This window comes from Cryptomeria japonica, chromosome 2 (genome assembly GCF_030272615.1).
Source record: "Cryptomeria japonica chromosome 2, Sugi_1.0, whole genome shotgun sequence".
Lineage (NCBI taxonomy): Eukaryota > Viridiplantae > Streptophyta > Pinopsida > Cupressales > Cupressaceae > Cryptomeria > Cryptomeria japonica.
In genome coordinates, this window is record NC_081406.1 from 181,985,795 (window position 1) to 182,057,883 (window position 72,089).

The 72,089-nt window shown below is 34.3% G+C and overlaps 1 protein-coding gene and 1 pseudogene across 1 annotated transcript; one reads left to right on the top strand and one right to left on the bottom strand.

The window, feature by feature from the left end:
- The first annotated feature begins 16,514 nt into the window (after window positions 1-16,514).
- On the top strand, window positions 16,515-18,226 carry LOC131054096 (berberine bridge enzyme-like D-1; annotated as a pseudogene).
- A 9,588-nt stretch (window positions 18,227-27,814) lies between these two features.
- Window positions 27,815-29,383, bottom strand: LOC131053783 (berberine bridge enzyme-like D-1). The gene has a single exon (XM_057988429.2). The coding sequence runs from the start codon at window positions 29,381-29,383 to the stop codon at window positions 27,815-27,817; it is 1,569 nt and encodes a 522-aa protein (XP_057844412.1).
- Between the last annotated feature and the right edge of the window lie 42,706 nt (window positions 29,384-72,089).

Consider the following 72,089-nt stretch of genomic DNA (forward strand, 5'->3'; position numbering starts at 1 on the left):
GAAATAATCAATGGAAGGATCCTAAGGAGTCTGCCAGTAACCACCTTAGAGATGATTTTATAGAAAGAATTGCATAAGATTATTAGATGGAACTTATCCATAGAAACAACCCCAGGGCATTTGGGAATCATAGCCAATAAAGTAGCATTAAGTTCCTTTAAGATAATTCTAGCCCCAAAAAACTCTTGCACACCTTTAACCACATCACTATTGAGGATGTTCCAAAAGGCTTGAAAGAAGAACAACGAAAAGTCATCTGGGCTCGTGGCTTTATTGCTATCAAAAGAAAAGACCACTTTTTTAACTTCCTCTTCAGAAGGGATGGCCACCAAAGGCTTGTTCTGAACATCATTAATGATAGAAGGAATTTTCTCTAAGAGAGCCCTCTGAGAACAAACATCGAGACCATTATCCACTGAGAGAAGGGAAATGAAAAAATTCCTGGCTTCATTCCTAATCTCATCATCCTTCCTAGTTTCAATTCCCTCAATTCTCAACTTAGAGATCCTATTTGCAGAGTTATGTTTCATAGCAGTCATATGGAAGAACCTGGTGTTTCTATCCCCAACTTTAAGCCATAGAGATCTAGACCTTTGTTTCAAGAATTCTTCTTCTCTTCCGATAATCTTATGGTACTTCACAAGCACTTCATTTTCCTCCTTGATTGATACTTCATTGTATCCACTGGTTTGGATTTTATCTTGCATTTCCTTAAGCTCAAGCTGGGTTTTGGACTTGGTAGCAAACAGATCCCCAAAAACCTCCTTGTTCCATTTTTTAATATTATCTTTCACATAACTTAATGTTTTAGCCATTATATACATCACAATACCTTTGACATCAATAGACTATGACATCTCAATGGCCTTCTCAAGGTTAGGATGGTCCAGCCACATCCTTTCAAATCTAAACAGGAAGTTTCTTTTAACACTTGTATTCTCAGCAACAAACACAACAAGGAAATGGTCAGAACCAATCCTAGAAATTGTCAATAAGGAGCATAGATAATAGTTAAACTACTCATTAGAAATAAGGGCCCTATCATGTCTGACTTGAATAAGCTCTTCGCTCATCCTCCTGTTGGTCTAGGTAAAATTAGCCCCTTGGATATCAATATCATGTAGACCCTGGTTTTTGATAAAGTTCAAAAGATCCATTCTACTATCTAACTGAGAGGGGACAACTCCAAACTTCTCATTGTCATGGAGAGGGGTGTTGAAGTACCTGATAACTATCCACATATCATCCTTATAAAGAGCCTGAATAGCTTCCAACTTCTTCTAGAATTTACTTCTACCTAGTCTATTATTTGGGGCATAAATATTGTTTAGGAGCAAAGAGGTACCATCCCCAAGGTGATGAAACCTAATAAAAGCCAAATTGCTATCCTGCTTGACAGGCTCCTTAGAAACCCGTCTTAGATTCCAGAAAATGGCAACGCCCCTAGAAGAACCATCAGAGTTACCTCCTAGAACTCCCTCATCCTTAAAAAGATTTATCTTCTCTACTTTCTCTTTTGTCATTTTAGTTTCTTGGATAACAACAAAGTCTGGTTTATGTTCTCTAACTAAATTTTTTGAGAACATCCTGTTTATGTGGACTATTCAATCCACATATATTCCATGAAATAATTTTCATTTTCTAACTAGGGAACATACCTCATGGATGGTCATTTGAGTACCATCCACTATATTCTTGCTTGCCTCTTGATCTCTGATCTAGATTTCTTTTTTCCTCCCAGGAGGAGAGGGTTTAAAACCCATGTCGGCTTTGGTCCAGTTTCTTGTCTTGACTGGAGTAGCCTGAGGGGTAGATTTCAGCCCCTTTTTTCCCCATTTCTTTCAATCCGCAACTTCACTTATCTAGAAATATTCCTCTTGGATATTCTAGGTAGTTATCTTCTGGTCAACATCGTCAACCTTAGCCCACTTAGCACTTATATTAAGCAGTGAGGTCGTTGGGGATTGCTGGAAGGTAGATTTTACCATCTCCACCAATTGTTGTGATTCTGACGACGAGATTCCTCCAAGGATCAAAAACTTTTGGGCTTCCTCATAGTCAAGTCTATGGCCATCTCTAATGGTGTTTTCCATAATGTGATTTGAATCTGCTTCCTCCTTGGCCTGTAACACCACCTATATTTCTCCATCTTCTAGATTATCACTTCATATATCCTCCTAATTGGTATCTTGTTGTTCTCTCCCATCTTTGCCTGTTTGATCCTCTTTACCATCTTCAAGCAAAGTTTTTTCTGGGTTTTCCACATTAATATTCTCTTGTTGTTCGACAGTATCAGGGATGATGACACTTTGGGCCTCTTCCATTATTTTCTCTTTTTCGGCAATCTTAGGTTGCTTAACAGGGTTTTTGGCTTTCCATTGCATTGCCTTTTCTTTCTTTTATTTCTCTTTGACATCCTGAAGAGGGAATTTTCTAACCATATGCCTTGATTTTTTGCAATGAAAACAAGCGAAAGTGACACTTTCATATTCAATTGGTTGGTTCTATTTCCCCAATCTAGAGTTAATCTCAATGGATAAGGGCATGTCCGTTCCTTGCATAACTCTGACCCAAATCCTAGCAAAGGTAAGTCTTCTTCTAACAGCTGTGATGGAATCCATAGATAGGAGTTCCCTAAAGGAGATAGCAATTCCTTTAAAGACATCTTCAACCCAGAACTCTAGGGGAAGGTCCGACAGTCTGACCCAAAGTGGAGCTTGTACAAAAAAGGATTCATTTAGGTCCATCTTAGGCGTCCATTTTTGCAAAGCAAGCTTTGATTTTCTAATCAGCCAAGGGCCATCACAAAGCACCCTCAACATGTCTTCCTTACATGAAAAAGCCATTGACAGTGCCCCTTTAGACATAGCAGTGATCTCTACTTGAGCTTTAAGCACCCATTTGCATTTAGAAAACTCCCTAACAACATCAATATTTGGCCTCGGGCCCAAATATTTTCCCACCAGTGTTATTGCCATAAGGTTAATATTATGCTCAATAACTGGGTCTGGAATTTCAATAGAAAATCTACCTTTTATGGGTATGATATATTACGAACTAGAGGGAGCGAGGACTTCCCACTCAGTTTGACATCGAATAGAGAATTCCATGACTTATCAGTGTCCCTTTGAACAGGTCCCTGCCTTGGGCTATTTCCAACACATGATTCTCCATTCCCCTCATCAGGATCGATAGGATTGTCACCTGTGTGTGGTCCCCATCCACGGGGCCCTTTCCATTTAGTTGAGAGGAATCCAGGTAGTCTCAATAATCATCCTTTTTGCTCTCCCCCCGGTTCATTTGTCCATTGCAGGGTATCCCGCCCTACCCTAAGTTCAAATTCAAAGTCGCTCCCTTCTCCCACTCCCGCATTGTGAGTGCTATTTCAAAGTAAGATGTTATACTTTTTTGGGTATTGTTGACATCCATTGTTGAAGATTTTAAAATTCATTTTCAATCTTCTCCAATCGGTCAATGGTAACCTTGGTTAGTGATTTATACTCATCATAGCATTTATGAAGAGAATGGGGATAAATGACATCATTCGTTGGGTTGGAGGAAGCACCAACATTCTCATGAAACATGTTATCCAAATTAGGCTTCATATCCTTAGTAATTAAACCTAGGTAAGCCCTGATTCTACAAATGCTTCTCATGGGAATATTGTAGGTAGGACTAATGATAACAAAACTCATGCACAAAGGAGGGAAATTCTTATGCACAAATTGAAAATTATGATTAAACAATGGAATTTTAAAAGCTAAAGATTGATTAGCCAATTAAATAAGTAATTTGAATTGTGATTTTTAATGATAAATGACTCTAAATAATAGCATAACATGTCATAAAGATCAGATTTGAAAATAGACTTGAAAAATTATGCAACCCACAAGTTAATTTTAGAATTTTAAATTAGGGCTTTTGTGGATTTAACCTCTAAATTTATGTAATTCAATTGAAAATAAAACTTATGAATGCAAATTTGAATTTGAAAATGCATGCAAATCAGATCTAATATAATGAATCAAAATTATGCAACCCACAAGTTTAAATTTAGAATTATAAAGTAGGGTTTTTGTGAATTTAACCTCTAAATTTATGTAATTCAATTGAAAGTGAGATCTATGAGTGCAAATTTTAATTTTAATATGCATAAACAATCAAACATGAGATCACTAATTAGAAATTAAGGTGTAAGAAGTTGGGTTCACCAAAATGTAATGGTGGAAAATTAGGGTTAGGGCTAGATTAAAATAATAAAACCACTAAATTTCCTGATTAACCATTTACATTGGGGAGGAAACGAATCTAATAGATCTAGCCTTGAAAGACCAATATTTTGATTATATTTTAGGCTCCTTGGATAGGGATTTCTCCTCCTTAAGTTGAATTGAATTGAATTTTTGAATATTGAGGCAAGATAGTGAACTATTGAATCAGTTTGACATAAACAACAAGCTACAAATATTGTATGGAGCCACTGACCTAGATCTGAGTAGAAGAATATGTTTCAGATCTATTCCTAGAAGATCGAGCTAAATTTTTGAGACTAGGTAGTATCGATTTGCCATGATCCTCTAAATTTATCATTGTCAAAATTTGAACCTATTTATCTCTATGAATTTTGTCGATCGTCCTGAATTGAACTTTGTACTTGTTCCTTAATGAATTTTTGTTTGTCTCCATAAAAGAAGTAGGGTTTCATGTAAGTTGTCTTCATAAAACATAGAACATGAATGCCATCTCCAATGCTTGAATCTTGACTTCACTTTTGCTCCAATGCTTGATAGAAGATTGATTGTTTTCTTACTTGAATTTTCTAGTGTAATTGAGATCTTGAATTTTTTAGATTAGGTTTAAAATGAGAGTGGGTAGACCTCCTTTTATACTTGCTTGTTAGAAATCTGATTAAATTTTCTCAATAGGCTAACACGGGGATAGATTTCCTGCTCATCAAATGTGACTATTAGAGAGGGCCAATTTGGGGCCTAATTAGGAGGCCTAGGGTGTATATGCCTTGGTGCTAATTAGGAACAAGGCATGATACATCCTGGTCCTCATTTGGGACCAGGGTGTGGTATGTCCTGGTCTTGCAAATCAGGACTTCCAAATTGAGGGATAAGCTATAAAATTGATGAAAATGTGGAGTAGATGTGTGGAGTGAGGAGAACAAATTTTTAAATTAGGCCTTGGAATACGAAACACCAATATGAGGCCCAAGTGACGAAAAAATTGTAGGTGAGTACAATTTAGGATCCTACATTTGATATGATCATTGGAGGTCCCTAAAATAAGAAATACCTTGAGATCCCTATATAAAGGCCTCATATCTAATTCATTTTCATCCTACATAGTAATCAAACAAGTTCAGGTAATCCTTGGGCAATCATTATTGAGTGAACTTATTTAGATTTGAACATTATGGAGTAGAAAACTACAACTCTTTACATGGAAGTGTGTTTTCATTGTTGAGTCTTTTATTTCCTTTTCATTTGTTATTGTGTCAATCCTTGAAGGTCTTATCCAAAGAGAATTGCATCACCACCATTATCAATCTTAAGGTAATATGATTTCAATTCAACATTTCTTTAAGATTTTTAGCCTCTTCCCTACTAGGGGTAAGTTATCTTCCCCAATCAATCATGGATATGGTGGAGGTTAATTCCTACTTGGGTTTTGACTTAGGCAAGCCCCTATACAACCCAATATTTTTCCCTCTTTTTTGTGTGCAAGTTATATATTGTAAGGAAGTTAAGTTGCAAAATAACCTCCTACAGTGATCTTGAGAGGAGGGTAATGTAGTTTTTTTATAGATATTTACAATAATTATAAAAAGTTAATATAAATAAACATGAATAACATGCATACCATAACACAATTATTTATGTGGGGAAAACCCTTAAGACAGAAAAAACCTACACTCCAAAAGTTGCCCAATATATTATTCAAAAATCAATGACAAATTATAATATACTTGTAGCTCAAAAGCTTCTCACATGAGTATTACGAACATAGATCTAGACAAAACTCAACAATTATTAGAACCTAATAATACATCACAATACCTAACCCCAATACAATGCCCTTATAATATAGGGTTGCCTTCTAGGGAAAAAAAAGTGCACAAAACATCCATAGTTAGATCTATTACCTAATGAAAAATGGTCAAGATTTAAAATGATAAATTATACATGAAATGTGGCTTTATCAACTATCAAGAATTATGTGGGGATATCACCTATAGGGGAAGATGGACGGGAATGGGTGAAATGCTGGAAAAAGATGAGCTAGGGTTTCTATGGGTGAATACTCAGGTGAAGAGGATGAGGATGACAATGCAGATGGGCTTGGAGAAGGTCTTTTCCTTTCAGCCTATGCTTGGTGTTTAGCTCTGCACGCTGATTTTTATTTTAGTTGCAGTTTTCTAAATATTTGGGTTGTCTACGGTGGGGAAGGAGGTGATATTTTCCTCCTATTTCCCCCAGATCTCCTTGGTAAGGGTTGGGGACTGCAAGCTTTTTTTGGGTGTTGGAGGCAAGGCTATGTCTAGTTACAGGAATGTGTGGCTGTGTTGGTGGTTGCTCTTGGCTCTGGGTGTGAGTTAAATGCTTTGCAACTTTGGAGTTGGAAGCCCCAGTCTTTTCGGGTTGGGGTTTTCTATTTCTATGGTTGGTCTGCTATGGTTTTCTTTGTACTCATGTTTTGTGGGGCTTCCACTCTTGTGGGTGGTTTGGTTATTCTGGATAGCCTATTGTTGCCGTTCGTTGGTTTTTTTTTGTATGGACCCTCTATTCTCTCCTATTTTTTACCTTGGTGAGGGTTTTTTTATGCTCTTCTTATTAGTTCTCATGGATCTCTGTATGAGGTTTTTTTTCTCCTATGGAGGTGGAGTGGCGACATGGGTTCTGGGCCGTGTTTGAGCTGTCTAGGGAATTGGGCTGCTCCCTTTCTTGTCCTATTGAGGTGGACCATTCTCCTATTGAGGTAGAGAGTAGGTGTGGGAGAGTTTCTCGGTTGCTGCTATTCATGTTGTTGGTTGAGGGAGCCGGTCAAAATCCTCATGGTTTTCTTCACAGATGGTTCTGTGTTCATGTTTTTTCCCTTGTTTCACAGAATGGTTTGCTGGTTGTGGGATCTTTTAAAAACCCTCTTGGCTAGATTGCACTTTTAGGACAATATGTTATTTTCTAGGCCTTAGCAGGTTGTGGGGGCCTTGTAAAACCCACTTTCTTGTCGATCCGTGGTCTTTCTTGTCCTATTGAGGTGGCCCTTTCTCCTATTGAAGTGGAGAGTAGGTGTGGAGGAGCATGTTGGCTATTGCGGTTTGTGCTGTTGGTTGAGGGAGATGGTCTCAACCCTCATGGTGGTCTTTATAGTTGGTTCTGGGTTCACAGTTTAATCACTATGACCCAAAATGGTTGGTGGTTATGGGAGCCTGTAAAATCCCTCTTGGCTAGATTGTGCATACAAGTAGTGTTGGTGTTTTATGGGCCTTATAAGGTTTCAGGAGCCTTGTAAAACCTAGTTTCAAGGTTGAGGAAGCTTGGAAAATCCCTATGTTTTTAGTTTTTTTCTAGGACTGGATGGTTGCTAGTAGTTTTCAAGGGCCTAGTTTGGCCACTATTTGTTTTTTGTTAGGTATTAGATGTGTCATCTTTTGTGGCTAGGAGCTTCTGTTATCAAGTTGTGGGAGCCTTGTAAAACCCATTAATCAGGTTTTGGGTGCCTATAAAAGCCATTGGTATCTGTTGAAGGTTAAGGGAGCCTTGACAAAACCCTTGTGCTAGTGAAAGTATTTGGCCTTCTAACTTTCTAGCTAGGTTTGATTGATTTCACTTTGTTGCTAGACTGGTATTAGGCTGTTGATTATCTTTGATGTATCTTTGGTAGTTGTCTATTTTGAGTTTTGGATCTTGGTAAAATTGGTGGGTTTCAGGTTCCTTCATAACCTATTGTATGGGGTTTTGAGTCCCCTCAAAACCTATTTATCCTAATAAAAAACTATCAAGAATTCTATAAGAACTTCTGCAATACACAATGCACTTATAGGAAAAATTGAGCATTCCATATCCAACATACAAAATGTACTTCAACATTTGTGCTTTCAACATTCTAAATGTACTAGTACAATTTTTTTTGCAAGGTTGAGACACCATTTTACTATCAAATCTCCCACTTATTAAACACCTTTCAAGAGTGATGTGAGCTATTCCAACATCATTGTTTAATCACAAGGGGTTGAGAAGCTGATTGAATTTGAACAACATTTAAACTTCTCTATGCTCACAGTCTTAGTTAAAGAATATATAACATTCATCAAAGTCTCCACCTTCACTATCTTCACCCTACCATCCTTAACCATATTTCTAGCAAAATGATATTGAACATCAATGTGTTTGGACATGACATGAAATATCGAGTTCTTATCTAGGTAGATCATACTCTTATTGTCATTGCACCTTGTCTTATTCCAATATCTGAACACAATCTCTTAAGCTAAATGGCTTCTTTACAAGTGTGAGTAGCTTCCATATACTCCACTTTAGTAGGGGAAAACACAACCACATGTTGTTGCTTACTCATCCAACTAATTGCACCACTGAATAAAAATAAACACATAAGCACTGGTGGATCTTTGATTTCAACATTACCTGTCCAATCTAAATCCACATAACCTTGACTATCAAGGGAAATTTCATCTCCTATTGAATTACCATGACAACACAAATAATACTCTGAGAAACCCTTTAAATATTTAAAGACTCTTTCAACTACATCCCAATGAACTCTACTAAGATTAGACATATATTTGAAAAGAAATCCCATTGCTTGGGCAAAGTTTGGTCTGTTATATACCATAACATACATCAAGCTTCCAATTTCACTTTGGTAAGGTACTTTTTTCATGTCTTCCATCTCTAATGGGGATGTAGGATAGTTTGAAATAGATAACTTTGTTTCAACTAAAAAATGATCACATAATGGTCTAATATACTGCATGTTGAGCCTTTGTAAAACTAAATTCACAAACTTATTGTGACCTAGCCATATATTCTATTCACTCTATCTCTTCTAATTTCTATTCCAAGAATGTGTTTCACTGCACCAATATCTTTCATTTCAAATTTAGAAGCAAGATGAGACTTGAGTTTTGAAATCATACCTTTCCCTTTACCAATTAATAACATATCATGAACATATAATGTAATGTATAAGAAATGATCACCATTAGATTTATAATAAATACAATGATCTAATTTAGAATGCTCAAATCCAAAACTCGATACATATGAATAAAATTTTTGGTACCCAATCTTAGGACCATTTGAGGCCATACACAGTTTTCTTCAATTTACAAGCTAGATTACTTTTACCTTTTACCATGTAGTTCTTTGGATATGTCATATAAATATGAAATAAATTCATATTTAAACCATGACATTATTCTCTTTTTTCCCTTTTGCATACATCAAAATGGCTGGATTTCACCTTAAATGCGACGTGATATTCATCAATCACAGGCGCAATAGGGAAAATTTGTCAAACTAGTAAAGCTTTTATGTTTTAATATTGTGGAACATAAAACTTTGTACCAGTATATTAAATGGTCTCAAAGTGATTATTCTAATCCAATCAACAAAAGGATAAAAAAATGAGTAATCTAAAATAAAATTGAAGTTCAAAAAATGTCTAAAGGTGAATGAAGAGAATACTCTATTGACATCTTAAGCAACCTACCCAATCACTTGCCTTAGTAAACACACTATATTAGATAAAACTTACATTCAGATCAAAATAAAAATCTACCCTGATTATAAAATGTAAAACTAACATAAAAATGGATAAAATTTTCTTCATTCATGTAAGTCTCCAAATTTTATTTTTAGATTTGGAGGAGAGTTCGGGTGTCATCTACAATTTATTTAAAATATTAAATATACACCTACATGATATTTACAATATATAATAACCCTTATATTTCTTGAGAATAGAAAGAAGTATAAAGTAGTGGAGAAACATCAAATTTCACATACCAAAATTAGGAAATAAATGTATGGAGGTGGGAAACCAAGGTTATCATCAAACTTATGAATTCCTAGATATAGTAAAATTATTATTTCATACATAGAAAGGTTTGGATTAGGTCCAAATCACCACACAAGGTAAATTAAGAACAATAGGAGAATATGTGGTTGTGGAATATATATCGCTAACAACAATTATTAAAAAGGTCCCAAAACTAGGAGCGTAGTTAAGGCATCACATGAATTGTAGACACATGAACTAAAACATGCATAGCCAACCACCAAGGGTATGTGATTATCTATTAGTCATAAGAAAATAGGTGTTAAATAGAACAACTATTCAGTACCCTGTCTAAAATATTTTCTTGTAGTGCATGAGATAAAAAACCTTAAATATATTTATAAAATTATTAATGTTTTTATGAGTGGGCATGGCAATGTGTTTGAACTTTAGCATAATCATAGTCAACAACATGAGTCACCTACACATGCCATGAATAGATAATAGAGCTCAATGAAGGTATGTTTTCACTTGGATTATACATAGAAAGCGCATGGACCATTCTCTAATGTGAACAAAGCAAGTGACACTTAAAATATGTAAGGACTTTATAATTAATATTTTGGTCCCACTACATTGACCAACGATATGTACCACATACAACCATAAAATATTATTCATTTCACTTGAATTTAGGGATATCCAAGGCTAGCACTAGGATACCATGTAGAATTATAATACTTGAAACCAAATAGAAGATGGGACACATATATAAAATTTAAGTGTTGTTATAGTTAGATGCAATATGTGCTTGGCAACAAATTTCAAGTCCACTTTAATTAAGGAAGAAAATAGATAAACATAAGAACTTAGTTCTCAGTATTTGATGTTATCTTAGAGATAGTTAGACAAGAGTAAATGATTTATATTTACCCCATAGAATCATGCTACCATCATGGGATATGTGTTTGAATGAAGTATCTCTACACATAAGACAAACACAAACTATAGTAGGAGTAAGTTTAACCCCACAAAAAAGGGTAAAGATTGAGTAAGTAGTATGAGATCCAATGGTGTAAGTGTAAAGGAGTAGTGATAAAAAAATCACACATGATAGCTAAAGAAAGTCACATGTTAGATAATTTGTAAAATTTGGATTCTTAATTTGAGGTATGATGTGGTAGGGTGGGATGAATTAAATCACAGGTGTTAATAATTCAAAATGTGGCATGGAAGGTGGGGATTGGGTAACCTATAGGTAATTGATAGGTAGAGTCGAACATTTACCTATTGTTGGAATTTCACTTGCTAAACTGTGAGGATGGTAGAATAAAGGACCAAAAGATTAAATCATTTTATTAAGTTATTAGGGCTGTGTAGTATGAGTGATTATTAAAAAAATGAAAATGTACATTTGAGAATATGGTAGAAAAATAATCTAAATTATGAGATTACTCAGAAATATGAATTAGAACTATGTGTGTTGATTAGAGGTATTAAAGTTTAAGGATTAACTTGTTGGATACCATAAATATACTATTAAAAATTGAATTGAGGAAGAAACAAGATCCACATAAAGAACTATACTAGGAAAAAGAGGTGAAGAACTATAAACTAGGTGGAAAATAGTGCATAAGAGGAATTAATCTAATGGAGACTATTAGATTGTCCATTATTAAGCATGTGGTACTAATGTGACATACATATACTTCTAGACCAAGAAAAAGAAAAAAATGACATATATTATCACTAAAAAATGAGCTTGGAATATATAAAAAAATATTTTAGATTGATTAGGGTGAACCAAAAATTCCCTACTGGGTGTGTTCTTCTTTATCACAATATGTTCCTAGGGCTAAATATAAAAATTACCTTCCCCTACACCAATGCTTAATCTTAAGGATTTACAAATTTCACCTCACTTTAACCCCATCCAGTGAGACCCCTTTGATTGCTCCTAGGCCCTTATCAAATTCAAATTTATTTGTGGAGCTTATTGGTGCCCATATTTTAAAATTGGATCCCAATGTTTCCTCATTGTCTAAAACCAAATTCGCTCCTACTCGTTTCAATCCTATCTGAGGGGTGAAACGAAAAAATACTGAAGCCCCACCTTCAAAGGATGTTGAACTAGTGGACTTGGATGTGGAGGAGGTTTAAGAGCAGTGTGAGTCCTCCTCAGCCTTGGATTCTATCTATTCTCCTACTGCTTTTGAGGAGGTTTCCCCCTTTTCCCTCCTTCTTGGAGCCTCCTCACTTGGCCAGTGTGTTTCTATGACCAATCCTATCTTATCTACTTTGAATGCAAAAGTGTCTAAGTTTCTAGATGATATTGGGTGGTAGAATATGCTCATTAAATGAATCCTCTCTTAATTTTATGTGGCCATAAGAAAGATAAATGAGCTCAAAGTGGTGGTAGAGGCGGGGGCTTAAGCTGAAAATTGGGTGATGGAGGAAAAGGATGAAAGGGTTTGGAAGGTTACTAGTGATATGTCAAAGAAACTATATAAATGGGATAAGGTCGATATGATTTTAAATTAAATTAAGGGAAAAATTATCTTAGAGGGTCGAGAGATATAAAATAGTTGAGTTGAAGGAGAACTAGGAGGTCATAAGGAGAAGAGTCGAGGAAATGTCTGCATTGAGCTAAGAGATGACATTAAAGAATTCAACCTCCTTGCATGCCATACATGAGGAAATTGAATGCATAAGGTGAAGCGGAAGAGACACCAGGAGCCTCCCTCTGCAATCATGGATCCCCCATGTTTGTGTTCTGTTTGTGTTCAAGGTTACCTTGAAGTTTGGCACTCCAAGCTCTATAAAATATTTGAACAAAAAGATTTTCTTTTGATAGGAGGATATTGCTCTCATTTAGTAGACCATTCCTTTGTGTCTTTTGTGAGTGGCTAGTTGGTTATTTTTCTTGGTTATGTCTTTGGTCTTATTTTGGTTGTTTGGTGGTTTCTAGTGTGTTTTGGTGTCCTATGTTTTTTGGCTCCATGCACATTCCTCATGTTCCCTAAGTGTTGTTGTTTAGTGGATATGTAAAGGTTTAGGCGTATCCTGTTTAATTATAGAACATAGGGTGAACCAAATAAAATAAACTAAAATTATATAAAAATAGGGTGGATACAAACATGGCCCACATATGTTATAAAACATAAAACAAGTTACAATAAATTGGACAAAGAGAATAATAGAAGTGTGCATATTGCATAGTGCAAGTTCATCATTACAAGAGAACTTCGTAATAATTGACTCCTCTTTTTCTCTAGACTCATCCCTAAACAATGTGAAGAGGTTATTTTGATTTTGATTTGACTACTAGCTTGACATTCATTGCTCTTGATTGTGAGCTCTTTCAAGTTAAATTTATAATAGATCTTTGTGCATGTATTTATTATAGAAATAAGTACACTTGTTTCTATTGATAATGTCATATTTAAATACATGTACATATTATTATAATATCATTACTGGCTCACTTAGTTAATTAGTCTAGATTAATTATACTTATGTGTATGTATTTTGTTGGATTATCCTAGAACAAACATAAGAAAACTGTATTTTTTGTATGATGATATATTGTAAAGAAACATAATTTAATACTAAAAAATAGTCTCCAAATAAAAAGAATGTTTCTATATGCATGTAATAAAATAAAATATTTTTTTCAATAAGAAAATAGTTCTACGAGTTACTAATTATCTCTTAAATAAGTTTTAAATAAATAGAATACTTTAATGTGCTAATTAGTTATTACTATATTCATTTGTTGAGTAAATAAAGTGCCATAAAAATACACATCAATATAATGCTTTTAAGGAAAAAATATTGAAGTCTCTACATTAAATTTTTAACTAAAAATGTTTTAACTTTGAAATATATTTATTTAAAGTATTCATAAAATTTATTAAGATTGAATAAATTGTAGAGTAAACTATATCATAATAATGATTCAAGTATCTATTTTATATTTGGAAAAAATTTAACACTTAAACTTTTAACCAATTAAAAGATCTAATGATTTTTTTTTTTTTTATAAGATAAGTGCTATCATTAATGGGGATAGCTCCCTATAAAAAATTATTTAATATATACTATTATTTTTTATTTAAATCTATTTAAATTATGCTAGCATTTATTAATATAAATTAGATTGTATTGTAAACTAGCATACCTATAATTTGAAAAAAATATGTAGAAGACTTTTGAGAGATATCATTTCAAAGGTTTTTATTTTATTTTATTCTAGCTATTTTATTTAATCTAAATTAAAGCCTAAATGAACCTTAACTCAAATCTTATAACCCTAACCCTACTTGAAAATTAAGTGTATCCTAAATTGATATGTAATGCTAACTTAACTATAACCCCAATCCTATCTTTAATTGATCTTTATTTATAAACTAACTTTAATTTAAATATAATTGTAATTGAATGATTATCTTTATTAACCTAAAACATAACCCTAGTTGTATGCCATCTCTAACCCAACTCAAATTGAATAGTAACCTCAATATTTATATTTATATATATATATCTATATCTATATATATATATATATATATATATATATATATATATATATATTAAATTGAACCATAATAATGATATAGGTGTTTATTTTATGTTAGTTAAAAAAATTAATAGGTAGAAATTTTATCAATTAAAAAATATTAAAAATTACTAAATTTATAGATAATAATTTTTTTTCAAAATGTATATAAAATATAAATTAAAAGATTTTAGCAATGGAGGTGTCTATTTTATATTGAAAGACACATTTGACAATTAAAGATTTTGTCAATAGGAGGTTAATATTGAAAACTGTAAGGTTTATAGAATAGAGAGCTTTAATAGGGACTAAATAGAACATCCAATGATGTAACCTCCACATCATTCAATATTTAATGCATTTATAGTATCTATTAAATATCTTAATATTGATTAAATTGTTTAGTAAATTGAACATAATAATGATAAAAGTGTCTATTTTATATTGATAAGAATTTTAACACCTACAAATTTTAACAACTAAAAGATTTATTAAAAATTATTAAATTTATATTTAATGTTTTCCTCTAAATATATTCAAATTGTAAGCTAAAAGATTATAAAAATGGAGATATCTATTTTACATTGGAGGAGAGAGTTGGTAATTCAAAATTTTTCCAATAAGAGGGTAATATTGAAAATTGTAAGGGTTATAGAAGAGCGAGCTTTAATAGAAAAGAAAAAGAACATCCAATGAGGTAACATACACATGATTCAATATTCAATACATTTAAACTATCTATTAAATTTATTTATATTGATTAAATTGTATAATAATTTGAAAGATTATAGCAATGGAGTTGTCTATTTTGGATTGGAGGAAGCACTTGGCAGTCAAAGATCATGCTAATAAGAGGGTAATATTTGAAAAGATCTAATTGAAATTATTAATTTTATATTCAATTTCTTTTATCTAAATGTATTTGAAATATTCTATTTATTATTATAAATTAGATTGTATCATAAAATAACATATCTATGTAGAAGACATAAAAAAATATAATTTTCAAGGTGTCTCAAATTTTATAAATAATTGTAACCCTAACGCTAATTGACCTTAAGTGAAATCTTAATTGATATAAAGTGCTAACTAAACTATAACCCTAATCCTATCCTTAATTAATCTTTGTTTGAACCTTAACTTTAATTTAAATGTAATTGTGATTGAATGTTTATTCTTATTAACCTAAAACATAACCTAACCGTAATTGGATCCTATCCCTAACCTAACCCAATCTTAACTCCAATCTTAATTGATCTATTAGAAATTATTAAATTTATATTGAATTTTTTTGTCTAATGTATTTAAAATTTGTTCATTGTTATTAATATAAATTACATTGCATGGTAAATTGACAAACAATATGAATGAAAGTGCTTTTTTACATTGGAGGACATACTTTCCTATTAAAAAATGGTAACCCTTACCCCTAACCCAAACTAAAAGAATCTTAACCCCAACCTTAACTCCAATCTTAATTAATCTACTCAAAATTATTATATTTTTATTTAATTTTTGATCTAAATATATTTAAAATATGTAAGATGATATTAATATAAATTAGATTGTATCGTAAATCAAAAGATTATAACAATGGAAGTGTCTATTTTACATTGGAGGATACATTTGGCAGTCAAAGATCTTGCCAATAAGAGGGTAATATTGGAAATTGCAAGGTTTCTAGAGGAGACAGCTTTAAAGGCGAAGAAAAAGAACATCCAATGAGGGAACGTCAACATAACCCTATATTCAATGCTTGAGTTGAGGGCGTGTGAAAAGATAAAGATTTGGCGAAGACGCGTGACCGTTTTCAATTTGACCGCTCGCGAATTCCTAAGGGCATCGATCGCCTCCTCCCCACTTTAGGTCATCCAAAACACTATAAATAACCAGGTGCCACATTGCCTAGACCAAAAAAACTCAAAGTGATCAGCTTCGTATTGGGTTATCATGGCGATCCTTAGGTTTTCCAAATTCATAAGTGTGTTTCTTCTGTACTCTGTGGATATGTGCATTAGAAATGCACAGGCAACAGAGAATGCGAATGCCCAAGGGCTCATCTCATGTCTGATCGGAGGCGGGGTGAAAAACGTGACAGCCAAAAGCTATTCTGCACCAGGAGCCTACGATTCGCTGCTCAACTTTTCTCTGCAGAATCTGCGGTACGCCGAAAAGAGCGTGCTGAAGCCATATGCTGTGATTGTCCCGGAGAGCAGAGAGCAAGTGCAAAAGGCGGTGCAGTGCTGTATAGTAAACGAGTGGCAGATTCTGGTGCGGAGTGGAGGGCACAGCTATGAGGGTCTCTCCTCCACTGCCCAGGACCCATATTTTGTCATCATCGATCTCATGAAATTGGATCGAGTGGATGTGGACATGAAATCAAAGACTGCATGGGTAGAGTCCGGGGCAACCGTTGGACGAACTCTATGCCGCCATTGCAGACAAGACTTCGCGGTACGGTTTTCCCGCCGGAGTTTGTCCAACGATAGGCGTGGGTGGGCATTTCAGTGGAGGTGGGCTGGGATTACTGACCCGGAAGTATGGTCTCGCTGCAGATCATGTGATAAATGCCCTTCTGGTGGGGAAAGATGGTAAAGTGGTGGACAGAAAGGGGATGGGAATGGATGTGTTTTGGGCCATCCGGGGCGGTGGTGGAGGGAGCTTTGGGGTGGTTCTTGCATGGCAGATAAGGCTTGTCAAAGTGCCTCCTAAAGTCACTGTGTTTAATGTCAACCGGGTGGGAAGTGATAATGTGACTCGGCTGGTCCAGCGATGGCAAGAGTTTGCACCATATGCCCACAAGAATCTGTTTGTTCGGGCAGTGGTATTCGGTGGGAAGCCTGAGGTGAAAGTTACTTTGAACGGTATGTTCTTGGGTTCGCTTCATAAGTTTGTTAAGCTTGTCAATAAGGGCTTTCCGGAGATGGGTTTGGTCGCAGGTGATTGTAAGGAGACAGATTGGATTGGTGGAATGATTTATACTGCTGTTAACAATGGGTATTCTGCTGACTTCCGCAACAGATTTTTGCCTACCAAGAGCTACTTTAAGATTAAGTCTGATTTTGTGACAAGTCCTATCTCGGCATCAGGGTTAGCTGGAGCATGGAAGATTATGGAGGAGCAGCCTAATAGCATTATGATATTGGCTCCTCTTGGGGGAATCATGGACCAGATACCATCTTATCAGCTTCCTTTCCCCCATCGGGAAGGATATCTGTATGACATTCAGTATGTCGTCACCTGGGACAACGCTGCCAATGATAATCAGTCAATGGCTTGGATTCGAAAGTTTTATGACTACATGGCTCCACATGTTTCCAAATCTCCCAGGGCTGCTTATGTGAACTATATAGATCTGGACTTGGGCACCAACCCTGGTAACAATGGAGGCGTCAGCATGCGACAGGCAAAATCATGGGGTGAGAGGTATTTTGGTGGCAATTTTGAGAGGTTGGTTCATGTCAAGAGCAAATTTGACCCCAGCAATATTTTCAGGAATGCTCGGAGCATTCCTGCTCTTCCATATGAGTGATCTTGTCTTTGTTTCTTCTTCATACTTGTTATTTTTACGAAATTAGCCAGTCAATAAATGCGCATTCCTTTTCTATAATGGGAATTGTGCGTGTACCTTGTCTCTTGTAACGTTCTAAATGTTCTTTCACTTAAAAAACGTCTTTAATTATTGTTCGCCTATTTCTCTTTGTTGAGGTATACGTTTGGTTAGATATTAAAGCATAAATGTTTGACTTCTTGTTATGGTTTTAAGGAAAACGAATACATATTTATAACATGTAAATCTTAAAAAATGAAGGTGGTTAATATTGCTAGTCTAGTTTATTTTATAGGTTATAAATAAGATTTATAACATATTTATAACATTTTCAAAAATTGTACAAGTGAAGGGTGATTAAATATTATGAGTGTTAATCTATTTATGGTCTATAAATAAATTTATAGATGAATATATATTTATAATATCTTTAAAATTTTAAAAATATAGATAGTTAAATATTGCCACTCTTAACCTTTTTGTATGATTTATAAGTAAGTTTTACTTATACATAATTTAAAAGAAATATATATATTTTAAATTTGTGTAAAATATATTTATACAAACTTTTTCAACATAAAATATTAATATAATTTTTATTGATAGAAACTCTATCTTATTCATGATTATAAGTAATATTATATATATATTATAAAATTAGATAAAATAAAGTGAATATTAATTTCGTAGTCTTTCATAATACATTATATAGAGTTTTATAAGTAAAGTTGGCATGACAAAAAGTTTAATGCATTCAATAGATTTGATGTAAAAGATGTTGTTTCTTAAAATCTTTAGAAATAATTATATATTGTTTTATTAATAATGCATGCATGATAAAATGTTCTTACATTTTCTGAAAGAACTGTATAGTGTTTTATTAATAATGCATGCATGATAAAATGCACTTGCATTCAATGGATTTAATAAAAAAGATAATTTGTTGTCTAGAAAATGTATTATGGAGTTCTATAAATATATTTTAAAAGGAAAATAAATATGATCATATGATCATAACATTTATAAATAATTTAAGATATATGAATTATTTTATTTATTTTGGATGAGATTTTAATTTTTTGATCACAATTGAAAATTATCCAATTCATTCTTTGTGATATATCATATCTTAACAAGAATATTTTATATTTTTAATTAATTTAACATTTTTGCATATCTACAAAGATTTTAATATAGTTTTTTTTATTTACACATTTTCTATACATCTAATGTCTTATATAAATTAAAAAATATTCTATAGTTATATTTAATGATCAACTTGAAATTCAAAATATTAATAAGTTGTAACTAGAGAATATTTCTTAAAATTCTATGAAAGGATAAGTCTTTATTTGGATTTTAGCAATTTAAAATATGAAAATAACTCATCTAAATATTTTATGAGTTATTTTTTGTAGATATTATTAAAGAGATAAAAAAATATAGAATTATAATCAAACATGAAGATAAAAATATTAGAGTTGTACATTTATTTAAATTTGAAAGGGTGTCAAATTTGAGCATGCATAAAAATAAAATAAATGAACTTTAAAATAATTCATCAAAGTGGAGTAGACATTTATCACCATTAAGTGATCTACTATAAAATCTTAAAAATATAAGAAATTCATTCCACTAGTTCATATCACTAAAAAAATATATATGATTGAATGCTAACAATTAGTTCATTATAAAATCTTAAAAATATAAGAAATTCATTCCACTAGTTCATATCACTAAAAAAATATATATGATTGAATGCTAACAATTAGTTCATTGATTATTGATTCAAATCATATATAATGAATGAATAGTTATATTCCTTATAAACGACATTCTTTCTATAACTCTTTGCAATTACTAATTTTTTCTTGGCACACTTTCACATTGTTAACAAGATGTTTATATGGTGTATTTAAGACAAGGACCAACACAAACACATAACCTAGAGATCCTAATTTTATAACAAGGGCTTTATAAAAAAATATAGTACAAATTTTTTCATCATTTATACAAATAATTGAAAGATTGACAAATAATTTATTTATTATTTAAATACATCAAAAAGTCACTTTACATGCCTACACACTTGTTATTCTATGATAGATCATGTAAATAATCAAGTTACACAACATCGTTGATCAAGTATGACAAAATAAGTAAAATACTTAGTCATGTCATACAACAATGTTACCATGATTCACATATAAGAGAGCACGATTTTCTCTAAGATAGAAATAAAATACTGCTCAAAGATTTGAGTCTATAAAAAAGATAAGGATTGGAATGAGAGTGACACATATTAATTCCATAACCTAACATGACACAAACACACCTATTTGCATCATAATTGACACATGCATATGTGATGGGTCCTAAATATTACAAGAGTCTAATGCTAAATACAAAATAATTATTTCAATACATAAGCATTGATATCATACATGAAATGCAACAAATATAAAAAGAGTAAGTAAAACCATTTCATAAAATCTACTAGATAATATCATGTCATTAATTTTATCTACTCATAAAATGAAATTATCGACATATCCCACACAACCTTTGTTTCCCATTCTACATAAACTTTACTAGTTCCTTTAGGTGATTCAATTATCGATGAGGCCACAATGAATTATCCACTTAAGAAGTCCTTGTTTATTTAATCTACAAACCTTTGAAGGGATCTTTTATCTTGGCTCCTAAATTCCTCCCCTATGTCTCCTTTTCTCTAGAGGTGGTACCTGGCTAGGAGATGTTGGACGAAATTTCTTATACTGAAAGGAAAGGTCTCATTCGCATGTTCAATTTCTTATGGCCCTCACTTTATGAGCTGCATTCCTAGATTTTTGAGCACTAAAACCCGATGAGCTTTGGTAAGGTTGAGATTTACCTCTATGCTTGTGGCTTCTTTATTTTTTATTTTTTTGACTCTAATAAGGATTGAGATGTTGTTATATCTATGGGGGTCTCATATCATTTTTGTAAGCCCCTAGATGCCCACTTTCAACCCTCTAGTTGAACCTACTCCGTTCTATCCTACCTGGGTAATATTTCCTTACGTCCCCCTCAACTTTTGGTGCAACTTTTCCTATGAAGTTATTTTTAATTCATTGGGTTATTTTTTTCAAAGTGGACACTTATACTAGTTTACTCTCCCATACCTCCTATGCTAGGATTTTTGTGGATCTGGACCTTTCCAAACCACTTTTTGTTGAGATCTCCTTGACGGTGGGTGAGATGATGAGAAAAATAGGTTCTAGACTATGAAGTGATTCTTTTTCAATTTATATGATATTTTTCTATGGGGCATTTGGCCTCTTCTTTCCCCCATGGTCTCATCAAAATTCTTCTCCCACCTAGTAGAAGGGAGCTGACCATTGCCATCTCATAATTTTTCTAGCTTCTTCTAATTTTGGGTCAAAGTCCTTGATGGATTTGTTGCCTCCTCCTACTAGTCTATTTGTCTTGGTGGCTAGGGCCCTTGTTCCTAATCATATAACCCCTCTTGTGGTTCCCTCTATTGGTCTATCAAGTTTTAGAATCATTACATCCATGTTCCTTAATTCGGTTTTCTCGGATTGTTAGATTCCTTCTTGAAATTTGGTGGCTGATCTTGGTGACTCATCTTCTACCTCATATGTTTTATTTAACACTGTTCCAATAGAGTATCCTCAAAAGATGCATCCTACTAGATTGTTATATGTTGCAAGAAGACGAGCTAGTCTCTTACTATTTAGAAGACTTAGGTTGATGCGTTGGGCCCAATATTTGGTCCCAACTTATATTTTTAGTAAGATTTGTTTCTTTCTATTGGTTTGATTGCTTCGTAGTATCCTTTTATTAGTAGCTGTATTCTGAATAATACCGACTTTACTATTTCTTTGTTGGTTTCCATGTTCTTGTTGTTTTGATATTTTGTTCATCAGCTTGCTCTCGAAACCTATTGGTTTGATATATACCAAGTTAAGGCTCTTTCCCACTTACTTTAATAGAATTTGTATACATAAATATCTCATAAACCTATTTAATTCTAATAACACATCTTAATGGCTTAGCTAAATAAATATTTGATCTCTAAATAATATATAATTTAACTCTATAATGCATGAAAATCCTTTCAATAACACAACAATGTCATATCATATTGGTCACAAATTTATAGAAATAACTTTGATGAATACCATTCGTACCATGCAATTTCAATTATCATATACAACACATTAATGATATAAAATATCACGCAAACAATTTTTATGTAAATTAATAGCGGTTAAACCTATAGTTCTAATGCTTAGTTGTAGGATGTGATCAATAACCAACCACTCAATGGGCTAGGAGGAGCGAAAAATGCAGAGGGAGCACATGCTAATGTTCAAGTTTAATAGGCTAGGACCCGGTGCCAATGGATGGATTTGTTCGTGGACATGGAGAAAATGTGGCTAGAACAAGATTCACAGAGAATGGTCATGCCTTCAGTGTTTATGTTGTGTTTGGTGCTCAATCTAAAGAAGAAGCACAAGACTTCAACACCATCACAAACATGGATGTGGTGGACTAGAAGCCCTATTACATTGGAAGTTTATTTTATGTTTTTTGTTCCTACTGAAATCATACAGATGTCAACACTAAAGTTTTGTAAAGGGTTTTATTTTCTTGTGGGTTTTTCCTTGTTAGTGGTGTTATTTATTATTTTTCTTAAAAGTTCATTGAGTTCTCCTTTTGTTAAAACATAGAGACTCAATCTTTTATTCAAAGGAAAGTGAAGGTAAACCCTAGTCTGAGGTTTTGAAGTTCTTGTAAATTTTGTAAGGGGTAAGTGTATTAGCATGAAAGCACTCATAGATGTTACCCAGTGCAAGTATTATCAAACATTATAGGATAGTGATTCATTAATTAAAGATACTATTGATACACCTTTCAGGCTTTGTAACTATATTTCATATATTTCAATATTAGTATAAGTACAAGCCTATGGCATTTTGCCAAAAAAAAAAAAAATTCTCAATTAAAGATAATCATCTACACATGTAGTTTCTACAAATATAAAATAAAATAACTATTATAATTAAAATCTCCCATACATATTTTTATTAACATCATATTGTAAATTATGTTCATATTAGAGATATTAGGAGGTTTTCACTTGATGTGGCCTATTAGAATCAACAATTATAAAGTATTTGAATTTTTTTTTTATATTCTCCATCTAACCAACTTATTTTAGTAAATTTATATTAGAGAAAGATATGAGCACTTGAATGGTAAGGATTTCTATTATTTTTGCTCAATTTTAAATTGTTAAGTGCATTTATATCAATTTATAAAACAATTCTTGATTTTTATGGGTTTTTTCAAGACTAATTCAAAGTTGCTACTTTCTAGATTTTAGGTCGTTTGGATAATATTTCAAAGCATTATTATTGATGCAAGAGAATCAGGGAATAAATTCTCAATTCTTACATTAAATTTTGATTAATTTATAGTTAATTAGAAAAATATGTCTATTCAATACAAATTTATGATTTACCTAATGTTTTTGCTTGATAAAAGGCTAAAAAACAAAGGAATTTACATATATTATTGAGCAAATTTTTGTGATTGTAAAGGACACACAAGAAGCTCAATAGATGGGAAATTTATTAATAGTAAAATAAAATTAAAAAACAAAAACATAAGAAAAGAAGATGAAGTGCAGGGGGAGGAGGAAGACCAATCAAGGCATGAGAAAGTTAAAAAAAAAACATAGTAGCAGAGACAATGGGGGCACAAGAATCTTTTTTTCCATGAGGGACCTGCAAAAAGTATGTGCAAATTGATATGTTTTAAGGCTTAGGAAAATAAGAGGTAAGTGCTTCAAGTTAAGTCTTTATTTGTAGTTTGTAGGGAGAACAAAATAATGAGAGAAAGGAGTGTGGATTTACAGGAAAGAATCCAAGTTAAATAAAAATCAATGCATAGTAGTGAAGTGATGTGTGGAAAGAGGGAGATTAAAAAGAAAATTAAAAATAAAGTAGAATTGAAAAAATAATAGAATACCTAACATGCAATGCAAATTAGAGGAAAAGTTGGGTGTAGAGGAGTGAATGTGTCAAAAGTTAGATAGGTGTGCAATGATGATAAAATAGAGGAATCAAATTATAGTTTTAAAGCTGACCCAAAGCAACTAAAAATGAGATGAGAAGAGGTTTTGAAGCCAAGAAGAAAAGTGAGATAAAAAATAAAGAATGAGCACATCATCTTGTGGTTTGTAATCATAAACAAAGAGTAAAATATAAAATCTATTTATAGTTTCATTTTTTTATTTTTATTGTAAGTAATATTAATTTATGATACTGAAATACTTTTGACTATCTGCATGTTATTGGAAAGAGAAGTTTTATAGAAAAGATAGATCAATTTTGATGGAGTGAGCAGATTGAGAGTTCTTTTGAGATTATTAGAGGTAAATTTATATTCATGTGATTTGAAATTAAATTAGAGAAGTTGTAAGTCTATAGTTGGAAGTTTAGGTAGATCATCAACTTCATCTGCATCATTTGGTATTAGAGCTAGGTTTTACTAAAACAATGAACATTGTGGAAGGAAAGAGATTTTGTGTAGTCATAAAATCATAGTGGGTTGATTGGTTAGAAGAGCTAAAGTAATTTTCCTAGAAGATATTTTGGTGAAATTAGAGAAGACAAAAGTCATCCTCAAATTAGATAACTGAAAAGATTGAGTTTGTTGTCCTCTAGAAGAGGTTAAAGATGGATAGAAGGTGCACAAAGAGTTGTATGTCTTCAAGTAACTAGTTTATTGGGTAGAGGACAAAAAAGAGTGAGTTGTTGCAAGGACTTGTGACTATAGATGGACAAGTCAGTCTCTGAGTGAAAGAAGATGAATTCAAAAAAGAGTATGATTTGGGTCATGAGGAGACTTTTGATAATCCCAATTTGAGAAGAGTATTAGGAAGAAGTAGAGAGTAATAAGCTTTGTGAAGCATTAACAAATCTCTAGCCCAACTTAGGTGTATTGAAAAAGAGGATTAAATTTTAAGAGATACGATTAGAAGAGGATTTTGAGAAGAGAAAAATCCCCTTGAAAGAAAATAGTTGCATCCATAAGAAGAATGTGAAGGAAGCCCATGCAAGTGTAGATTACATAAATAAAATGAAGAAAAGAAACGAGGTAAGAAAAGATTAGAGAAAATAGGAGAAAATAGTCCCTATGGAATGTCACGTAGTAAGTGGAATTAGAGTGTGAGGGAGATGAAAATATCTCAAAGGTTGAGATAAAAGAAGAGGAAGTTCAAAAAATGGACTTGGAGTGTCCTAAGTATGATGACACGATTGGTAAGTATAGAGAAGATATCCTACTAAGAGAGGAGATAAATTTGATAGTGAGATTATTTGCAATAGAAAAAAGTGTGGAAATTGTTGTAGGTGAAGATGTTGTTGCAGTGATAGAGCTTGAGGAGGTTATGAAAAATAAAGAGGAAAAAGGGAATTTGATGTCAATAAAAGAAGAGAGGTTTGAAAATATCGATAGAGATAAGAGAACAAGCATCACAACAAAGGAGGAGAAGACGAATATTATAGCTAGTGGTAATAAGGGAAAAATTACAATAGTGAAAGAAGAGGGAGAGTTTACATTTTGTGATCAAATTAGTTTTCCTTCATTTCCAATGTTGAATGTTAAAGAGTATGAAGAAGAGACAATAAAAATAAAAAATTTCTATGGAGTTGCAGGTGTATATTTGTATGAGAATGTTGCAGGTTGTAATGTTGATGAGGCCAAATAATATTGGATTGTATCCCATGAAGGAGGAGACGAGAGGATTAATTATTTGGATAAGGAGGATGGTTCATGGTGAATATGAATCCATGAGAGGAAGGAGGAAGAGAAGTGTTGAGTAGGATTGTTGGAGAAAAGTGATTATTGTTTCGACTAGGTATTGGAAGAGAAGGAAGAAAAAATGAATTCACAATAATTATTTTAGTGATGGAGTTTGTTGTAGATTGCATTCAATTTGGAAGAGTGGTTTAAACACTCAACTCCACTTTTATAAGCTATGCTCATAAATCTCCTACCCAACATGTTTGATGTAGGAGCATTGGAGGAGAAATTCTCAATTCTTTCTTCAAATTTTTATGACCTTGTAGCTCATTAAAAAAATCTAGTCATTAATTAAAAATCTATTATTTACCTAATATTTTGAACCAATAAAAGGCCAAACAATAAAGGAATTTACATAGATGTTGCGATTATAAAGGATGCAGAAGAAGCTCAATATATGTTGGGAAATTTTTTACTATTAACATAAATAAAAGACAAAAAAATAAGATAAGAAGATGAAGCAGAAGAGGACGAAGACCAATCAAGGCATAGTAGTATGGACAATGGGAGCACAAGAATTGATTTTCTCCATGAAAGAGTAGCTTGCAAAAAATAAGTGAAATTGATATGTTTTAAGGCATAGGAAAATAAGAGGTAAGTGTTGGAAGTTTAGTCTTTGTTCGTAGTTTGTGGGGAGAACAAAACAATGAGAGAAAGGAAGGTGGTTATAGAGAAAAGAAGCCAAGTTAAATAAAAACCAATGCATAATAGTGAAGTAATGTGTGGATTGAGGGAGATTAAAAATGAAAATAAAAGGAATATAAAATAAAAAATAAATAATAGAATAGCTAACATGTGGTACAAATTAGAGGACAAGTTTGGTGCAGAGGAATGAATGTGTGAGAAATTAGATAGGTACACAAGGATAATAAAAATAGAGGCATTGAATTGAAATTATAGAGCAGACACAAAGCAGTTGAAAAGGAGATGAGTAGAGAATGAGAACATCGTCTTGTGGATTGTAATGACGAACAAAGAGGATAAAATATAAAATTTGTTTATAGTTTCATTTTTGTTATTGTAAGTAATCTTAATTTCTAATATTGAAATAATTTTGATTGTCTCTATGTTATTGGAAGGAGGAGTTTTGTGTAGAAGATAGATCAATTTTGTTGGAGTGAGCAGATTAAGGATTATTCTAGAATTATTAGAGGTGAATTTGCATTCATGTGATTTGAAATTAAATTAGTGAAGTTGCAAGTCTATAGATGAGAGTTTGGACATATCCCCAACTTCGTTTGCATCAATTATGGAATTATAGTTTCCAATCAATTTAGTCATGAAATTCTAAATCACCTAATTTTAATTTTACTTTTCATGTTTCCATCAAGGATGAGGCTTATATTAGATTTGGAGAAGTTATTCAAGTCAAATTCACTCTCAAGACTACAATTAGGTAAATTTATTGAATTTTTGTTTTTATATGTGATATTGATACTAAGATAAGTCACGATAAGAAATTTTAAATTATTTTAATTTTTATTTCGGTAAGGTATTAAAAAAAACTGTACTTTAGGGAAATTATGAGGACTTCCACATGAGGAAAAATGATACATTCTCTTTTGGAATGAACTCTAACAAAGATTCAATCCAATAGTTGCAGAGATGGATAGTATAAGCATTGAACACATGAAAAATATGGAGGAGGAAACTAGAGGATAAATCCACACCAAGAAGAAAGGCCACGTTCACTATTCCTGCTAGAGAATAGTACCGTCGTTTTATTGATAATTTTAATCTTAAGCAGGAAAGTTTCTAGCTTCTATGGAAATGTATATGGAAATCTAAGAAAGAGATAGAAATCAAATGCGACTGAGTGGGGGAATGCTCTGAGCATTCTTGAAAATATTGTTGGGGTCAAATTTAGTCTTGACATGCACCAGCTTGAGGAAATTCCCACCAAAATACATTTCACCCCACGATTTTGCCTGTTCTACGGTGGACGTTCCATTAACAGATGCATGACCCAAGTCAAGGTCTACGTAGTTGAGGTAAGCAGCTCTGGGAGATTTGGAAACATAAGGAGTCATGTATTCGTGAAACATTCGCATCCAAGCCACATACACTGCATCGTCGGTAGCGTCGTCCCAGTTGAGTATATACTGTATTTCATATAAATACCCTGCTCGATGCGGGAAGGGAACCCGATTGGAGGGTATCCGATTCATTATGCCTCCCATGGGAGCCCATATCATGATGCTGCCGGGCTTCTGTTCCATAATCTTCCATGCTCCTTGCAGGCCTGATGCAGAGATACGGCTTGTTACAAAATCAGACTTATTTTTGAAGTAGCTTTTACTGGGAAGATATCTGTTCCGGAGATCGGCTGAATATCCGTTGGACACCGCAGTGTAGATGACAGAGCCGATCCAATCTGTCTCGTTACAATCGGCGGCGACCATACCCATCTCAGGAAAGATCTCATTTACAAGTTTGAGGAGGTGAGATAATGAACCCAAATACATTCCATTGAATGTAAGATTAATAGGACTGCCTCCGAACACAAAGACACGGATATACAGATCCTCGTGGGCAAAAGGTGCAACAGTTTGCCATCGTTCCAGAAGCTTTGTCACGTTATCGCTTCCCGTTCTGTAGACATTGAACGCAGTGATTTTGGGAGGGACTTTGACAAGCCTTATCTGCCAGGCCACAACCACACCCCAGCCTCCTCCCCCGCCGCCTCGGAGGGCCCAGAAAACATCTTCCCCCATGCCTTTTCTGTCCACCAATCTGCCATCGGCGTCCACAAGGAGGGTATTTATAACATGGTCTGCAGAGATACCATATTTCCTTGTGAGTAGCCCAAGCCCACCTCCACTCATATGTCCGCCTACGCCTATTGTCGGGCAGACTCCAGCAGGGAAACCGTAGCGTGAAGTCTTGTTTGCGATGGCGGAGTAGAGTTGACCCAAAGTTGCACCGGACTCCACCCAAGCCGTCTTTGATTTCATATCTACCTCAACACTTTCTAATTTCATGACATCGATTATGACGAAATTGGGGGCCTGAGAAGTGGAGGAGAGACCCTCATAGCTGTGTCCTCCACTGCGCATCACAATCTGCCAGCCGTGTTGTATGGAGCACTGCACTGACTTGTGCAGTTGGTCTCTGTTCTCCGGGACAATCAAAGCGTATGGCTTCGGCACGCTTGCTTCCGCAAAGCGCAGATTCTGCAAAGAGAATTCGAGCAGCGAGTAGTAGTTGCCTGATGAAGACGAGCTTTTGAACGTCACATTTTGGATACCATTTCCACTCAGACATGAGATGAGCGCTTCTCCAGTTGCATTTTGTGATGAGTATTCTACAAGGGCATCTACGGCTCCCAGATTTACCAACCACAACGACACAAACAAACTAATTATTCCCATAGAACTATAGAGAGACATTATTGAGAAGCCACTGATACCAATCTGATCAAGTCAGTTATTATGTTGTACATGTTGCTGCCCCTGAGCCCGTATTTATCGCATGGCAAAACGGTTTTCATATTCAAATATTCAAGTCAAAATCTTTCTGGAGCTGGCGACAATTTCGATTGCTGCAATAAGCGGTTGAATTTTTCTTAATTTGTAATAATAAATTCGAGTTTTCAGAAGAAAAATTGAACATCTTTTAACATCTTCTGCTTAGAGTTGCTTATTTCAACATTATTGCGTAAGATCTGACGACTTGAGTTAATGTCAGTTTTGTTAATTCATGCCTGGTACGCACGATTACTCACACATTCGTTGAATTCAAATAACTTCAATGTTTAGACAAAATTTTAGAATCAAACATCTTTGAATACATTGTTTAATGTCAGCATATTTGAATAATTTTCGCATATTATAAATAGCATATTAACTCTTACTTCAATTGGCTGATTTCAACTGAATAGTATTATTGTTTTTCACTATTATGAAATATTTTTCAAGAGGACTGTGTTATACATGATACCCAATGCTAAAGCAAGGTTGTTGTATGTGGGTGTAGAATAGTGATTTTTTTAAAAAGTCTTACTACACACAATATAATGGTAGATCCAAGTCTATGGCTAATGGCTATCCAAAAGTTGTCGGATTGGGTGTCAAAATCATCAGTACTTGCTCTAGCTTACAATATGTTTTTTTCCTCTAACTTACTATATTTTTTTTGAAATATGTTCGAGGGGCTGATTCAGCATATATCAAACAAGAGCAAGCATCCAAGCATGATCCAACCCAAGTCGACCAAGAAACTGTACCGTTATACAAATTACTGTAATTGGTAATAAAATGTTCTTTTGAATTATTGCTTGTTTACCGGGATGTACTTAGCAATCCGTTATTCGTTTCTTTAACCTTTAGTTTCTGATATGCTGTAATTTTGAATGTCAATCGAAGTAATACTGACCAAACGTTGATTATATACATTTTTGCGTCCATAACAAATTTGACCAGGTTGTCCACATCAGAACTCTAACTACTTGATTTACGTGAGGTCTTATGGATTTGTTTAATGGACTCAAACAAAATAGAATTTGCATTTTTCCATGTACTTGATTTCACATTTCTGAACTTATTGTATTATTCAGCAAAGTTTTTAACCTATTCTTAACTTCCTACTCAATTTAGACAGTTGATTAGAAGTGAGTTAAGGGGAAGCCGTCAAATTGCCGAGCCGAGAACGGTCGAAATTCAGAATTGGGAATATTTGAAGTCTTTGGTCGTGAAGTGGTTAGTCTTGGTATAATACTCTATGGAATTAGACGTTTCATCGAGACAGAAAAGTCTTTGATGAACATCACATGCTGTTGTATTCAGACTAACGGGGAATATAATACACCTTAGAAATATATGTCTAACGTATCAGATTCACGAGAGGACCTATTGAATTTGACCTTTCCAGAGTTGAGTTGGCCATTTCCATATCTCGTAGTTTCAAGAGGCTTGACAAATTTATGTCGTTTGTGGATTACTCGGAAGCTTTTCACACTCACAATATCGGTACATTATTTCTTGCAGAATAATTTTTTTTTTATTTTGGTAAAAGTAAATTTCTCTCACAAGTTACAATCCTTATATAGGATTGAGTATGCATATCTTATTTTGAGATATAGTTAGGTATTATTGATGGGAATGTGAGGTAGTCTTATACGCTAAAAAGCTTATAAGCTATAAGCTAGGTTATGAAGCATCATAGTTTATAAGAGGATTCCACTTCATTTTATCTTTCATTTTCATTGTAAGAAAATTGAATACACCTTTTATTAATGTATATAATTTTTAATAGTTTTAATCCAATGAAATAATTTTAATATAAATATTGCAAAGAAAATTAATCTTTTCTTACACGTTTTTTGTCACTTCCCTGCCTGTATTGTTTCTAATTAGTGTTCCAGAGGTGCCCCCAGTGCAGGAGTCCCCATCTCATGGGGCCCTTGAACATGTGAACTCTAATGTTTCTTCTGGGCACTTTCAAAAAGCTGACTCTTCAGTTGAGGAAAATGTCCTGCCTCCTTCCTCGACCCAGTACCATCTTGACTCCTTTTTTGCAGATGAGGAACCTACTAGTTTTGTGGACAAACTGCTAGGGGGAAGCTCTAGTAAAATGGGTAAATCCCTAGTCCGTTCAACTCCTCAGGTGGAGTGTGTTGTGAAGGACCAACAAGTGGAGATTCCTGATGTGTTACTGAATACGACTATTGTTGAGCTCAACCTCTCTCTTGTTGGCAAGTTTCTAGCCTTTCAACCTTCTATTGACCAAGTTAAGAAATGGGCTATGACTATATGGAAACTAAAAGGTAGCGTGTCAATCAATGCCATAAAAAATGGCCTTTTCCTTTTTAGTTTTGTCACCCTGGAGGATTTTGTTAAGATCCTCATGGAAGGTATGTGGTCTTGTGGTAATAACAATTTTTTATCCATGTAATTCGAAGCCTGGCCTTTACCCCTTGAAATATCTATGGGCGGTTGCTCCTACATGGATTTGCCTACCTGGGTTACCCCTTGAGTTCTGGAATTTGGGAATTTTTAAAGGGATTATTGTCTCCTTTGGCAAACTCTTAGTTATGAATAGAATAATACAATACAAGTCTAGGCTCTTCTTTCCTAGAATCTATGTTAATATGGCTATTAACACTGTGTTGCTGAATCAAGTTAGCTCCTATCCAAGCTTGGCTCCTGGATCCAACCCATTGAATACAAAAGTGCCAAAGTCTTTTGTCAATCTTGTAGGGGATATGATCATCTCAACTCTAAATGCAAGAAACAACCTGATACAAAAACAACAAAGCTCCAATGCTCCCTCTGCTCACATTGTTGGTAGACATAGGGGTTCAATAACTCATCTAAACATGGATCCTATATTAGATCCTACCTCATCTACTGCTGAGATTGAGAGAAATTTAGCTAAGGATAAGAAAAATCAACTTGATGATCTGATAGATTCTTCATTAGGGTTGAAGTTGATTTTGACTTTGGTACCCAAACCTCTATTAAACATGGACATCCCCTCCCCAACCTAGCTGCATGGACAATATGTTGTGCGGGGGATCCTTGGATGTGGATATGGTGGTGGAATTGGGTTACAATCCTACTTCTCTACCTTGTCAGACTACTTCTGGAGCATCTCAGAAATATTCTGAAGTGGAAAGTATGATAAGATGCATAAACCACAATATAGAGAACATTAATATGGAAAACATGATTAAAACCCCAAAGGAGAAACCAGTGGCAAGTTTTGTTAAATTGAAAAAAAACCCTACATATTCAGAGGTTTTCTTCGACCCCCCCCCCCACCCCCCCCAACCTAGTAAGTCAAGAAATATTTTTGTTGATGGAGAAAATTATGATATGGATTGGACCTAAGTCGATGCTAAGAACAAAAATAAAAGGAAAGTTGATGTAGGTGGATAGAACAAAGTTGGAAGACCATCATAGTTTTACTCCGGAAACAAGGATTCAACAAAAGAGATTGCTATTGGAAGACAAAGGACTTTAGATTGTCTCTCATAAACTAAGAAAAAGAAGAAGTAACTTGCATCCCTTAGGGTGGGGATGTATGATCTACATAAGGATGAGTAGATCCTTTTCTCTTGTTTTAGATGAAGATTGTGTCCTAGAATGTGAGGGGCTTGAATAGCCCTATGAAACAACACATCTTGAAGTGTATGTTAATAGAAAATAAAGTAGGTATCCTTTTGCTGCAAGAATCAAGGATGAGATCTAATTTTTTTTAAAGGTGGCTAAGTATTTTTAGCCTCATGCTACCTTCCTTGTAAGTGATGACGAAGAGGCATCTCATGGCATTTATACTTTGTGGAATCCGGCCTATTTTAATGGTACTTTGATTCATTCTACCAAAAGTTGTCTTATAGTTAAAATTAAAGATCTGAGATCCCACTTTGAGTGGTATCTCATAAATGTTTATGCTCCCAATGCCAGATCTCCTAAGGCTAGCCTTTAGTCCTGATGAAATATCTTATAGAGTTTATTTTTGTGGTGGGTTTGATGGATATTCATTTGGTAGGTTCCAAATTCACTTGGTCGAATAGGAGACATGGAAAAAACTTCATTCTAGTCAGATTGGATTGATTTTTGGTTTCAAGTAATTAGAGAGATGTTGACTCTCTATCCCTATGTGCTCTCCCCAAATTTGGCTTAGATCATAATATGATTATCTTGTATTCGGAGGAAGATGCCAAGATAAAACCTTACCCCTTTAGATATGAGATTATGTGGTCTCTTCATCCAAATTTTATATCCATGGTCGAGTAATGGTGAAATGTTCCTATTAATGGTACCCCCATGTTTCGTGTGGTACAAAAACTAAAACTGTTAAGGAATAAAGTTAAAGGTTGGTATAGATACTCCTTTGGGAATATATTTGAGAAAGAAAATGATATTTTTTCCAACCTGGAAGCTATTTAGAAGATGGAAGGTAAATATAAAACTCAGGAGGAATGCTTGCAGGATATTTCACTAAGAGAATAGTGGTTCAAACTAAATATGAAAGAAGATGGTTTTTGGAAACAAAAATCCAAGATCTAGTGGCTTATGGAGGGCGACAAGAATTGTATCACTAGTCTACCATGAAGCACATGAGTAGAAACAAAATAAGATAACTTTTGAAGGATGATGACTCAATCATAGAAGATGAGGAGGAAACTATTGAGCTATTTGTGAACTTCTTTAGTGAGCAAAATACCAATAATAAGTGCTATTTTAGATACCCTCGTGGTTTAATTTAGGTTATCTCAAAGGTTATCACGGATGAGGACTTATGTCATCTTAATGCTAGGGTTTCCTTCTAGGAAGTTAATAAGGTATTTTTTTTTGTTCAGGGCTTATCAGGCACCTGGTTCTGATGGGTTCCCCCCAGCCTTCTTCCAAGAATATTGGGTTGTAATTGGAATGGATATCTTCAATGTTGTAAATGATTTTTTCAGGTGTGGTAAACTCCTGAAACATGTTAATTCTACCTACATTTCTTTGATTTTGAAGAATGATAATGCTTCTTCCATTAAGGATTTTAGGTCTATTAGCCTATGTAACATTGTATAATTTTTTTTCTAAATCTATTGTTAATAGGCTCAAACTTGTGCTAGACAAAATCATATATGTTAATTAGATAGGTTTTGTTAAAGGGAGACACATTATGGATTCTATTATCACTACTCATGAACTTGTGCATTCAATGGAACATAGGAAAAACCCTAGTATGGTGCTTAAGTTAGGTATATCAAAGGCCTATGATAGAGTATTGTGGAATTTCCTCTTTGAAGTGCTTAAATTTTTTGACTTTAAGGATAAATTCCTAAAGATAATTATATAGTGTGTAACTATGTCGATGTTCTTTGTTTTGGCTAATGGATCACCTAGTGGCTACTTCTCTTTTGGATAGGGTGTTTTTCAAGGGGACCCTCTATCCCCCTACTTGTTCATCATTATTGATTGATAAAGTATTGGGGAGGAATATTGAGACACTAAAAGGGACTAACTAGTAGACCAAAAGGTGTCTGAGTGGCCTCTTCTATGGACCCTACATCTCACCAATAGTTTGCGGATGACATGATCATCTTTGGAGAATGCTACATTTTGGAAGCTAGAGGATGGAAGGAGGTCTTGGACAATTGTGCTATGATCTTGGGCCAACATATTAATTATGAGAAGAGAAAGTTGTTCTCTCTGAATGTTCACCCTGACCTTCAAGTTAAAATCACCAAAATTTTGGCATGTGAGGCTTCTCCCTTACCAGACCCCTATTTGGGTTTGCCTCTCATATCTCAATCCCCCACAAATCTCTTTTGAAATGGCATCATTGAAATATTTCAGAAATAATCTTTCTAGATGGAAAAGGAAATTATTAAGTTTGGCTAGTAAAATCGAGCTAGTTAAGTCCTTCTTGTAGAACATCCCGGTTTACTACCTTTCTCTTTTTAAGATGCTTGGATGTGTTACTGATAAGATTGAAAAAATTCAAAAGTGCTTCGTCAAGACTGTTACCAAAGAAAAACCAAGATTATCTCTTGTGGCTTGAGACAAAGTGTGCAGCTCCATTAATGAAGGTGGGCTTGGGATAAGAAATCTTAAATCTTTTAATAGAGCCTTAATTTCCAAAATTGAATGCCAATTGATTGAAGGTGCTAAAGACTAGGTGAAAATCATTACTACTAAATACCTTAACAATGCCACTACCTGTTGCTTTCTTACTAACAAAGATTTAACCTTTGGCTCTTGTATTTGGAACATTATCTCCAAAACCAAAACTATTCTAAGAAAAGAAGAGAAAATACTGGTGGGGAATGGAGAATGTACTAGGTTTTGGGATGATGTTTGGCTAAAAGATAGCTTAGTCCTATCAGACATGACCTAATTTAGCAAGGTAAAACAAATCCTTATTCAAGGTTTGGAAATATTGTTCATGACTACCTCTGGTGGAAAGGGGATCAGGATAGATGGAGAAATCCTATGGATAAAGTGCTGACTAATATGGATATCTTTGCTGATAACTTAAATCAATTGGTGAATGAGGCCCAATCCATGGCTTCCTACTTGGGTGATTGCTCCTTTTTTTCCCCCACATGTAGGATGAATGGATTTGGCAGTACAACCCTTCTAGAGCCTTCTTTGTTAAATGTGCCTATAATACCATTATTGAAGAACCTAAGGACAACTTCAACTAGAAAAAGGACATGGGTTAAAGGGATCATTCCCAAGATCAATTATTTTTGGTGGGTTGCTACTCATGGAATTTTTCTGACTATAGACAATTTAAATAAAAGAGGATTCTCCTCATTAATATATGTATCTTATGTTGCAAATATCTTCAAAGTATTAATCATATGTTCCTACACTACCAATATGCTAGGGAGGTTTGGGGTTTGTTGCTTGCTGATTTTATGATTAGTTGGACCTTCCCAGGGAATTTGAAAGACTTCATAGAACAATGGACTCTTACTCCTTTCACACACCCAATTATCATAAACCCGTGGCTTCAAATTCCTCTTTTCATCACTTGGAATTTGTGGAAGGAGTGTAATAACGAGATATTCAAAGAGGAAGCTCATAGTAGTAAATTTTGTTTCACATCATAAAACAACAAGTTAAGGAGTATATAAACACTTCCTTTCCTAGGACTTCTAAGGTTATGCTAAGCTTGATGGATCTAAGATTAAAATAGAGGTGGGGAATTACGCATATTCTTCTTAGGATAAATTGGCATAATTGGAAATTAAGGAACAATTGTATTTGGGCTCCTCCAGATAAAGATTGATTAAAATGCAGTTCTTTGATGGACTCTCTGAAGGGAACCTTGGTTTATCAAGAGTGAGTGACATCATCTAAATTTTTAGGGGCTTTATGATATAAGGATACTATGTAAATTTTGGGAAATTTTGGGAAAGGATCTAATAATAGGTCAGAGGCTACATCTGCATGACAAGGGCTTAAATGACTCCATAGTTTAAATTACCAAAATGCAATCCTAGAAGGTGATTCCAAACTTATTGTGAATTTCTTGAATGGTAGAGTTAATATCCTTTGGGAATTAAAAAATATTATGGATTTTTTTTTTTATATATACATAGGAGGAATCTTTGGGACCTAGGCCAACATGCAATAGCTTGTATCTTGGGTACCTATGGGAACTAGGGTGATAATAATCCCCCCATAGGTGAGATCCTCCGCCCGCAAGCCATCTCACATCTTTAAACTGGGAGCTGAGTCAAACCTGAGACCAATGGGGAGCAAACCCATGACCCAAGCCAACTCTGCTACTCGTTCGAGCTAAATATTATGGAACATTGCAAAAGGATGATGAGCCTCTTTCATAGAATCAAAGTCCAACATATTTTCAGAGAAGGGAGCCAAACTACTGATGAAGTTTCTAACAAAGGATTAATTCACATGGACTAGATTTTTTGAATAATAAGGAGAGCCAAATTGGGCTAAAAAATATCCCTCTTAAGGAATGGGTTAAGTAATACTTGATTGAATCTGTCAATTACCTGGGTAGTTAATGGCTCTTCTCATTTTCCATTTCCCTCCTTTCATTTTAAATATGAGCAACAATTTTTTTTAACTCAAATTAAAATCTCAAAGATAATCTGGGTGATGACAATGATTCTGACTGGGTGGCTAATTTGGGAGTTCTAATTTGTGAATGCCAACAAATTCCTTTTGTGACATTGGAAGTACTTATCCTTTTCTTGTCCACTCCACCTTAATTACTAAAGATGAGGAAATAATTTGATGGAAAGGTGACGGTTTTGTATCTCATAGCAACGTAATTGACGATGATGTGAGTTGTTCTCTCAAATGTGGGGACAACAATGTGAATCAGTCTAAAGATATCCTTTTTGGTAATTGTTTTTACTTGGTGGGGTTGGATTAATTAATTGTTGTTTCCCTTTATGTCTCTTTCATACTTTATGCCGTGACATTGTTCCCATCTTTTGATATCGGGGGCCCTTTGAAGAAGACAAAGCCTAAAAGCAGTAAGGAACTTCAAAAAATAAAGAGATGTGGGATCTTTTCCATAGAGCGGGTATGATGCCCTTCTTTCTTGCCACGAAGGGTTATAACAGAGCCTTGTGAGAAAGATTTTACAAATCCTGATAGAATGGTGAAGTGTCAATTGGCAGTATCTCCTTTTCTATTTTGCTGGAGCTTATTGTGGAGGTGATTGGGTTAAAAAATGATTGTAAGAAAGTTGAGAAGAAAAGATCAAGTGATTACAAGCACTACATGAATAAATTATTTGAAAAAGGTGATAGGCCAGTGGTAGTGAAAAATGGGTATGGCCGTTCTGTCCTTCCTAAGCCCTATTCTATTGTAAACTATTTTTTATGAAATACTTGACATTATAAGGTCATTACACCTTTGTGCATGACTATCATTTCCCATCCCGAATCACATTAGGCATGGTGATAGGACAATTTTCCCTATATTTTATTTTCACTTCACTCTTAGCTAGTATTGCTAATGATGCTAATCCACCACTCCACCAAGGCCTTATATATATTATGTATAAATATGTTTTTGATCATTCCCCTCATTGTAATTGTTTTCTTAACCTTATTGGGAATTATAAGGATAAGAATGAGGTCCACAGATCCTTTGTTAAAATTGAGCTTATTGGAAGCCTTGGAAGTAGTTCTTCTTAAAACCTACCTCGATAAAAGAAATCTAGAAACCATTAAAAAGAACCCTTTTAAGGCAAAAAAGATCGATAAAGACCCTACCAAGAGGAGCATCACCATAGACCTTGATTTAAAAAACTTTGAGAAAGAAGAGGATGAGACACATGATAAGGAAAAGAAGTAGGGTAGCTCTGAGGGGAAAAGGTTGACTTGTCTCCTAGCCAAGGATAGAAGGGTTAAAATTGACCTTAAAGAGCCTTCACATGAACCGGGTGAGGAATTCACCTTGGATGAAGATTATTAATCCTCTATTGAGGACATAGACGATGAGGAGTTCCAAGTGGAAGAGGAGGAACACAAGGATAATTACAAGGAAGAATTAGAAGAGGAGAGTGAATCTTTGGAGGATAGGGAGGATTTTGAACTAGTTTCCCTAAGCCAAAATTCACTGGATGATATCAAAATGGTGCTCTATTCTTAGGACTCATCCTTTGGTGTGGAGAATCACAACACTAGGAAGATGCATAACTAAATAATTGAATTACAAGGCAAAGTAATGAACCCTGAAGCCAAAGTTGAAGATTTTAGTTAGGGATACCAACAATTGGGAAAGTCCCTAAGCTCTCTATGTGCCATTACCAATGTTATTATGTGGGAATATGTCATGGGATTTGTCTTAGGGAAGAGAAGGATGAAGAAGAAAGTTAGAAAGATGATGAAGCAAGGCAAAATGGAGGAAGATGAACAGAAAGAGGATACTGGACCCTCAAAGATCTAGAATGAGTAGGTGTAAAGACTAAAACCTGATCAGGGAAGACTAAGTTGAAGATGTTTTTATTTTTTCTCCATGGCGATTTTAAGTATATTTAGCCATAGGTTTTATAATGACTTTCCTTTGGTTAGGCCTGCGGGCTATATGCCTTAGACTTTTATTAGAATTATCTTCTCTGATAAGTTTATGAACTCTTTATATTTGGTTGCTCGTACTAGTTATCTTATGGATAGATTGTGGTTTGATAAAATTAGTATGTTTAGTTATGATGATATAATGATTTTTTATTACTTCTGAGAGAGGCCAGTGTTATTTCTAGTTCTTTGGTTGTTTGATGCCAAAATCTATGGTGCTACTCTATATTTTTCTTTTTCGTATGGGTTTAGAGCCCCCTCCCTACTAACATAATTAAAAACACCAAATAAATTATATAATTGAATAGTTAATGTTAAATTAAGAAATTAAATGGTAGTTTTGAGAATTATAATTCAACAATTAATGTTATGTTAAGAAATTAAATGTAATGGATAGAGGATATAGAGTTTTATGAGAGGAGATGGATGAATTTGATATAATTATAAAAATTGATTCTCTTTAATTCATAATTGGATCCTCTTTGTTTATGTTTCATCACATATTTTAAGTAAGATTTATATCTATTTTTTATTTTATCTCACATATTTGGCACATTTTTATAGGTGTACAGAGCTACTATTTAGGCCATAAGTATAATCCTACACCATATATACTTATGCTCATTTATTTCCCAAATGTACTAATGATTCTTCTATCAAAAGGATACTATTATTACGAATATATTTAGTGGTTCATTCAATTGGTAAGGAATATTTTTATTGTAGGTCAATCTCTAAAAATGATAGACTAAGCTATGGATTGATAGCTAGAAAGAAAACATGAAAATATCCTAAGTGATAATGTTAAAGTAAATATAGTTATTTATAGTGTAGCCAATCTAAGAATTCTTCTAATGAATTAAAATTACTTAAGACATGAAATGATCTCAAATGTTTTGACCATCATTACCACTTACTTAGAATCTTAACGAATGCACATGATACAAGCTAGAATTGAGGATGTGTGCTTATCAAAACTTATCAGTAAAATTATGATTAGAATGTAAGAATTTAGCTACTACTTGAATGAAACAAGAAACTCCTTTGCATCATTAAATATATAAAGTAAAAAAGGCAATGTAAGAGGTTAAATGTAGGAAAATTAAAGAGAATTAATGACAAAAACTCGATCTTTATCAAAATACACTAATGTTATAGATATATACTAAAAAGGTCCACTATTAGCTCACTATGAAATAGAATTGAGTATTTGTATTAGTACATAAAAATATATTGCATGTACATCAATGATGTGAAATACATTTGTATCACCTTGAAATTTATTACTCCTTATGTGACTTTATTTTTAAGCACATGTCTCTTTTAAAGTGTAACATTTAGTAATATCTTATTATTTTTAATTAAAAATTTATTTCACCAATTATAGGACCCAGTCCATTACAAAGTGTATGAGGGATAGCAAAAAAAATATAAATAAGGGTTTGATCATTTGATACATTAAGTGCTATTTCTTGTTTATTAGAAAATATAGTACACAAACTTAAGGGAGATGGTTTTTTTTTTTTTTTTTTGCATGAAACTATAAATAAATAAAAGGTATACCCACATATACAAATTGAAAGAAAAAAAACAAAAAAAACATCTCTTTCAAATATCAATACATAGAGAAGTATCATATGTCATAAGAAAAAAATATTGATAATAGTATTTATGTTCTTATGAGACAAAATAAATTTTATTGTCAATAATCCAACAAATGCAACTTTAAAGATAATACATTGTACCCTAGTAAACCTTAGTTATACATGGTGAGAAGAAAATCATAGAGAAATTTATAAAAGAATCCATATTCATAGGTTTACCAAGAATGATCCCTCAACCCTATCATGAAATGCAATGTTTCATTTAATTCCCTATATTACAATAATATATAAATGTATAAAATTACCAAAATATATGTTTGTATAAATTATCAACTCCTTTCACCTAAGAAAATAGCTTGAAAATTATAGTAAATTATACGCCTTAACAATTTCACACTTACTTTGGACTCACTTTGGTGAGTTTTAATAATGTACCTAATTCAAATATAGTGGTGCTTATTTTAGGACTATTTCCAATGGCTGGGTGCAATCCCCTACTCATGACCTTTTTTCTAGATCAAAATATTGAGACTATGGATCCCAATGCCCTTGTCCAAGTAGTTTTGCCCAAGTTTTAAATTGCAATAGTTTACTTTGCAGGTAGTGAGAAATTTCTTGTCGATGTCAACCTTCCCTAAAAAATAAATGCAAAAAGGTGTAATTTTTTATATAAACGTACAACTCCCTCTCTCATTTCAAACCCTATCTTCTAAGCTACATGATTGAAAATTGAATTGAGAATTCAAGAAAGTATAAATGAGTACAAGTCTAAAATTAGGGATTTAAGAATTCATGTTTCAACAATCATGATCAATTGCAATGTGCTCCTCTATAATGAAGGGATGCATTGAAACCATTAAAGTAGCATCAGGCCGTATGTGAGACTTCAAGCCAATGATTTCAAATCTAAGATAAAATTTATCAATTCAAGCATTTCAATTAAGGTTATAACCTCTATACCTTTTGAGGACAAGATTTTTTTCTTAATCATTATTAGAGTGGAGGTGAAGACACCAAAATGAGATTTTACTTAGGGAAACCCCTATACAACACAATATTTTCCCTGTTTTCATTTCAAACCCCTATCTTGTAAGATACATTATTGTTTACTTTGTGTACTTGTGTACCTATAGATTCTATAGGTGCACAAAGTAAACAATAATAAATGATCTCATATTTTGAATAGGAAAAAATTCCCTAGATGAGGGAATCCTTCAACCATGTCTGATTTTTAAAGAGATATATATCTATAGGTGCTCCAAGTTTGAAATCCAGAACTTACAATTGATTCAAAAACCCTAAGATTGGGCACCTATCACACTATACCTATATTTTTAGGTCTACCTTGTATTCATAGGTTTCTCTCTATCCCTTCTTTCAAATATGAGCTATTAATTTGATCTATTGTTCATTCTACTATTTATAATAAAATTTATCACTTTCATATCATTAAACCTAGTTTATTTACACATATTTTACAATCTCAATTATACTCTAACAAAGGAACATAATTTGATGCTTTCAATTCTCCTATAGGAATATAGTTGAACCTATTTCATGTTTCAATAATATGTAATGGAGATTTGAGATCTTAGATTATTTTCCTATTCTAATATATTTTTCTGCATATCATTTTGGTGAACCTAACATGTCTTATGCTTAAATTATGAATGCAAAATAGAAAAAAAAACAAAATTTCATATTCATTGGGGATTCAAATGGGTGATTATACATTATTTCTAAATGGATTTATAAAGCCTTATTTTCCATAAAATAACTAATGTACACTAATAAATTCCCAAGAAACTAACATACTCACTAATTAAATATTAATCTAAAACATAATAATCTATAACTCCCCACTTATTACATTAATGAAACAAGATTGAAACATTTAAAGGGTTGAACACAACCCTTCTAGAGACTTTGATGTAGTGCTTTGACCAATGCTTCTCACTCATCTAGGAAACATCAAATTAACTGCATCAGTGGATCTCTTGACTATATAACCTCCAATCATTTTCATAAGATAAAACAACATAAAATTGTTCCAACCCTCCATGCACAATGAGACACCTTTCCTCCAAACTTACATATCTCCTCCAAGTGTTTCTAATGCCTTATCCAAGTGTTTCTAATGCCTCATCTAGTGTTGCACAATGTTGTAGAAATAATCCTTGCTCTGTTATACAGATCACTAATCAAAAGTTTGCACATGAGACACCTTTCCTTTGAAGTCCACATGTTCCTTGAGTGTGTCTAATGGCTCCTTAATAATATAAAAATCACCAACTAAATGTTAATACACCAAGTTCACCCACAAGAAATCATACACCCCTTCCTCCTTGAAAAGACACATAATGCCAAGCCCTCTAACTTTTCTCCAAGGACACAAATGTGTTGCTTCTCATGCAATAATTCATCCCTAAGTGATAATATAGCTTGGGGTTATAGATGTCCTCCTACCTCCATTTTCATCCAATCTCCCATGTGACCCTATTATACTTTGTCCATTTGATGTTTCAGGTGAGACTTTGAAGGTTGTGCCATGTAGAACAAAGATGATTTGAAAAGCACAATCAATGTTTGATATGTATTTATCCATGAGAAAAAGTGTCAACTAATGAAAGACGCATCTACTAATTAACTCTATCTCTCCAAAAAATGGCAGCCAAGGAAGTATTAAAACATTTGAAAGAGAGGTAATAGGGATAATAGACTTCTAATCAATCACTCCATCAATAAGACTACTCTCCAAATTTTTTAGATTGGACATGTAATTATCCCTATCAATATCCCTAAATATCAACATTAGAAATTACCCATTTATTCCTCCAAATTAATTTTCCTCCAAGCAATATCATAATGTTTGGACCCACACAACAAATAACTTTCTATTTCTATTTAGAAAATGAAAATCTCATATTTCTCCAATGCATTCAATTTATAAAATTGATCCAATCTTTCTTTAAATAGTTCTACTTAACTTTTAAAGTGATAGAAGTGATAGCTTACAAGTCATTGAATAAACTTCACTATTGAAAATAACATCAAATATTGTAAAATCATAGAAAAATGTACTTAAAAAATTTGATTCAAAATATCTTCTTCTACCACCACATTAACTTTTAACTCCTATTAAATATAATAAGTATATAAAAACTCATTAACTTGAGCTAATGATTCTTTCCCCAATTTCATTTAAGAAGAGAAAAGTATCAAAGCTACTCTTATGTGTTTAGACATCATCTAGAGGTATTGGGCTCATCCATTCAATGGCACACAAATATTTGTTACCATTAAAATATCAAAACTTCACTCAAGTGTTTGAGCATATTTCTTGAAGTGGATTGACCATGGTTAGATCTTAAATTTTTGGGAATTCTCTTTTATTACTAGTCTTCTCAAGCTTCTCTATGTCATTCTATTCTCTCTAGAATTGAAAATAATATTTCTTATTGGATTACAAAGCGTTTTTGCCCAGTATGAAATTCCAAGTAAAATTATTATGGTCACTCATGTTTATTATTCATCCTATTAGGCTCTTTCAAAAGCCTCCTACTTGAAGTTGGAAAATATTCTTCAAGATTTTAGTGCACATATTTTAACTACCATAAGGATTTTTTTCAAGTTTTCATACGGGTTTTATTCACTTAGTAACAATTATTGGATATTTGTGCCAAATGGATCATTCATTCCCTTGATAGAAATGAAGCTTGGAGGATTATTCTTTAACATTGCATTCCATTTTACTCCTCAATTAATTTCCATGATTGGGAGGAATTGGTTTTCAAACCTTTATCATCATAAAGGATGTAGCAAGGACACTTTTGTGGATAAAATCATTTGGCTCTCTTGAAAGGTTGTTAAGCCTTATCTTTCTTAGAGTGGGTTCAATTTCATTGATGATTTAAAAAAAAGGAATTCAATAGTCATAGGACTTATTCTCCATAAATTCTACGAGTCTTAAGTTTTGGGATGAGCTTAAGGCTAAATTTTGCCTCTCTTATTAGGATCACAATATTTTTAAAGCTATTATAGATATAATTCTCATTGAGATGGTTTATTACATTAGCATTTAATGTTTTAGAACATGGTGGAAAGATTGGAAGTGGGGTCCAAACGTCACTTTTTGTAACTACAATCTTCTTGGATACCAATTTATCTCTCCTCATTTACTCATAGTACCCAATTTAAATCTTAGATTGTACTTGCAATTATCAACCTCAATTTGAATACAAATATTTCTCATTGTTTGGATTTCTATTTCAGAGCCTAAATTTGCCTACTTTACAAAATGAATTATTTTCTAGGGCTTTCCTATGGGATCAAGGTTAATAAAGAGGTCCTTATTGCCCATTCTATGGATAGTTGGATTCATGATTTCTTTTGACCCTTTTAGTTGGAGACTTTTTCCTGCCACATGGTTCTTTTAAGGGATTGGACTCACCTTCCTCATACATTAAATTAGATTTGGCATGATTTTAGGGTCAATATCTTTTCATCATTTGGATAGATAAAAATTAAGCTAGTTTTGTTCATTGTATTATTGACTAGAATGTTTCACTTTTTTCTAAAACTACTTTATTCTCAAATATGTTGTTACAAATCTAGGTGCAAGTTAAGAAGGTTACCCTAGAGGTGGTTCACCTTTAGGAATTTCTCAACCATTGGGGGAATGCCCATTGTACTATGACTAGTGTAGGCATTTAAAAATGGTTAATGCTTGTAGCGCCATACTTTAACATGTCCGTGTTACCTTCTTTTAGGTTTTTCAAATCTTATTAATGTTTCTTCTATGTTGCACACTTGATCTTTATCATTTCTCAACATCTTATCATTCTTTTTCACTTCTATCCTCTTCTATTGTGTTTTTTCATATTTCTCAATTTGGTCTTGTCAATATCATTTTCAAATTGCAATCTTCGGTCATTATCAATCATTTTGTCTCGTCAATCCTAATCGATCTTGAATTAGGGTTTTGTCCTCAATCTTTATCATTGTCAATTCAATCTTGTCAATTGGGCATCGTCAACCCTTCTTGATGCCAAATTAGAATTTTATCCTTGGTCTTTATCAATTTCAATCAATCTTCGATCAAACCTCATCATTTGAATCATCTTATACCCTTGAGTTATCAATCTCTTGTCAATTTGTGATCGATTCATCATTGGTCTTTTTTAGTCTTGATATCATGTTATTTGACCTTTCATCAAATTGACCATTTTATCAATCTTTGATTAATTTTTCATCGATGTCAATCAATCATCATCGTCAATTTGGACCGATCAGTCATTGGTCCTCGTCAATTGGCACTTGTCAATTTCATCCTTTTGTCAATTTTTGATCAATTTGTCATTGATTCTTGTCAACCAATGTCGACACTTTATCAATTATCAATTCTCGTCAGTTAATCATGAACAAATCAACCTTGTATCAATTGTGTCAATCATTGAATCTTGTCATGACCTAATTGTCATCGTTTCATTTGTAATATTTCTTTTAGGGCTTAATGATTTAATCCTTCTAACTTGTCTCTTTAGGTTAAATGGATAAATTCCATTTATCCTAAGTCTCTCTTGTCACAATTAAATGTTTCATTTAATTGGCTAGTTATGTCTTCTTTGCGAATTAATTAATGAATGAGAATTTATTAATTAATCTCACCGAATTTTCTTCATTTCTAATTTTTCACTTTCCTAATTTGCTCAATTTTTTAATTTCATATTTCTTTTAATTTTCCCTCCTAAGTTTTTCCACTAATTTCTCCTCCTAATCAGCCCCTCTTTTTGTGCTCAACCATGAAATATAATTTGAGGCTATTTTATCTCTCAATCATGTAATAATTGATGAGCAATTATTGCTCTTAATTTGTCATATATAAAGGCTATTTTCCCTAATTTGATGAGCACAAATTTATCTCAACTTGTCACATTTTCACAAAGCAACTTGTCATGAAATTGGTCATTCAATTTGTCACATGTAATGCTAATTAATTTTGTTGCCCTTTTTGAATACTTAAAAATTATCTATAAATTGAGCACTCTTTTCTCAATCATAAACAACCACAATTTGAGTACCCTCATGTTGTTGCTTTCAAATCCATCACTTGCAATCATCTTGCTTGCTAATATTTTGCTTATCTAGGTGACACCAACATAATTTGGAGGAGATATAATAACAATGGAATCACATGGAGGAGATTCAACTTTATGGTTTGCATTTCATTTGTTTTGAATCTTGTCTTCATGCTTCTATTGAGTGTATTAGGATCATTTCTTAGCTTATTAGGGTTTGTGGTTACCCAATTTATTGCTTTGATGTTTTCCATGATTCCTATGTACATTTCTTGGTGAAATCGACGTGAATGAACTAAATTTGATCCTTCTTGAGTGTCTTTGAGGTATTTGCATGTTGAATTTCAAGAAAAGCACCCTTTTTGAGCAATTGCAGGCCTTATGTGCATGTGCAAGCTACTTATGTGTCTATGTAGGCTATTTTGGTACCTGTTCTATCTATTTTTGTGCCTATCTAGGATATTTATGAACCTGTGCAAGGTGGTTTTGCACATGTGTGGTCCAGAACTGTGCCTGTGCAGAAAATAGAGTTTTGAGTTAAAAGATCCAAAAAATTGATTGCATTAACATTATTGAAGGGTTGTGAGCTGAAATTAGGTTTAAATTTTGATAAATGATGGCTTAAAATGAACTCATATAGTGATTAATTAGGTTGGTCAACAAACAACAACTTTCACACTTTCAATTGTCATGCAATCGGCTTAAAAAGAACTCCCCACTTATCAATTTGGGCACTAAAATGAACAAAAATCCTTTCATTTTGTTACAAATTAGGTGTGATTAGTCTATTTAGGTCTAAGATGAACTCACATAGCCTAATTATAATAGTTAACGAACAACAAATGCTCACATTTTAGTCATTAGGGTTTTTGAGGTCATACATTTTAGTTTTGAGCATTATAAGCTTGTGCAATTTAGGGTTTTGGTTGTGCATTAGCTATTTTTGGCATAGATCCATCATGGGTCTTTGATATTTGGATAAAAGTTTGCCATCTTAGTGGGTTTTCGAGTCCAATTAGGTCAATTTTCATCAAAAATTAGTGTTTTCATGCATGATATGACTTTAATTAGGCAAAATTTACCCTCTATTTGAGAAAATGTTTATGTTTTGCATGTGCACTGCACTTTGGCATTTCTGTTCCCTAATTCTGCACCTATGTGCCATGATTTTGCACCTATGTGCCGTGAAACTGTGCTTGTGCAAGGGTGGAACCTAAGGTATAACTAGTCAATTTTACTTATAGAATATGATAATTGCTTTCTTTTTCATGAATTTTGTCTTTCTATGTTACTGATGATCTGTGCATCACCTTGGCAAAATGTTTGACAAAGACTTATTCACAAACTACTGATGTGTTTGTTGCAAGATGTAGGTAAAGAATTTCATCAAAACTGAGTGTCTGTGATTTTTAGAGTAGTTGCACACTTCCTTTCTAAAGATTAATGAACACCATGTATGCCATATTTTCTTTTATTTTTCTTGCATGTTTTTACCCTTGGAAGTGGGCCTACCTCCCAATTTTCTTGGCACTTCGCACAGGCATTGGTTAGAGGGAACAACCCAAAGTGGCAATAGGCTAAAGCCAAGTTCTTCCAAGCCACTATAATAAAACATTTTTGTGATGAAAGTTTCAAGAAATGGGTGTTGGAATGGCATAGTGATGATTAAATTCACTGGATCTATTCCCACCTGAACAAATGCCCTGACTAAAAAACTTTGTTCTTAGAGACCAAAATACTTCTACTTGTTGACTAAGGTATTCTGATATGCACATGCCATAGAAACCCCTCATGTGTCCTTTAATTCAAGATATTAAATTCTGGAGAAGTGATGCCCCTTGAATTCGAAGATTGGTATGCCCGTAGAAGTGAGTGTTGTGGAGGGGAGCTAGTGCTACCAAGCTTCTAACTATCCAATTGAATGAGGTCTTGCCAACCTTAGGATTTTGTCATTGAATGTATGTGAGTGTCTTTTGTCAAAGTCAAAGAAACATCTTGTCTTATGTGCTTGTTAAAAGTGAATTCTAAACAAAGGACATAATCAACCTTACAAACATTGGCAAAAATAATTTTTCAAAAGTAGTCCTAATCAACTTTGATCATAAAATCAAAATAGTTGTCCAAACAAGATTCAAACAGAGTCAAACTTGGTCCAAAGAATTTTGAAGTATTCATCCAACAGTTTGTAAAGATTTTATCAAACATGGATTTTCAAAACATTGGACAACCTTGTTTCAACATTCATGTCACTTAGGGCTAGATTTTGCATAGTCTAACTTAGTTCTTAGGACATATCAGTCATCTTCCTTCATTTTAGTCCATTTCATTGCAAGAAAACTCATTTTGCACTTAGGTTTAAAGATCATCTCCCTAAGTCTTCATTGCATTGTCATACCCAAACTAGGTCTTGGCATAAGTTTCATCTTGCATTATTATTGTCATCCCAAAATTAGGTCTTCACTTAGGTTATATTATTGCCTTGCATATCCTTCTTGTGCATTATACCATATCATTACATAGTCCAAAACCCTAGGTCTTCTCTTAGGTTATTTTTGTTACATTTTCATACCATTGTCATATCATATCCTAAGTTTGGTCAACATTTTTGTTCATACCCTATGTTTTTTATAAAGATAAACAGGTTTTACATGGACCCGAAACTAAAAGTTTTACAAAAGTCGGCCATCAGCAAAATAGACATGAACCATCAATAGAACAGGGGAGCACCTCACAAAAGTCAAGAAAGCAAAAGAGACGCAAACAAACAAGACAATAAAATAAAAACACTCAATTAAGATCTAGTGCACAAGATGCTTGTTCTTCTAGATGGAAATCTTTCTTGATTTCCTCTAGTTCCTCCATAATGAAACTGAAGGTACCCTTGTTGCTACTCCTGCTTCTCATTCTAGAACTAAGACCAGTGGTTTTTTTGTCTCCAGTAGCCATATCTTCACCTCCAAGGTCTTTCACCGATTCATTATGATAGGATTTGTAATCTTCAACCATGGCATTGATCTTTGCAAGCCCCTCTATATTGCTTTTCATGGCTTCTTTGCTTATGTCAACCAGGTTCTTGAGGTTTTTCTTTATCACCACCATAGATTGTTCCACCTTTTCAATTCTTTGTTCGTGATTGCATTTTATCACCTCGATGTTCTTGAAGAGCTTCTGGGTCATAATCAAGAGTTTCTTAGATTTGCTAGGCTCAGGAGAGGCAGTGCATATATCAATAATCTCTTTAACCCCCACTTTGAGGGTATCAATTTATCACTCCACCCACTTCCAATAGCTCTCCTATCTTTTGGTAGCTTCGATTACTAGGTTCATTAGATTACCAGTCCTCTGTATCCCACTATTCTCTTCTTTGGCCATGGTCGCCTATTTTTCTTTCAGGATGTTGATTGGAATTTCTAGTTTAATTTCTTGATCCGAATTCTTCAGACCATAATCCTTAGCTGCAAGCTTATTTTTCTTAGAAAGTGGTTCGACCTTAGAAATTAGTTTGTTGGTGGATTTATATTTGCTATCTGCCCATTTGGGAGGATTCTTACTGCTAAACGTTCTAGGGGTGACCATCATCTCCCCTTCTTCCACAGGCTTATAATCAGGGTCGTCAAAAGGAATGGCTGCCCCACTATCCTCCAATTTCATTTCCAAGTCAGAGACTTCTTGGATATTATTATGTTGACCTTTCTTAGATAGAGAGGACACAACTTTAAGGGACTTAGCGTACTCCATTATGAGCATAATAAGCCCTTCATGGAGAACAAGATTGTTGGGATTCTCCAAATTTTTTTCAAGGCTATTTTCTAAAGAGGAGGCCAGATAGAAAGGAACAAAAATGATTTTACCATGCCTAAAATGATTCAAAATGGTAAAATGATAGGAAAAGATGTTGGCATATCTACCATCAAGCGTAATATACCTCATGATGAAATCAACCATGTATGCCCAGGGAGCCATAAGATCTTTCCTGTTGTAGCCACCGTCGACCATCTTGGTAACTCTAGAGCGCTCCTTGTCTTTGTCAAAGAAACTCGTCAAGTCCTCCCCAATTTTCCTGTCTGTATAAAATATTATGCCATTCATCGCTAGACCTGTGATCGTTGCCACCGGGGTTTCATCAAGCTAATACTCATCTCCATAAGCCCTCAACATCCCTTTCTTCCACCCATTAACAAAGGACTTCGTGAGTAGAGGAAAAGGGACATGAAGTCTATCCAAGAAGGGGATGATTCCCCCATCAACAACTTCCTGCCACACATCCTTGTTTTTCTTCCATTTCTCGCAAATAGATGGTTCTTGCTTGTTCTTGTCCCCACCCACTATGCTCCTGGTTGCCAAATATCAGGAAATGGGCCACACCAAAGAAGTCTCCGAACAGTCACAGAAAATGGGCCACATAAGAAAAGTCTCCAAATAGTAGCGAAAAATGGGCCACACAATAAGACATAAAATCCATGCACAAGGGAAGTTTCTAGATCTTCGGTTAGGGAAAACAAAAAAGAGGCATTTCCCCATCAACTCTATCAAATCATGATGAAAGATCATTGATTAACGCAAGTGGGAATAATCATCATGAGCTAGATCACACAGGTTTTTGGGGAGTGAATCCCTACTACTCCACCATTTAGTTACCACGTATCCCACCGCCATATTGGACAGTAGATCCGCTGCTTTGTTGCCTTCCCGGTAAATGTGCAAAATTTTGAAATTTGCTAGCTCATTTATTATATCTCGACAATCCTTGATCAGATTAGCTATCGTCCAACTAGGATCCGTGCGCCCATTCAAATAATTGATAGTGTTTAGTGAGTTAGACTCCAACCAAACTTTTCTAAAGCCTTCTCTTTTAGCCATGTGTAACCCAATGTGGGCAGCGCTAGCCTCTACATAGTGGTTAGATTGGGTGCCCAGAGGGAGTGCCACCATGGAAACTAGTAGCCAAATGATTCCTAGCCACTCCCCTACACTTGGTCGACCCAAGATTCCCTTTAGGTCATACCCTACATTCATATCATATCATTAGGTCATCTCATAACCCTAATTCATATCACTACATAACTTTGGTTTAGTTCATGTCCTTAGGTCATTTCATATATCTAGGTAATAACACACTTTGAGGTCATTTCATATTTTGGGTTGATACCCCAGGTCCTTTGTCATTAATCATTGCCTTATTGCATATAGTTTCAAAATTAGGTTCTCCCAAACTTCAAGAATTCAAATCTATAGATTAAACCCTAAGTTGTTGTTAGGGGTCTTGACCTTGTCCAAAATTTATCCTTTTGTCAACATGAATTTGTCAAACCTAGCTTAGTATCCAAGCATATAGGTGCAACATTGTCATTTGTCCTATTATCATTCTATCCTTTGTCCTTTTGTCAATTAAGGTCTTGACTCCATTTCAGCTTCCCAAGGTTGCATCTTTGGGTTTGCATTCCAAATGTTTGTCCAAATTCAAAAAAGCTAAAAACATAGGTTGCATTATCATTCACTAAAGCTGCACTTAGTTGCATATCATTGTCATCCCTAAAATTTCAAAAAGTCAAAAAATATAAGTTGCATTGTCAATCATCTAAGTTGCATACCATTGTCATTCCAAAACTTTAAAAGGACAAAAAACATAAGTTGCATTGTCAATAATCTAGGTTGAATTAGTCACATACATCATTCTTAAAATTCAAAATCTCAAAAATATTGCATAGCATAGTGGCATGCCTATTGAAACAAGATTCCAAGCTCCTATGATGAAACCAAATTTGATGTATCAATTGATGATTGGTTCAATGAATAACACAATGCAATCCAATTTTAATCTAAGACAATCACAATTCTATAAAACCCAACAACAATGCAATATCATACTTGACCAAACTTTGATCAAAATATTGTTCCACCTGCAAACATGATACAAAAGTATGAAATCACTTGATTAGGACCACTATCACACTTTGAATCAAATTATATGCCAATGCAACCAAGATGTGGAAATGTTTCACCAATGCCACCAATGAACGTGTCACTGATTTTTTACTCAAATAAATCAAGTCAAGATCACTTACAAAAAAGACCTTTGTCAAATGGCCAATGTGTCTTTCATCCTTATTATGGTTATATTCGAGTTCAATCATTACTAGATTTACAAGAAGATATAGATTCAAATGATGAATTATGTGTAGAATCTGAAGTTATTGAGGCAATGAACAATCTTGAGTTTGTGGAATTTTTGGACCAAGTAATCTTAAACAATCCTCATAAATACCTCCCACACATTATAAGAGACCTGACCTCAAGTCCTAAGTATCAATATCTCATAACTAATGTAGGCCTACAATGGGCCTTGGTGTTGATATGTGGTGACTGATCAGCAAATTAATTTACACTCAGCACATATCCTCGTCGGGGTACGAGGCCGAGCTGGGCTGAGCCCAGGGAAAGCGGGCGTAGCCCATTGTGGGGGCTCAGGGGTGACAACCCTCGAGAAATATTTTTTTTTGCCATTTTTTTGTTGATGAAAACTGACATTGTAATAAAACCCTAAAAAGGCCTACTTTGTTTGTTGCCCTAAAAATGCATGTTATAAGCGGCTAGGATGCTTAAGGCATTGTAAGGTTGATGTATTGTTTTTGCTGGACAATAAGAAAGATTGGACGGCTATGTATGGTACACGTAACCCATTTTGGGTGAACCACGTTAAATCTCTATGTTATCTGCGTCCTATTTTATTTCTTTATCTTTTGTATTTAAATCTGCATATAATTATTAGTTCATATTTGCTTCGGATCTACTTGAAACCCTAACAACTGGTATCAGAGTGAGTTTTTCTATAAATTGCCACGACGTTCAGATTTAAGTGGGAGCAATGGAGGATTCCAAATTCAAGGTCGAAAAGTTTAACGACTAGAATTATCAGTTATGGAAAATGAAGATGGAGGATTACCTGTATCAAAAGGATTTGTGGCGGCCATTGGAAGGAAAGGCAAAGAAAGCGACCACAATGTCAGATGAAGAGTGGGACATTTTAGATAGAAAGGCACTGGGATCCATTCAATTGTGCCTTGCACCATCTATAGCATTCAATATCACAGAAGTAAAAATGACTGTAGATTTGATGGCGAGATTGGCTAAATTGTATGAGAAACCCTTGGCTTCGAATAAGGTATTTCTTATGAAGCATTTGTTTAATTTGAAAATGAGTGAGGGAGGACCTGTAGCGGAGCAATTAAATGAATTTAATACAATTATAAGTCAATTGTCTTCGGTAAAAATTACCTTTGCAAAAGAGGTTAGGGCTCTCTTGATTTTATGTTCTTTGCTAGAAAGTTGGAATAGCTTGGTTATGGTTGTAAGTAACTCTGTCTCTGGTAAAAATACTTTGACATTTGATGATATTGTTGGTGTTATCCTAAGCGAGGAAATGTGAAGGAAAAGCATAGGTGAGACTTCAACATTATCAAGTAGTGTTTTGAATGTGGAGGATAGAGGAAGATCAAAGGAAAGAGGAAAAGGCCCTTGGAATGAGAATTCACAAGGGAAGTCAAAGAAAGGACGCTCTCAATCTAGAGGAAAGAAAGATTGTTGGTACTCCGGAAAGCCTGGTCATCTAAAGAAAGACTGTTGGTCTCAAAAAAACAAAGAAGGAGACAAAAATGAAAATGAGAGTAAGGAAGCTAATATTGCAAGTAATAATTTACAAGATGCTTTAATCTTATGTTTGGATAACGTTAATGATTCCTAGGTAATAGATTTTGGGGCTTCATTTCATGCTCCACCCCATAGAAAATATTTTCTAGATTATGTTCAAGGTGATTTTGGATAGGTATATTTGGGTGATGATGAGCCCTGTCAAATTGTTGGAAAAGGAAAGATAAAGATCATGTTGCAGAATGGAAATGACTGGTTTCTATAGGAGGTAAGACATGTTGCTAACTTAAGAAGAAATTTAATTTCTGCAGGGCAACTAGGTAGTGAAGGTTGCATAGTTACCTTCTCAGATAGTATCTGGAAGGTCACTAAAGGATCATTAGTAGTAGCTAAAGGTGCGAAGGTAGGCACATTATATCTGTGTACTGGTAACACTTACTCTACCTTAGCTACTACAGATAAAGTTATTGCTGGGACAACAACAATAGATGTTGCAAGAACATATTTGATAATGTGGCACCATAGGCTTGGGCACATGAGTGAGAAAGGGATGAAAATCCTTCACTCCAAAAATCTATTGCCAGGACTAAAGAAGATTGACTTAGATTTCTGTGAAAACTGTATTTATGGCAAACAGAAAAGAGTCAGATTTCTCAAGGTTGGGAAAGAGAAGAAGAGTGAGAAGTTAGAGCTTGTGCATTCAGATGTATGGGGACCGACTCAAGTATCATCTCTTGGTGGCTCTTGTTATTATGTTATTTTTATTGATGACTCAACCAGAAAAACATGGGTATATTTCCTAAATTAAAAATTAGATGTTTTTGAAACTTTTAAGAAATGGAAAGCTTTGGTTGAGAATGAGGTAGGGAAAAAGTTGAAGTATCTTAGATTGGATAATGGAGGTGAGTATTGCAGCAAATAATTTGAAGATTACTGCCTCTTAAATGGGATTCGAAAGCAGAATACAGTTCTAGGAACTCCATAGGAAAATGGTGTGTCAGAGAGAATGAATAGGACTATCATGGAACGCACGAGGAGCATGAGATTGCATGCTGGATTGCCCTTACATTTTTGGGAAGATGTTGTACATAGTGTTGTATATTATATAAATAGAGGACCTTCAACCCCTTTGGATGGTGGTATTCTAGAGGAGGCATGGATTGGTAAAAAGGAAAATTATTCTTTTTTGAAAACCTTTGGTTGTGAAGCTTTTGTCCATGTTGATAAAGAATACAGAACCAAGCTTGATGCTAAATCTCAGAAATATACCTTCATTGGATATGGGATAAATGAATATGGCTATCGGTTATGAGATTTTGAAAATAAGAAAATAATTAGAAGTAGAGATGTTATATTCAATGAGAAGGTTATGTATAAAAAACAAATGCAGGAAAAGAAGCATGAACGGGACAAGCAAGAATATGTGGTGTTGGATGAGATTCTTGAAAATGAAATGCCACAGGTACCTGATGTTCAACAACAACAGAATGTGCCACAGACTCCTGCAAGTGTTAGATGTTCTACGAGGTCAAGTAGACCCCCTGAAAGATTTTCTCCTTATTTGTATTCTATATTATTAAATGATTCTGGTGAACCAGAAGAATATGAAGAAGCAATGCAGGTGGATGCCAAACAATAGTGGGAGCTAGACATGAAAGAGGAGATGGACTCCTTGATGAAAAATAAGACTTGGGACTTAGTCCCTTTACCTGCAGAAAAAGGAGCATTGCCTAACAAATGGGTTTATTGGCTAAAGGAGGAGGAAGGAGATCAGAAAAGATATAAGGCCAGACTTGTGGTAAAAGGTTTTGCACATAAAAAGGGTATAGATTATGATGAAATATTTTCTCCATTTGTAAAAATGACTTCCATTAGAACTGTACTTAGTCTTGTGGCTGCAGATGATTTACATCTTGAATAATTAGATGTCAAAACTACTTTTCTCCATGGAGATTTGTAGGAGGAAATTTAAATATTGCAACCATAGGGATATGAGGTGAAAGGTAAGGAGAACTTGTTGTGTAGGTTGAAGAAAAGTTTGTATGGCCTAAAACAAGCACCCCAACAATGGTATTTAAAATTTGATAGTTTCATGGTTGAACATGGTTATCATAGATGTCATTCTGATGATTGTGTATATTTTAAGAGATTGGATAATGGCAGTTATATTATCCTGTTGCTAGGTCTAACATGCAACACATAAATGATCTTAAACAGAAATTAGCCAGGTCATTTGCTATGAAGGATTTGGGTGCAGCTAAGAAAATTCTGGGTATGAGGATTACATGGGATAGGAAAAATAGAACCTTGAATTTGTCCCAAAGTGAGTATATAAAGAAGGTGTTGAAAAGATTTAACATGCAGGATGCAAAATTAGTTAGTACACCTTTGGCTAGTCATTTCAAATTGACTAAGGAGATGTGCCCAAAGGCACAGGAAGAGGTAAAAAAAATGTTTAACATCCCATATTCATCAGCTGTTGGTAGTCTGATGTATGCAATGGTATGCATAAGGCCAGATATTGCACATGCAGTGGGAGTTGTGAGCAGGTTTATGAGTAATCGAGGTATGGAACATTGGAATGCTATGAAATGGATTCTTTGGTATTTGAAAGGAACTACTACGAAGGCATTATGTTTCAAAGGATCTAATGTTGCTCTAAGCATATTTGTTGACTCTAATCTGGCAGTTGATATTGATTCACAGAGGAGTACTACAGGGTATGTTTTTACTATAGGGGAAACTGCAGTCAGTTGGATTTCTAGGCTGCAAAAGGTTGTTGCACTTTTAACCACTAAAGCTGAGTATGTTGCTACTATAGAAGCCAGCAAGGAGATGATTTGGTTACAATGTTTTCTGGAGGAATTGGGTCAAACACATGAGGATCACCCATTGTATACCGATAGCCAGAGTGTCATTCATCTTGCGAAGAACTCTGCTTTTCATTCACAGGCAAAGCACATTCAGCTCAGGTACCACTTCATCCGAACTATTTTGGAGGAGGGTCATTAACGGCTTGAGAAGATTTACACAAGTGAGAATCCTACTGATATGTTCATGAAGGCATTTCCACATGAGAAGTTGATTTCTTCATCAGTTTCTGTTGGTCTTCTTGATTTATAATTATGGAATTTATACTAGTCAAGTCCAAGTGTTTTATCCAATGGATGCTGCAAGTACAATGGTGTCGTCTAGTATCAGTCTCCAAGTGGGAGATTGTTGATATGTGGTGACTGATTAGCAAAGTACTGTACACTCAACATGTATCCTCACCAGGGTTTGGGGCTAGGCTCTGGGAAAGTGGGCGTAGCTCGTTGTGGGGGTTCGGGGGCGGCAACCCTCAATAAATTTTTTTTTTGCCAGTTTTTTGTTGATGAAAACCGACATTGTAATATAACCCTAAAAAGGCTGACTTTGTTTGTTGCCCTAAAAATGCATGTTATAAGTGGCTGGGATGCTTAAGGCATTGTAAGGTTGATGTATTGTTTTTGCTGGATAATAAGAAAGATTAGACGACTATGTATGGTGGATGTAACCCATTCTGGGTGAACCACGTTAAATCTCTGTGTTATTTGTGTCCTATTTTATTTCTTTATCTTTTGTATTTAAATCTGCATATAATTATTAGTTCATATTTTCTTCAGATCTCCTTGAAACCCTAACACTTGGCATGTGAGAAAGAAATCTATGTCCCACAACAAGTTCGAACAAGTCAAGTCCAAAATTCAACCCATGTCTAGCAATGGCTCATCTATCCATCAAGAATTTGACCATCAAGTGGCCTTCACTTTTCCTCCCATTCCATCATATTTTGAAGCCTCACAAGAGCAATTTTCACCATCGTGTCCAAATGATATATCCAATAATGCATCCTCTCAAGGGCTGTCTGTAAGAGAAATACATTGTAATCTATGTCTTTATACATATTCCTTGTACTATTTGGAAATGCAAGATTCAATACTACTAGATGCTTTTCTTTTAGAGAGTCCCATACAAAGTCCATCCCTCTCATGTCAAAGCATTTATTCCTTGCAAAAATTCCCCATGCATGTCCAAATTCCAACTCCATGCCAAGAGTATGATTCAGACCACGAAGGAATAAGTCTTGAAATGAATCAAGATCAAGACCCTAAATTTGTTCCATCGCATACTATATTTGACCAAGATCTCATTTCCTCTGAGGATTCCCCTATTCCTATCCAAGAACACAATGCCTTTTCAAGTCCTATTGGTATTCCACTCCTTGAGAAAGATCAAGATGTCCCTTTCATTCTTCCTAATAATCCCATTGAAAACCAAGAGTAGAGCACCTTCAAAGAGGAGTCCAATGATCTTCTTCCTTGTGAAGATCAGAGTATTCTTTTAGCTCCATGTCTACCATATGATGTTGTCATTCCTCCATCTCCATGCCTTAATCCTCCATATACACTCCAAGCTCTCATTTCTTTTAATGATCACATTATTCCTCCCATTCCATCTCATGTCGAGCTTGTCATTGATCCTATTCCCCCTTAGGATTCTAACATATTTGCACAAGATGTTCATGAACCCCCTACATGCACAATGGGTTCCTCCATTTTGGTCCAGTTTGATTTACTTCATGATCCCATCATGTCATATCTACCTCATAATGGACTCACATCTTCTTCCCATAGCAAAGCGTATCCTATGGATCACAAATGAAAAGGGGTAGAGATTTATGAGCAAGAACCTTGTTGGTTCCCAAATGGGTTTACACTACGAGAGGCAGAAACCGTGTTGATTCTTCAAATACTCATGGAGAAGCCAAATCAAACTATTAAAATCCTTAAGAAATTGGACCAGCTGACAAGGATTCTACTAATCCTTCTACACTTTGAGCTCTACAAGCCTTGAGAGGGTGATCCCTTAGAAAATTTGTGATCTTTATGCCAAACTCACATATTATGCTAAAACAAAGAAGATAATCTCATATACGGGCTCAACATTAGGGAGAATGCTCAAGAATGGCAAATTCTTCAGTGATCCTTGACCTTATCTAGAGCATGAGATAGTAGGACACCTCAAAAACACATAAAAAACTTGGAAATATGTCTTTATTTTAATGATCTATGAGAAACCATAAGTGAAACAGACAAGAAATTGATAACCTAATGACATCTACTAGCATATACTAGTGCCTTACTCCACTGGGCTTTGAGTTTCTAAAATATCATTGAAAATTGACATAAATTTATCTAATAGCTGATTAAATCTTAAACAATATTGCCTTACAATATCATTTCATTTGTAATTTCTTACCCAAACTACTTATATGATCCTAGTATAAGCTTTATCTCTCTATAATCTCATTCAAGCATTGTAATTAACCCCTTGGATTAAAGAATGAAATGAAAAATTACATACATAATAACAATGCAACAAGAAAATGAAACCCTTGACTCCATTAACTCAAAAGAGGATAAAATCATACATAGGAGAGTAAGGATTTGAAATTATATATGTATTAACTTCAAAAGCTATCTTCTATCAAATAATCGAATACATTTCATTTACAAGAGAACCTATTTGAAATTTGAAACTGATGACTATATTTTTATCTTGCTCTGCGAAATGACATTACAATTCTCTGCTATTTACTCACGACTTCTCAAAATTGGAACCTAATCCTGCAAATCAGACCTACACAAGAGACCCTATTCATAGATTTTGGAACCCTTTCTAATGGCCTTGATTTTCCTTTTATATAAAACAAGGGAGCATCAAGCTTCAGGACAAGAGACACATGTCATTAGAATGATCAAACACACCTAAATTTTGTTACAAAGATATTTCATTCAAGGAAAGTTATAACCACTATCAAAAATCTGCAACCACTTCTCTAATATCCTTGATGCATTTTACCGCCCTTTCTATTGTTATGATTCAAAAAATAACCGCCACTAGAAGACAAAAACCATTCAACCAAACAATTATATCAAACAATATACAATCCTTATTCCTCATTCAAATATGTCTTACTCCATCAATTGTATTATTCATCAGATGGCCATTCATAATTCATGACTTCATCAACTTTTTCTCTGTATGGAGTGTACTTAATGGCTACTTGATTTGCCTCTCTTTCAAAAGATTCAAAAAATGTCCCTATGGAAATTATTTTGTCCATGCTATCCTCTAGCATATCAATATTCAACCCTGCACAAATTAACTCCACTTGGGTGCTGATGACTCTCTCTACCTCCTCTTTCCAAAATTGTAAAGGCTTAATTTCCCCATAATATTCATCCTCAATACCAGGTATAAGTGTTTCACTCAACTCACTGAATTTTCTCATCATCTCCCTTATCTTTCTTTCTATATTCTTTGGCAAAATTTGGGCCTCCTGCACTAATTTTACCAACAAATAGGTTGGTTGGAGTGTAGGTTGTCTCTCAGCATGATATTTGGAAGCCATATACATTATTCTAAGCTCGTTTCCTCTTTGCAACCACTTTGTGAATAAGGGAGCCACCATCTCCTTTTCTTTAACAAAAATTCAAAATAGTATCAAATAATAAAGAACACAAAGAATGAATTCTATTAAGTCTACTGTCATCTTTTTCATTTAAATGAGTTAGTATTGAGCTAACTATCTCCTTTTGTCGACAAGATGACTTATCTCTTGATTCCTTCAGCTTATTTTCTAATTCAATAATCCTCTCCAAGATCTAGGCTTTAGCTGGATCAGTAGATCTAGTGGATTCAGGCTCTTCATCATCATATGGTACCAATGATATATTGGGGATATCAACATTGCTGCCAAGTTTAACTGCTTCTTTTTAATGGGTAACAAGTGAAGACCTGGATGTTGATGGCGGTGATGTCCTTGTACGTACATAAGAGGATACTCTTATTTTTCTTTGCTCAAGAAGTTCCACTTTGGTTTGAAACTCTACATGCCTCTATTGAATTGCATTATAATAATTGAAAACCTTGTTAAACTTTCTTTTTAGCTTTGCTTTTTCCAAGGCTTCCCTCTTTGCAGTCTCATGAGCCAATTTGGTGACATCAACATTTAAATTTTTAGCTTCCACACTTGATGTGTTAGATGCTCTTTTTATAATAAGGCCTCCTTTTAAGTTGGGATTTATGTCACTAATGTTAGGCTTTCTAGGTCCTTCCTCGAATACCCATATTGCCAAGGTTGCATAATCATCTACAAAATCCGATCCTTTTAATGCCAACCTTGCTTCTTCCTTTGAACCTAATTATTGGTCCTTTAATTTCCTAATTGCATAAAAGGCAACTTCATCTTCTATATCCCATTCTAGTAAAATTAAGACTCTGGCCTGATTTACAATCATCCTACCCTCATCTGCAGTAATTTTCTTGAACTCTTCCATCATCTGATTCTTAACTTCTTCCTGATTTTCATGCTCAGATCTATCTGGCCTCTGAGATTTTCTCTTGGAACTTCTCTTCTTAAATTATCCTATCTTCATTTTCCATACTAATTGCAAAAAGGTCGGGCTTCTCACAAAAGCATCATCCTCAAGAAACTTATCACATGCCTCCTTCCTCGCATCCCTGAAAGCTCTACTATACTTTAAATATCCAATGGGGTGAGGTCCAACTCCAAACTAGAAGGTACAAGAGGAATACCAATTTGCATCTCTACACTCATTACTATAAAATTATCTTCCTCTTTTTGTTCTTCAACCTGCCTTAGAGGTGAATAGGGCAGAAGTGGTGGTGAAAGACTTTTGTCTGAATGTTCAAGATCAATGATCTTGACTCCTTTAAAAGGCTTAACTTGCACCTTTGGGGAAGGCTCTGGATTCATTATCTTTTTACCTTTTCTCCTCACTAATTCTTCACTGTCATTGCTACTCTCTTCTTCACCACTTGTTTCTTCTCTTATCCTCTATTGAGAGGGCTCATAAATAGGTCTTTCTTCTTCTAGGTCATCTATTCTTTGAGGTAGAGGAGGTCGTGGGCCTAGCTGTTGCATTCTCATTTGATGAATCAAGGCTGATTCCTCCGGTGTGATGGTTTGTTTGCTGTTGTACATCTCTTCTTTCAACTTGTTGGCCATGGACTTCTTCAAGTTTGGCCCTCTTCTCCTTTAATGCAAGAATCAATTCAACAAAATTATTCATAACAAAATCAAATTTAGCACAAAATGGAGTGAAATTTTTTGTTTGATCATAGCTTGGATCCATTCTCTGAACTATAGCCCATAGCTTCCTAAAAGCTTTCCATTTCTCTTTCCTCCAATCCTATCATGAAATCAAACTCATTTATTATTATATCCTCAGGGAAATTGTGCTCATTGGGAAATATGCCTCTTTTTATTCTTGCCCTAAATATGTTAGAAAACCCATTCGGGTCACTATATCTAGCTATGATAACTCCTAAATGATATGATGCAAAAACTTATTAAAATGCATATATCCTCCTTTTAAAATCATAAAATATGGAATGACAGTATAATCAGGGAAAATTGTTCCTTTGCCTCTTCCCTTTAATTTCTTATCATGGATGCACCTTATTTGACACATTGCTTCAGTGAAACCCATTCTCAAAGGAATATTAAAAGGCAATACATGTGGCTAACCAGATAAACCATAACTTCTAATAATAGTGCTAACAAGATAAGAGATGAAATCCCCCCAATTGTGGTCAATCTTCAGAAGTGGCAACCTCTCCTTAGGCCTTACAAAATCATGCAGCTCCGTGGGGATCCTTGGTGGGTTCACTATCTATCTTTGCCTCAACCTAGAAGCAAAGTTGTTATCAAACCTCACAAAGATAGCCTCCTGTCTATCCCAAGACATATCCATGATCCAAAGCTACACTAGAGTTTTATTACTGTCAATTGTTCTTTTGAGATTTATAGTGCCTTCAAAGTAATTTGCATTCTGGTACAAGAATATGTACATGAGAAAGGAGTACCAGTAGAAATGAGTGCCAAACAATTCATTCTTAACATCTTACAACCCCTCATGAATCGATGTTGAATTTGTGTAGCCATATACATAAAGTCAGGTGGCATAACTATAATTGGATTGAACCCCAAGACTTGACATAGAGAGAAAAATGTAGCCTAAAAGTAAGGAGCAAAAACACCAATGGGAAAAGGCTCCTCTAAACTAGGGTCAATGTAGTACGTTGTCTCTCCTGCTTAAGCCAAATGAATTGGAAGAAAGCTAGTTCTAATGAAACCTTTCATTTTATAATACTCTGCCTTCAATTCATCTAGATCTACTTGTACTAGGTTAGTAGATGGTTCATACAAGTCAAATATCTCCTAGAATTCCTCTCTCCTAATTGTCAGCATAATTTCTCCTTCATTTCCACTTATAACCCTCGAGATAGGGTCATATCTGTCTACAACAACCTAAGAAGGTTGACATCCATGAACACATTCGACACCACTAATTTACCCAAGTCATATTGCCAGATACTTGAGAATAGGGATTGTAAATTTCTCTGTCCATTCCATAATTTGAGCATAGCTATCCCATTCATTGGTACCCTAGCATCTGCCAAGTGGTACGCTTTATCAATCAACCCTTCTCTTCGGGTTTTACTATGAACAAGTCTCTGCCCTTGGTACTTGTCGTTAGTCGAGGGCTTTAATTGGTCGAGAAAATTATCAAAAAGATTTCTCTTCAAATATTCAGTCTGCCCTGAGTGTTTTTGTAGGGGAGCCATCTTACTAGACTAGGGTTTCTATCACTTAACCACAAGAGGAAAAAGAAAACTAGGATTTGACACAAGAACCTCAAGAACAACACAGAATCATGTGAGTTCCTATCAAATTCTAAACCCTAGAACAATTCGTGATGTTTTCCCTACAATTACTCACACAATTCATACTTCAATCATTTAGGGAACACAAAAGGGGTGTTTAGCAACTTAGAACTTTGAAAATACCAAGCGAACCGCAATTCTGCACTACAAGAACCCATCTCAATCTTCTTCAGCTTAGGAGATATCTTCAAAATCACTATGAATCACTTTATGAATTGAAAATAGCTTTGAAAATGCTTTTATTATTGTTCTGGAATGAAATGCCAGTATCTTACCCACCATTACTGCTCACATGAGTGAAAAAAATGACTCAAACTTGCATTTGAAATTAGTTTAAAACTGAACCGTCGATCATCTTCCATAATGATGCATCACATGGTCATATTTAGTCAATCTGAAATTGACCATCACATGTGGCAAGCGGGTCCTCCTAAAGTGTGACATGGAACAACCAACTCACCGCTTACTTCACCTCGGTCAGTGACCCCACCATTAGCTTTTTCCTGGACCGCCTTGGACACGTATAATGATCTCGTGATGTCGCGGTCCATAATCCCCTTGCATCTGTTGATCGTTGGGTAACAAGGGCCATTGGATCTGCCTGCAATTTAATTATTGGCCAAAATGACTACCTTCTTAGGTCCCTTAATAGTCAAGCAAATTTTTTGCAGAAATTAAAACATCTTCATCCATTACAAGCACATGCGGATTGATGAACCATTAGTAGTCTAGACTTTACTTGTTGGGGACGGGTACCAACAAATGTTGTAAAGGTTTAACTGCTAGCTTAACCTCCCCACAGAGGATATGTGGCATCATCTTGTGATACCACGGTCCTTAACCATTGCACACCTTTGACCACGAGGAAGTGCTGGCTGTAGGATTTACTCGCGCTTTAACTACCTGCTGAAATATTAAAACATTAGACTTAGGAAAATATAATAGGTGCTGGCTAAAATATTAAAGAGCCTTGACCATAGGAAAAAATAACGTGGACATAGAAAAATACAAAGGGGCCAACTGAAATGTCAAACGGGACTTGCTTAGGATAATATAGGTAAGCACAACTTAGGGGATAAAATGGCCCCGCCGACGATGACATGACCCTCAGGCCTTAATAAAAAAAGGTAAGGGCAAAATAGAACAAGCTCGAGGGTTTTAGAAATACTTAGTAAAATACATAGAAACCTAAACCCTAAGCTTTGAGGATAATAGCAGAAAGAAAAATTAACTCAAAATGACCAATATTTTTCTCGAGGCTTGAAAATTTTGGCATAGTCATTTTTAGGACTATCAAACCCCTCCATATCAAATAACATCTTAAGGGTCATGGCTATAGAGCTCACTCTCAAGACGGTATCCCTATCAAACCTAAACCTAAACATACACCTTTCCCTTCATTCCTTCCATCCATTTAGGTCCTTATATCCCTTCATCCCCTATTCAAGGTCAACAAAGGTACACATCCTTGATCACCTTCCATCCATCTAAAAGACCTTCATATAATTCCTATCCATCCATACATTCCTTTCCCTATCCAAGCAATTTGGATGCCAAGCATAAAAGTCATAAGTCCAACAATCCACATACAGTCAAGGATCAACATGTTTAGTGTAATCAACATGTCAAAGCAAAGAAGAATATGATCCAAAATGAAAAAGAAATGTCCAAAAGGCCATGAAGGCCCATTGCTAAAAAAGAAAATCTAAAATCTAAAAGGTTTCCTGAATCCCTTGTACAAGCAATGCGTTCCAAGGAACCACAAAAGAATGAAAAATAAAAAAACAATGTGGATTCCTAAGCGGCTCCCTAAAACACAACATTCTAAAGAGAAATCCAAATTGGCATCCAAAATTGCTACTCCTCCTTCCAAACATTTCAAATATAATCCTCCATCACCGCTTTCATCCATTTTGGGTCCTTATGTCCCAAAATTCATAGCCATTCCTCCATCAAAATCTTAAATTTCAAGATCCATTTTTCCTCTATCAGTCCACCACCCCTTGAGGTGTGTGCCAATGTTGATATTGCTAGCATTTCCATCTACTCAATCCCAATTCATCCAATACCTTATCTATTATAGGGTAAGTGCAAGGTAATGGGTCACAAATTGGCAGAAGTTCATGCGTTGGAAAACCCGCTCACAGAAACGGGTGCCCTTTATAAAAAAATGGGGGCCCATATTTGGTTTGGGCCCCCAAGGAAAAAAATAATGGGGGTGAAAGGCAAAACCAAATAGGCCCCCATTTTGTTCTCAAATGGGGGCCCGCTTGGAAACAAAATGGGGTTCCGTTTTTAAAAAATGGGCCCCCATTTTAAATCCGATTTTACCCATTTTTTTTGAGTGCATTTTCTCATTTTTGGATAGTAATGGTAATTTTAGAAATGTGCCCCCATTTTATAAATAATGGGCCCCCATTTTGAAAACGAGGGCCTGTTTCAAATGGGGCCTCATTTCGTAAACGGACCCCCATTTTCAAAACGGGGGCCCATTCTGTGGAAGTTGATTCCAGAACCCACCACTTGCCTTGGGATTATGTTTGAGATAGTCCTAGGATGGCCACACCTAAGACATGGACCTGCAAATTAAATTCTCCATGAATGAAAGCATAAATATGAACTTCTAAAATAGTTTGCATGCCTCTAATTAGAGAATTTTTATACAAAATTAAAACCCATTTTAGATTATACTGTTTAGATTCTAAATATGTAAATTTATTTAAAAATTGATTATTTTAACTATTTTCATTTAATTTATACTAAATCGGGTCCATAAACTTAAAATATTAACTAATTTTGTTAATTTAATAACTTTTTTATTTTAATGGATTTTGAAAAAAAATTATATGTCATCAATCTACACAAAATTATTTTCTATTTAAAAAAAAATCAAAAAAATTTAAGTTTACATCAAATTATGTGGGTCGTACATGTCAAATTTTTAAAAAGATAATTACGGTCATTAAAAAATCAATTAAATTTTAAAAAAATTAAAAAAATACAAACAAATATGCTCATCAATATTCAATGTGTTAAAAATAATTTCCCAAAATGGTTTGATAAAATAATTATAATTGTGTCAAAAAGTGTGGGTCATACACATGCATGGTATGGTCCTGAAATAGGCATTTTTAAAACATAGTTTTTAGAAATTCATTCAAAAAAATATTTCTTATTATGTGGGTATTAAAATAAATTACATATTTGGAAAGTAGACTCAGAGGGATATCTTTTATATTCATGACTTTTTCCAAGATTCAATCTCCAAGTGTATCAAAATTTAGGCTCAAATGAGACAAAATCTAAAAAATCAGGGAAAACACTTCCACTTTTTGGCCAAAGAGTGGACTCATCTTCTTGCACTGATCCTATCCAATGCACATTTTCCATCCTTTCATCCATCCTATCCAATCCTTTGCATAAATCCTTAGTCCCATTTCATTTCGGTGGTCAATTTTTCAGCGATACTATCTAAACAACAAGATGCTTGAGTCCTTCATCCATACCATAATGAAAACCTACAAAACAGGGGCCTTGGGAAAGTACCATAATGAAAACCTAGCAAATAGGCATCATGTGTAATCCATGGACTTCTTGTATACCATACTTGGGGGCAGGTTTCATTTATACTATCCTATCATATCCTATTGGCCTTCATTATCCTTTCACCCTTCATTATCTTATCGTACCCTTGTCATATCATCCATTATCCTATCGTCCCTCATATACATATTCCCTTTTCCACCTTTGATCTTGATAAGGCTGAGGATCTTCATGAGCGTCATGCATCCTCTTGCATTTTTTAGTCTATCATAGGTTTTGGTCACTATCCATTAGCTTATTCCAACCTTTTGTTCATATTCCTTGGCTTATCACAACCCTCTATCACTATACATTGGCTTACTGAAACATTCAATTGATATCCCTTATCCATTTTTTATCTTGCTTATCCTATCCATATCCTATCCCAATTGATACACTCTTTTTTGTCCCTTGATCCTGATCTCACATAAGGATGTAAAATGCAAAACATATTTTTATAACCTCTTGACATGTCCCTCATGCTATGTCGTTTCTTTACATTGTCATATCTAATCCTTTATCCCATCGCGCGATCAATCTTAGAAATCACATGTGCGTTGTCTCCATAATAAATGGCCTCAGTATTCCCTCTATCCACCAATATTTCAACAAGCCTATCTATCCATTCATCATATTCCTTGCCTTGCTAGACAATGGGGGCAAAATCATTAAAAATCCCCAAAAATCAAATAAAGTCCTAAAAAAATCCATAAAAATCAAATAATGTCCTAAAAAAATTCAAAACAATCAAATAAAGTCCTAAATTTTTTTCAAAAAGATCAAATAAAGTCTTGAAAAAAATCCCTAAAAATCAAATAAAGCCTTGAAAAAATCTATAAAAATCAAATAAATTCCTGAAAAAAATTTAAAAAACAATTGAAACATGTCTTGAAATAAACACAAAAAAAAATCCATAAAATGACCTAAAAAAAGCACAAAAAATAAAAAAATTTCAAAAACCCTAAAAATTAGAAAATATCAAAAAAATCCAAAAACAATCGTTTTCATTTCATTTTTACATTAAACTAGGCAAACATTTGAGCAAACGTTGGATGAAAACATTTTTAAAATTTGTGCTTTTAACGAAATCATGCATTAACAAATGAACTGTTCAACCAAGCAAGCATTCAAACTGATCCAGTTGTCCTATCAATCAACAACATCAACATTATCAGTCCTTTGTCAACATTATCATTGGTCTTATACAGGGTGTGGTATACTCGATACCGGAATATGTCCTGTCTTAGATGGGGTACTGCATTCCCTAAATCCAGACAATGTTATCATCCTAGCAACATAGCACTATCAACTTTTGATAATGCAGATCAAGATGTTTGTTTGACTTGTTTGAATTTGTGAGTCTTATCATTCATTGATTTATCTTTGACCATATTCCTATGTTGCTCGATGATGTCACTGAGTGATTTAGAGTGGTTGGGATGGTTCATGGTCATTTTTTAGTTTTTATTTTTGTTTGCAGAATGTTTCATAGCATTCTGGGGCATATATGCATTGGGTGTCTGTGATAAGTACATTCTCTTTGTGAACGCCGCACATACCTCGACCCTTTAGACACATAATGTCATAGGCTTTTTCTGACTCATTCCCTGTTTGCAATGTGTTTGTTTTACGCAAAGGGATTGCATTATCGCCTTGGCCTTCATTGCCATGGTGCGCCACATCTATTTTTCTATATTAAAATAAAGGTTCTTACCTACATGTGTGCATTTGTGAAAGCAAGTTTTTCTTCACCACTAACCCTTCTTTCTCTAATTTCCCCTTACTAACATTTCTTCCATCAATGCTATCAGTCGGTTTGGTCTAGTACTATGACTCACCAAAAATATTTGCATCTTGCATTCATTTGTTAGTACATTTGCATATTATAATCTTTTATTGCATCAAAAAATCACAAAAATAAAGCATTTTGCATAGCATTATTCATTGCATATCATATAAGAGAAAAAATACAAAAACAAGTGCATTGTTCATTCATTGCATCGCATGAAATATACATAAAGAATACATAAACGACATCATATAGATAATAAATTCACACCATGACATAGTTGCATATCATATATATCATCAAAAGTGTCAGAGTACAAAATCAGACTGCTTGAGTTCGGTATGGCCTGCAAGATGAGTACAAATCCAAGGATGTATAAATCATACTAAGTGACTATGTCCCTATCATTGTGTTCTCCCTTTGTGCTCGTCATATTTGTCTTGTCTTGAGGATAGAGCTCCTCTTATCCATGGTCCATGGTTCGGTGTATCTGTCCAACAATGGGGCATCATTTTGTCAGTTTTTAGGGTTTCTTCCTACGGTCTGTATTTTCTTGTTTTACATGCAAATTGGGTGCATTAATGTCTCATTTTGTCCCCTTTAGGTCCCCTTTTCCCTAGGGCCCCCATTGGCCTCATTGACAAGTTTTTCCGCTTACGCGACTCGCTCGAAACCTATCTTTAGGCACTTCTATGTTTGTGTAGCCTCAACCTATGCTTGTGCATAACACACAAGCACAAATCGAGCTCATACAAGCACAAATCTAGCTCACACGTGCATAATTGTCATGTCCCTATCTTGAAACACCCCCCACAATGTCTAAAAAGCATGCAAAATTGACAAAAAGTAAAACATGGGTTTTTTATGCCCTTCTCCTTCCTCCCCCAGTGTCTAATTTTTTGTAGCTACGTGCATATTCGTTGAGGTGGTCCACCACTAGAGTGATTGCCATCTTTTTGCAATGTCTTTTTAACTCTTCAATCTTTTGCATATGATCTTCGATTTGCATTCCATTTGCACAGTTGGTTTCCTGTTGTCATTGTCGATCAATTGGCCTCTTTTTTGATTTTTTCTAGCTAATCCCTTGAGGAGGCATACATATATCCTAATTGTCATCTGGGGAATATTTCTTAATTGTTCTTTGAAACAACACTCATAATCACATTATCTCAAAGAGGGACAAAATGTAGGAGTTTAAAAATGGTTAATGCTTGCGGCGCCATACTCTAACATGTCCACATTATCTTATTTTAAGGTTTTCAAATCTTATTAATATTTCTTCTATGTCGCACACTTGATCTTTATCATTTGTCAAAATCTTGTCATTCTTCTGCGCTTCTGTCCTCTTCAATTGTGTTATTCACATTTCTCAATTTGGTCTTGTCAATATCATTTTCAAATTGAAATCATTGGTTGTTATCAATATTTTTTTCTTGTCAATTGAACATCGTTTATCCTTATCGATGTCTAATTAGGGTTTTGTCCTGAATCTTTATCATTGTCAATCTGATCTTGTCAATTGGGCATTGCCAACCCTTTTTGATGCTGAATTAGGGTTTTATCTTTGGTCTTTATCAATTTCAATGAATCTTCCATCAACTCTCATCATTTGAATCACCTTATATCCTTGAGTTATCAGTCTCTTATCAATTTGTGATTGATTCGTCATTGGTCTTTGTCAGTCTTGATATCATGTTATTCCACCTTTCACTAGGTTGATCATTTTACCAATCTTTGATCGATTTGTCATCGATCTCAATCAATCATCATTTCTCATCAATTTGGACTAATCAATCATTGGTCCTTGTTAATTGGTGCCTGCCAATTTCATTCTTTTGTCAATTTTTGATCAATTTGTCATTGATTCTTGTCCACCAATATCAACACTTTATCAATTCTCAGTTGTCGCCATTTAATCATGATCGAATTGACCTTGTATCAATTGCATCAATCATTCAATCTTGTCATGACCTAATTGTCAACCTTTCATTTCTAATCTTTCTTCTAGGGTTTAATGATTTAATGATTTAATCCTTCTAACTTGTCTCTTTAGATTAAATAGATTAATTCCATTTATCCTAGGTCCCTCTT

What these genes read in the sequence shown, in the direction of transcription:
- LOC131053783 (XM_057988429.2), bottom strand. Translation starts at nt 29,383, where the DNA reads ATGGGAATAATTAGTTTGTTTGTGTCGTTGTGGTTGGTAAATCTGGGA.